Here is a 55,214-nt window from a genome sequence, read left to right as displayed (position 1 = left end):
TTTCAACTAGGTTAGTATGACTATTTTTAGCTAATTTATATTGCTTGGGGTCAATTTAAAATTATTTTTATGCAAAATTAGGTGAGTCCATTCTATTCGAGGGCTCTATATGCCTCAGGGGAGGCTCTATAATGTACTTTGTTCGGGGGAGGATTGTTGAGGATTTTTCGGCGAGAGTCCCATATTGACTAATTTAGGGAATGCTCATGGGTTTATTAGTAAGAAATATATCTCCATTGATATGAGGCATTTTGGGTACTTATGCTCAAAGTGAACAATATCATACTACTGAGGAGAGTCGTGATTCACTCTGGCGAGACTAGCATTAAGGGGTATGGGGAAGCCCAAAACAAAGCAAGCGGCCTTTTTAGGCTTTCACTTTCGAGTTTCTCTTCAAGGTTTGAAAACGCCTCTACTAAGGAGAGGTTTTCGGTTTGAAAATGCTCTGTTCTCCCTCTCTAATCGATATGAGATCTCACAATCCACCCCCTTAGAGGCCCAATATTCTCGCTAGCACTAGCAAATATTGTCCTCCTTAGACTAACAAGCGAGCACTTCTTTCAGGCGAGAAGCGAGCATCTCCCACGATAGACTGTTCACAACCAACGAAACATTTAATCCATAAAAATATTATCATATCCCATCCAACACGTAATATTATATGAATGATGAAATTGGGTTGGATACTTTTAAATAGTGTCATAAGAAAGCAACACTACACAAAGTTAAGAGCATTCAAAACCATATGATTGCGATGGAAGCATTGAGAAAGACATTGAAATAATTATAAACATAAACAAAAAAAGCATTCCGACAGTGGAGGCTCGAACATAGTTGGAGCTTAGCATGAAACAGCTGTTTCTTTGACCTTTTTAAGATTACTTTTGTTTTAAAACATTAATGAAGCAAATTATGTTTTGGGTACTAAACAAATGTTTGTGTTTTACGGAATTAAAAACAAAATCTTGTCTTGTGCTTTATCCACTAACTCCAAGAAGAGTGATGCCTTTTCAACCCACTTAATGCTTCTTACCAACTTCATATGCTTCTACTATTTTTTTTCTTCTAATATTCGCTTATCAAACAATCGTATAGTGTTACTATGAGCTAGGAAGAGGATTCTAAAAACGTAGCAATTATAAATTTTAATTTTCAATCATTAATGGTAGGTTACTCGAGTATAGATCTAGAGTTACATTTTTATGCAATACTAGATAAGTTGTGTTCATTGATATAATCATTACAAATAAGTCAATCCTTCACGAGTTGTTCTTAATTATAGTTTGGTCAAAAGTTCGTTCTACCACTGTAATTACATCTTACACATTGTCACTCGACCATAGATCTAGAGTTACATTTTTGTTCAATACTGGGTAAGTTGTGTTCATTGATATAATCATTACAAATACCTTCACGAGTGGTTCTTAATTATAGTTTGGTCAAAAGTTTGTTCTACCCCTGTAATTACATCTTACACCTTGTCACTCGACTATATTTCTAGAGTTACATTTTTATTCAATACTGAACAAGTTGTGTTCATTGATATAATCATTATAAACAAGTCAATCCTTCACGAGTGGTTCTTAATTATAGTTTGGTCAAAAGTTCGTTCTACCCCTATAATTACATTTTACACCTTGTCACTCAACTATAGATCTAGAGTTACATTTTTATTCAATACTGGACAAGTTGTGTTCATTGATAATAATCATTACAAACAAGTCAATCATTCACGAGTTATTCTTGATTATAGTTTGGTCAAAAGTTTGTTCTACCCCTGTAATTACATCTTACACATTGTCACTCGACCATAGATCTAGAGTTACATTTTTATTCAATACTGGACAAGTTGTGTTCGTTGATATAATCATTACAAATAAGTCAATCTTTCACTAGTGGTTCTTAATTATAGTTTGGTCAAAAGTTCGTTCTATCCCTGTAATTACATCTTACACCTTGTTACTCGACTATAGATCTAGAGTTACATTTTTATTCAATACTGGACAAGTTTGTTTATTGATATAATCATTATAAATAAGTCAATCATTCACGAGTGGTTCTTAATTATAGTTTGGTCAAAACTTCGTTCTACCCCTGTAATTACATCTTACACCTTGTCACTCGACTATAGATCTAGAGTTACATTTTTATTCAATACTGGACAAGTTGTGTTCATTGATATAATCATTACAAATAAGTCAATCCTTCCGGAGTGGTTCTTAATTATAGTTTGGTCAAAAGTTCGTTCTAACACTGTAATTACATCTTACACCTTATAACTCGACTATAGATCTAGAGTTACATTTTTATTCAATACTGGACAAGTTGTGTTCATTGATATAATCATTACAAATAAGTCAATCCTTCTAGAGTGGTTCTTAATTATAGTTTGGTCAAAAGTTCGTTCTACCACTGTAATTACATCTTACACTTTGTCACTCGACTATAGATCTAGAATTACATTTTTATTCAATACTGGACAAGTTGTGTTCATTGATATAATCATTACAAATAAGTCAATCTTTCACTAGTGGTTCTTAATTATAGTTTGGTCAAAAGTTCGTTCTATCCATGTAATTAAATCTTACACCTTGTTACTCGACTATAGATCTAGAGTTACATTTTTATTCAATACTGGACAATTTGTGTTCATTGATATAATCATTACAAATAAGTCAATCCTTCACGAGTGGTTCTTAATTATAGTTTGGTCAAAAGTTCGTTCTGCCCTTGTAATTACATTTTACACCTTGTCACTCGATCTAGAGTTTCATTTTTATTCAATACTAGACAAGTTGTGTTCATTGATATAATCATTACAAACAAGTCAATCCTTCACGAGTTGTTCTTAATTATAGTTTGGTCAAAAGTTCGTTCTACCCTGTAATTACATCTTACATCTTGTCACTCAACTATAGATCTAGAGTTACATTTTTATTCAATACTGGACAAGTTGTATTCATTGATATAATCATTACAAATAAACCAATCCTTCACGAGTTGTTTGTAATTACAGTTGGGTCAAAAGTCCGTTTTACCCCTATAATCACATCTTACACCTTAAGTATTATTCAACTTCTAATGAATAATTTGTTTATGATTCAACCATAAACTAAGTTCCTCTCGAGTGAGAAAGTTGTGCCCCATTATTCAAGTTTCGAAATCAGCATTTAAGAGAATTACTCATTTATTTTTCCTATATAAAAAGGAGTGAATTCCCTTTCTCGTAAGATTTTGTTTCTTATCTCTTTATTCGGTGAAGTCCCAAAAATGATAGACATACACATGAGATGATTATTACGATAGATTATACACGGTGTGATCGAGTAATTAGTAATCAATGTCCCCAAAATTGTAAGGTAACCCACCTAGGTAAATATAAAAAGGTAAAAGGTAAATAAACCAAAGGTTAAAAAAGATGGTACTAATTCCAAGATTTTGAGTTGAGAGGTTTGCTTTTGGTTTGACCAATTCGTTTGGTGAGGGACAACGAAATGGAAAGCAAATATTTGTCGGGTCAAATAGTTCTTGTCCCTTTGAAAATATTGTCTTGTATTTATTTTTTCTAATTTAAAATTATTTCATTTCCAAAATCCCCAAAATCTCTCCCCCTTTGAAAAGGGTTCCACGTGGGTCCTTTCCCTTAGGATTTAGGGTTTTAGGTGAGATTCTAGTGTTTCTTCAAATATAACGATTTAAACTTTTAGTTTGTAACGAACCCATAGCGTTATTTAGATTGACTAAAGTCGTTATAATATGCATGTTAAAAACAGCTAAGGTCTTATAAGAAAAGCTCGGAACACTAAAAAGTTAAAGAATCTTATAACATAACTTTTTAAAATACACATTTAAAAGAATATAATTGTTATAATCAAATTGAAAAAAAGTCTCTCGTCGACTTTCTCAATTTGGTTGGCTCGTTTTGACTATTTTGGACTATTATCTTTTTATGTAACTAAGGTCGGGAAAGGTTAATGCAGCTACTATTTTGGATAATCCATAATATTTAACATTGGTTCTATGGAGAGACTCTAAGCTTGATTTTTTGAATGAATAGAATATCCTAGGTGAAATTGAATTTTGGTTGAATCGAACCTAGGAACGATCAAATAGGGTGAGCTAAGAACCAAGTTGAGGCTAAAACTGTAAGTGAACTTAATGTTGGAACAATTACGAGCTAGGTTAGATGTGAATAACACGTACCGTGGAGCCCTACTTACTTGGTATTATTTATGTTATGATATTTGAATGAACTATGTGATGCATGTATTTCATTTTATGTTAACATGACCACGTTTACGACTTGCGAGATATAATGATGTAATGCATGATAACCATAAATGAAATACCATGAATATGTTTGTACATCTCGTAAGACATTTACGTTGTGATAAGTATGTAAGTATGTAAGTATGTGCATCATTTCATTGAACCATGATTTTAATATGAGATCTCATGCATGTTGTATGTCATATGATCATCTCATGGACTAAGAATCAGCCAAAACCATCAAAAAAATCAAGGAGAAATCGACCATACAAGTTTTCTGAAATTTTAAACTATATCCAATTACAATGAAGTGTCTTCTCTCTCGATCGACTTTGGAGGGTGTGTAACGACCCTAAATTTTTACTAACTTAAAGTCGTTACCATCATCATAATATGCTCTATTATGTAGAAAATAAACATTGAAAATATCATCATAAAATATTGTTATGGACTTACATGCTTCAAACAGTCTTTAAAAGAACATACGAAATATTAAATAAAATATAAAATATTAAAATTGAAACACACACTATACTAACCTATGTTGTAAGAATTTAAATGCAACTATTTTATGCATGTGTCATGGTCTTTACTTACGATGTCGTCATCAGTCGTACAATGGTGTCTTGCCTTTACAAGTGACCTCACTTTTGGGGTCAGGGAATGTAAACAAATGAAACTCATAACTAGGGACCTATCGTTAAAATCATCATAGGGGTGGCCTCCAGGTCAGACAAAATTGAATGTGTAGTACTTCCCTACACACAAGCTACATAAAAGCATGAATCTCGAGGAGGTTTGCACTCCCTTGGACCCATCATAGTTGGGCTAGTTGTCCGTAGCCGGGTTTTCGGGGTTCAGCAAACCCTCGAATATCATGTGAGGCATGATGATGATGATCATCATCATAGTGTACACATCCGTACTCATCATCATAAATGGGGAAGTAATCCGATGTATATGAACACACAATATGCATGAGATCTCTATAGCTTTCATCTTAAATTATTCTTGTGACACAACTACCCTAGGTAATATGCATGCATTGACCTTCATACGTTCATCATCATTAATGTCAATTAGGGTTGTGTCTTAGAAAACTCAACGTCATAATGCATCATGACATTTAATATATGTACATTTTCTTAATATGGAATATCATCATATTATATCATCTCGTCATCATGCATCTTACATCATTATATTATCATGCATTATCATCATGTCATCATTTCATATCATCATCTCTATGTTTTTTTTTTCCTTAATTTAGGTTAACACACAATTTTAATCCGTAAATTATTTTTGTTATTTAATTTATAACTAAAATCTAAATATTTTAGAATAAAAGAAAATGAAGATGTAATATATAACTTATTGATGGCCACATGTATCTCCATAAATAGGTATTTTCTATTTAGAGAGGTTCGTAGTTATATCAAGACAGTCTAGTATTTGTGAAACATGGATATGGTGACATATGTTATGCATTGCGAAGAGGGACAATGATAGTGTTGATCTGTATGTCACTGGTATGATCCAGTATAGAATGTTGAAAGGCCCGATGAAACTTGGACTTAGCTTATAGTTTCATCCAAATTTTAGTATGTCGATCGTCAAGGCCACTTTCAAACATACCTTGATTAGTTCCTTATATTCAGTAAATAGCCGCATGGCCGGATCATATCCTCTTATCAAACTAATACATTCAATTGAAAACACTAGGTGTCAACACTAATGCTAGAAAATCTCGAATATTTAAATGAGCCTTAATTCTTAACTTTCCCACTTCCCTCAAGGTGACTTGTTTTCTTCTTCTAACATCTTTTGCATAGAGTTAACCCCTTTTGGTACCTAGTTTTGTAGGGAAGATTTTGGTCTCGAGTTTTGAGTTCTTATCCCTTAGACACTCTCCCTGAGAGACTTGTGGAGTCCTATGCTCGGTAAACAACTCAATCCTAACCTATGCTCGAGGCTTCATGCGTTCCTCGCCACATAGCCTAATACTTGAATCCAAGTTTTCATGGATTACGTGCGATACAATATGATATGCAAAACTCCTATTCTAGCAAATACACCTAAACTTTCAAAAGTTTGAATAATATTCTTAAATTCTAAAAAAAGTTTAAAAAGATACTTTTTTCGTTAGTTTTAGAGGAAAATCGTTAATATTAGGTTCGGTTAATACCATATTTAAAAAATACCCAAGAAATTTTAAAAATAACATTAACACGGTAAACCTTTAAAAGAAAATTAAAAAAAATTCTTACCGTCAATATATAGATAGAAACATTCTATCTCATAGATATTCAATTTTACTTTTGAAAGTTTGTGGACATTTTTTAAACGTGATACTAACCGTTCTATAAATATATTTAAAATAAGGACATTTTTTTTAAAATTTTAAAATATTTTAAGAGTATTAATGAAAATTTTGAAATCTGAACCAATATTTTTTAAACTCAGTCGAAAGTTTAGGGATATTTTTGAAATAAATTATTGGCAGTTCCAAAATTAACTAATATTTTTTAATTTTTATTTAAAGTTAGAAAGATGATACAATTTTATTAATTTAAGTTTGAAATGAAAGTAATCCACACGGCACGGACTTAGTGGTTGTGATTATAGTATTGGTGACAGTGATGTCATCTTAGCGAACTATATAAAATAAAAGTATAGGATCTTTTTTGTCTGCAATTTTCTTTTTTAATTTTAAAATTTTATTTATATTATATAATTTATTATTATATTTTATGGACTGAATATGGTTATTTAGTCTAAATCAACCAGGTGTGAAAATGAATATAATTTAAGTATATATGTTCCAATTTTCTCCCCTTAATTTGTAAACTAATATTTATTTAGAAAATATTTCTTTTCTTTTAATTGGCTTATTTTATTTTAATTTTTAAGTGTATATGGTCTCGAGTTTTGAGTTTTGATCTCTTAGATACTCCCTTGATAGACTCGTGGTGTGAGATCCCATATCGGTCGGAGAGGAGAACGAAATATTCTTTATATGGGTGTGAATACCTCTCTCTAGTAGAAGCGTATTTGAGGGGAAACCCGAAAGAGAAATCCCATAGAGGACAATATCTACTAGCGGTGGGTTTTTGGGTCATTACAAATGATATCAGATTTAGACACCGGGCGATGTACCAGGGAGAAGGTTGAGCCCCAAAGGGAATGAACATGAGGTGGTGTGCTAGTAAGAATGCTGGGCCCCGAAGGGGGGTGGATTTGGTGGGGGTCTCACATCGATTGGAGAAAAGAACGAGTGCCAACGAAGACATTGGGCCCCGAAGTGGATGAATTGTTTGATCCCAAATCGGTTGGGGAGGAGGATGAAGCATTCTTTATAAGGGTGTGGAAACCTCTCCCTTGACGATGCTTTTTAAAAACCTTGAGGGAAAACCCAAAAAAGAAAGCCCAAAGAGGACAATATCTACTAGCGGTGAGTTTTGGTCGTTACAAATGATATCCGTGCCAGTGAGGACGCTGAGCCTTGTAGGGGGTGGACATGAGGCAATGTGCGGTAAGGACGTTGGGGGTGGATTTGGTGGGGGTCCCACATCGTTTGGAGGAAGGAACGAGAGCCAGCAAGTACGCTGGACTCCGAAAGGAGGTGAATTGTGAGATTCTACATCAGTTGGGAGAAGAACGAGACATTCTTTATAAAGGTGTAGAAACCTCTCCTAGTTGGGCCTCGAAGGAGGTGGATTATGAGATACCACATCAGTTAGGGAGGAGAACAAAACATTATTTATAAGAGTGTAGAAACCTCTCCCAAGTAGACGCGTTTTAAAAACCTTGAGAGGTAGCCCGAAAGGGAAAGCCCAAAGAAAACAATATATGCTAGCGATGGACTTTGAGTCGTAGCTCAGGCTTCATGCGCTTTGAGTCGTTACATTCTCAACCTTAACAACCTATGCCCGAGCTTCATGCCTTCTCCTCGACATACCCTAATAGTTACATAGAAAAGAATGGTGGGTCTCCTTTCACAAACTTCCAAAAACTCCTGCCACCTTATTGCAAAACCGCGTCCCCTACAGCAACCCAATATCCCTTCTCCAATTTTCTTCTTCTTCTTCCCTTTATAATTTCCATCACTTTCAATATCCAATTTTTATTTTCTTTTCCTTTTCAAAAAATAATTTTAAAACAAAAAAAAATCTAAAAGTTCTTCAACGTGCTCAAGCAACTACTTGGAACCTCCCTCCTCCAATGAGAAGTGTCCACGTTTCATCTCTAAAAATCTCACCTTTTTCTTCCCTATATATATTATATACTCATAACTCCAATAATCAAAACAACACAACAAAAAGGACATATTTAGTACGTATTGTTTGTGTCTTTTTGTGACATGGGAGATCCTAGCTCAACGGGCAGCCACGGCGCGTCGACGTCGAGCTACCGAGGCGTTCGCAAGAGGAAATGGGGCAAATGGGTGTCGGAGATTCGCGAGCCAGGAAAGAAGACGAGAATTTGGTTAGGGAGTTTCGAGACACCGGAGATGGCAGCGGCGGCTTACGATGCCGCCGCCTATCACTTCCGCGGTCACGATGCTCGCCTCAACTTCCCACATCTTGCCAACTCTCTCCCCTTCCCTAATGGCTCAACTCCTGATGATATCCGTTTTGCTGCTCATAGGGCAGCATTGCGAGTACGAACAACACCAGGTGTTGGGGTCGAGGGTGATCGGGGTTCCACGTCGAGTGTTGCACCGGTCACTGTTCGGCTTTCGCCGAGCCAAATTCAGGCGATTAACGAGTCGCCGTTGGACTCGCCGAAGATGTGGATGGAAATGTCGTCGGAGTTTTCGAATGGGACTGTGTTTGTTGATGAGATGGAGGATGAGATGTGGGAGAATATGCATAATGATTCATTGTGGGATCCTTAGGGTACTCATTGGGTAACACTATTTTTCTTTTTTATTTTCTTTTTTTTAATTAAAAAATTAGAAAAATTACACGTCATTTTCACAATAATATGAATTGGGTTGTTTTTTTTAACTAAGCATAGTTTGACCATAATTAATTAATTAGATTAAGCTAGGTGGGTTTGCTAAGAAAATTAATTATTAAAAAATAATTGATTTAAGAAAAAGGGTTATTTTCTTTTCTTTTCTTTTTTTTTTTAAGAAGAGAAAATTCACGTAGAAAAATATTTTAAAAAGAATTTTACGATGTAACGGTTAGTATATTGATATGAAGTCTTGAAATTAGTAAAATCGAGTAAAAGGGTTATTTTCTTTTGTTTTTTAGAGGAGAAAATTCACCTTGAAAGATGTTTTAAACCGAAATTTACGATGTGACAGTCAATTGCTGATATGAAGTTTTGGAATTGGTGAAATCGGGGAAAAAAGTTATTTTTTTACAAGAGAAATTTCACCTTAGAAGATATTTTAAAAGAAATTTACTATGTAGCGATCAGTTTGTTGCTATGAAAAATAATTTTTAACGTCTGTCGTGTACCTCTAGCCGTGACAAAACGTAGAAGGGTTTTGGTGAAGGAAAATTTGGATGATGTAATTTGGGAATTTAGGGTTTAGGGATTGAGATTTGAGGGAATTAGAGAATTTGGGTAATATTATAGCTATGAGTGTGGGAGAAAGGTGTGTGCTTTGTTCAATCACATTTCTATAATGTAATATGTTAATGAATTTTCATTATTAAATTTGCAAAATTCTCTCTCTCCTCTCTCTCTCTCTTCTATTCATAAGCTTTCCGGTGCCCAAGTGTTACAATTGCATTCCTGTGGCAACAAGATCGGGATTGTATTACACTTATTCTAAGCGAGCTCACTCTTGTGGTAGTGCGATAACGATTGTGCGACACTTGTTTTAACCTAACGAACAAGTCAATCATATGAAAAACATAAGTCGTAGATAATTGGGACGTGTGATCAAGCCTCGGTCGCATTTGAGAGAGTATTTTAGAAGAAGTAGCGAGGAAATGTGTTGAAAACAATTTGTAAAAAAGTAACGTTATAGGCTAATAGCAAATAGACAATAACTACAGCTTTGATAACATATAATCCGGGTAAGAAAAATTAACGACCAGTCATATCTCCTATAGTACATTTTGGTGCATTTTAGCCCTAACAGATGTAGACATGAATTTGATGAACGGTTATACATCTCTGTATTGACACGACAAGAATCAAGTAAAAAGGGTTTGGAATAGGCACGCGGTCATGGACAAGCATGATCAGGACCACCGACACACAGCCACAGTGAACACGCCTTGGACAAGCATGACCGTAACACCAAGCATCACTTTACGCACACCACATACCCCGCCAACACCCCCAATACCCTTGCACACACATCGATTGTGTTTATCAACACCGCTTCCTAACGCCCGCACACCTACACGTCCATGTTCATGCCCTTGCCTACGTGCCCCTACCAAGGCATGCATGTCTAGCCACAAAATATCTCATCAATGTGTTTACATCTTTTAAATGTTATGCATTCCCACTTTTAATTGGAGTATACACGGATAAGCAAAGTAGTGCCTTTGTGTTGGGCTCCATATGCATCATAAGTGGTTCTAAACCTATGATTTGATGGGCAATGGCCTTATGATCCATACAAATCTTATTCTAAACTCCAAACTATTATCCAACAAATTCTTTAAATTTTCTTTAGGTCCTCAAATTTTGGGATGGTTTTCATTTTAATGTTCGAATACTAAAATAGTTTTGATTTTAATCCTCAAGTTCGTAAATATTTTCTATATTCTGTAATCAATTATCTAAAAATACCGATAACCCAGCTTCAAATATATGTATTTGTGACTTGAGTAAAGGAGATGGTACATGAATGAGGATATGATGACTAAGAACGACTCAAAAGAATTGAAAGTTACTGGCACTTTCATTTTCAATAGCTCAGTCACAAGAATTTCAAAGTTAAACGTGCTTTACTTGGAGCAATTCTATGCTGAGTGACCTCCGGGAGATTTTCTTATGTGAGTGAGGACAAAGTATGCTGAAAGGACCCGTGTTAGTTTGTAGGGATAATTTTCATTCATAAAAACAAGAACTAAATAACGTGATCATGTCACAGGAAAATGTCGAGACACAGATACAAAATTTATTATTTATTATTGAAAAGTTTAGTTGATGGTTCCAAAGTCCTTTCACTTTCAATTGCACAATGAAGGCCAACCAAAAAGGTAATATGCCCCAAACTTCACGTATACACCTCATTTTTGCCTCATTCTTTTCGTTCGTTTCCGGCAACGTGAGTATATGGTAGTCCGTAGTTAAATCTAGTGGTATGTATATGAACCTACCTAGCAAGTTCATGCGCTCGTATATGAATCATGGGTAGAGAAATAGTATGCATCCAACTTCATGTGGAAAAAAATTAGAATACAAACACTAGTCATGAAAAGTAGGTCCCACCATGAACTATGTTGCATGTGATTGCATTTACTGACTCCAATAATGGGGTCACTTACCGAGTATTTTTAAATACTTAAACCACGTTTAACATTATTTCAAATAAAGACAAAGGTCCCAAATACATATGACAACGTCATTTGAGGAGGCCATGCGATGAACTCACAACTATGTTATTTTTACGATGAGATTATTAAATTTGAAGTGAAATATGAACATTTAAGTTCATGACAATGTTTAAACTGAAGTATTTTTAATGATATTTTGCATACAGTAGTCATGACATGCATGTAATAGCGGTCTTCAAAGGAAAAAGTAGGGTATTACTGAGCCCAAAATGTGATATTGGACATGATTTGTAACGACTCTAAATTTTCTACTAACGTAAAGTCGCTACCATTTCATATCATCATCTCTTATGCGGAAATAAACATCATAGTAAAACATTGTCATGGACTTATATGTTGTAAACGTCTTTAAAGAAACATAATAAAAATTAAAATAAAACAAGTAAAAATTAAAATTGAAAAACGTCCTATCCTAACCTATAACAACGTTTTATAATCTCCAAGCTAGATAGACGTGATAGGGAAAGCGCCAATCGAGCTGTCTGGATGAAGGTCGTGTGGCCTCTTGTGCATACAGATAGTATCTCGACCTTGCTTGCTCGCCAATGAGCTTTAGTGGCCGAATTCACTCCCTTGCCCTTCTCATGCGCTCGTCCTTAGTTTCCTTAGTCTTGGATGGTACCATGATCATATCATGTAATTAAGTTTGTAGTATTGAAAATTGATTCAAAAATATACCTTCAACCAATAGATTAACCGTTCGAATCTCTCCACTCCTAACTATAAAAGAAAAAGGTATAAAAACTAGAAAACAAAGACGTTAATGGTAATGGAGGATTCAATTACAATTATGCCATGAGAGGAAGCTACAAGTATTTCACGTTTTACAATTGAATCGAACTATCAGATGTCGGGCACAAATTTTGTCTCGTATTTTCTTCGAGTACCCTTTCCCTAGCTTTTAAGGCCTGCACGGTCGATACAAATTTATAGAAGCGTTTCATAGCGGGTTAATATATTAATCGATGCATTTAAAGAAGTCTATACAATTAGAAAAATTATGTATTAGTAAAGAGAGAACCTGTTTATGCCAATTAGTGAAAATGGTAATGAGAGCAAAAAGAAAGGATTGAAGGGTAACTCCTGAAACCAATCCAATCCAAAGCCCTTTGACTCTCAAATGAACCACAAAAGCTAACACAGCCGCCATTGGAATCCCAACTATATAATATGATCCCAAATTCACATATGCCCCTACACGCTGCCATCCGCAACCTCGTGCAACCCCTACATGTCGTAACTTGCAAACGTTCATAGATTGGACATCGGATGGAATGAAATAGAGCTAATGTGAACCTAACATGAATAATTAGAAAAGAAAAATCTTTAAAAGCATTCACTATCGATATATGCAAACGTTCATGTTTATTCCTTACTTATAAACTCATGATCGTTCCTTAAATTAGTCAATGTGGGACTCTCTCCCAACAATACTCCCCACGAACAAAGTACTATAGAGCCTCCCTTGAGGCCGCCTATGGAGCTCTTGAACAACCTCCCTTTAATCGAGGCTTGACTCCTTCTCTGGAGTCCTCGAACAAAGTACACCCTTTGCTCTCCCGAACAAATTACTATAGAGCCTCCCCTGAGGCCTATGGAGCCCTCGAACAGCCTCTCCCCTTAATCGAGGCTCGACTCCTTCTCTAGAGTTCTCGAACAAAGTACACCCTTTGTTCGACTCCTTCACTTTTGACTACACCTTCGAGCCTCACAACTTTTTGTTTGACATTTAAGGAAGGGCATGACTCTGATACCATGTTAAGAATCACGACTCTCTACAATAGTATCATATTGTCCACTTTGAGCATAAGCTCTCGTGACTTTGTTTTTTTTTTTCCCTCCAAAAGGCCCTATAGCAATGGAGATGTATTTGTTGCTGATAAACTCATGATCATTCCCTAAATTAGCCAATGTGAGACTCTCTCCCAACAATCCTCAACAATTCTCCCCTCGAACAGCCTCCCCTTAATTGAGGCTTGACTCCTTCTCTGGAGTCCTCGAATAAAGTATACCATTTTNCTCATGATCATTCCCTAAATTAGCCAATGTGAGACTCTCTCCCAACAATCCTCAACAATTCTCCCCTCGAACAGCCTCCCCTTAATTGAGGCTTGACTCCTTCTCTGGAGTCCTCGAATAAAGTATACCATTTTTTCGACACTTGAGTCACTTTTGACTATACCTTCGAGACTCACAACTTATTTGTTCGACATTTGAGGATTCTATTGACATTACTAAGTTAAGAGCATGACTCTGATACCATGTTAGGAATCACGACTCTCCACAATGGTATGATATTGTTCACTTTGAGCATAAGCTCTCATGGCTTTGCTTTGGGCTTCCCGAAAAAGCTTCATACCAATAGAGATATATTCCTTACTTATAAACCCAAGATCATTCCCTAGGACTTCATCCCAATAATTCTCAACAATATTTTGATCGAAATTTTCATAAAATCGAACATGGAGATGTACCTGAGAGGATGCCGAGAAAACTATCTATGAGAATTGATAGGCAAATCAAAGGCCAAAATGAAGCAATGTGATTGGCAATTTGGGTGTCACTTGTGAATGCATATCCCAACATATTGTGACACCCAAACAGAGCTGCACTCACCGTCACTGATTCAATGATTCCAAGAACTCCCACTACCTTCACTGCTACTTTGGCTGCCTCAGGGTTTCCAGCTCCTAGTTCATTTGAAACCCTTGTGCTACACACGTATATCACCATTGCAATCATTCAATGTATACATATTATAAATATATACTTTTCTATAATGTAATTGATTAAGAATTGAACCTTAAATTTGAACAAGTAAAGGAATTGGTACTCTTTAGGCAAGCTCTTCTGCGGTTTAATGAGACAATGTTTTAAGTTTTAGTCTTTTCTAGTGTTTCATTTTCTAAAAATCATTTTCATAAGGTTTGTAGTGTTTGTTAAAGAAACCACTCAAAATGACTTTCGAAAAAACGAGTTATTTTGAATGAAACACTTGAATTCAAATTTTAGAACGAGTCTACTAGATAATAGTTTTCACACCCTTATAAGAAATGTTTCGTTTCCCTCTCCAACCTATATGATGTTTTCACACCCTAAAGACTTCGATTCGTTCCTTCTCCAACCTATGCGGGATCTCACGATCCACCCCTCTTGGGAGCCCAGTGTCCTTTTTGGCACACTGCTCCGTGACTAACTCTAGTACCATTTGTAACAGCCGAAGCCCATTGCTAGAAGATATTGTCTGCTTTGGCTCATTACGTATAGCCGTTATCCTCACGGTTTTTAAAACACGTCTACTAGAGATAGTTTTCACACCCTTATAAGAAATGCTTCGTTCCCTACTCCAACCGATGTGGGATTTCACAATCCACCCCCTTTTGGAGCCCAATGTCCTAGTTGGCACACCGCCCGATGACTATCTCTGATACTATTTGTAACAACTCAAGCCCACCACTAGCCGATATTATCCGCTTTTGCCCATTACGTATAGTCATCAGTCTCACAGTTTTTAAAACATGTCTACTAATGATAGTTTCCACACACTTATAAGGAATGATTCATTCCTCTCTTCAACTTATGTGAGATCTCACACTACCTTTACTTCTCCATAGTTATCGCCACCCTCCACCAGCAACAACCAGCAATCTCTAGTAACAACCACCGACACCCACCAATGGAGATCACCCGATTCTACTGATGACCACTAGTAGATAACCGATCTAAATGTTCTAAATACAAAATTAAATTGTTCTTTGTGTTTAATAGGTGTCTTTTATAGTAGTTTAACATATGTAGAAGCATTTTGAGTGTAAAACAATCCCAAAGAACTTGTATAATTAATCTAAGTAGTTTTTAAAAAAAAAAAAAAAAAAAAACTTTTCCTACAATCCAAACATGTCCTTAATTTATGTTGGACCACTTTTAATAAATGGGAAGCATTGGATAAAGTTTTATGCAACTATTTTTCGTGTAAATAAAAAAAAAAATAGAAATATATTTTGACAATGACAAAAGGATAAGCTAAATTATTAGAAGGATAAGATAAATTATTAGCACTCACCTTGCTGTGGCCCCCAACCCATATGGTATGAAATAATGCAAATAAGTCACAGAGAAACTGTCCATAAACCACCAAAAGGAAAAGAGTTAAAAGGCTTAGACTCATTAGACTTACACGTGAGGTTGACGGTGATCGATAAAATGCATAAACATACCATATAGAAAGCACAGAAGCCTCCACCTTAGGATTCGGTAAAAGCCCAGAAAGCAAAAGAATGATCTCATACGACCACCACTCAAAGCTGAAAAACACAAACAAACACGTTTTAATCAACTCAACTCAAATCAGATCGACCCAAATCAACTACCTTACCAAACCATCACGGCAGAGGGGATAGCAAGCCGAAAGAACTTGCCAATGCTCGAGATAGCCTCCATTGAGAACGGGGCTCGAGTCTTGTTACAAGACGGAGAGAAGACGATGTAGAGCCCGAGCAAAATGACATTGAGCCAATAGGACAAGCCAAGAGCCAAAGCAGCTCCCACAACCTTGAGGTTGAAATGGAAGACAAGAAGCCAACAAATTGGAATGTGGAAAGAGAGAGTGGCTAAAGAGCAAAAGAGTAAAGGAAGGATTAAGCTTTGAGTGAGGAGATAACGCATAAGAGATTGAAGAATTGCATGGGCGAAGAGATTTGGAATAAGAAAAAGTGAGTATTTTCTTGCTATGGAAGAAATGGAAGGGTCTTGGCCAATGGAAATTAGTAATTTATCTGTGAAGAACCATAATATAGAGATTGGAAAACAGGCTAAAAGGAGACATATCATGCAACTATAAGTATAAACTCCAATCTTTTGATATTGTTGTGCCCCATATGCTTGCCCACATAGAGTTTCCAAAGCTCCAGCCATTCCTAGCTGCAAGAAGAAAACAACCATGGGTTAGTGTAAACAAATTCGAAACCTTTTACCGTGATCAGTTCGCTCGTGGCCTCAGAACTATTGCTATGTAACTGCACAAATCCACCACTAGTAGATATTCTCTTCCGTGTGTTTTCCGTTTTGAGATTCCTTCTAAGGTTTTTTGAAACTGTGTCTGCTAGGGAGAGGTTTCCACACCCTGGTAAAGAATGCTTCGTTTCCTTCTCCAACTGATGTAGGATCTCACAATCCATGATGTGGGATCTCATAACCCATCCCCCTTCCGGGCTTACCGTCTTTGCTGGCACACTGCCCGGTGTATGACTTATTTGTAACAGCACAAACCCACCGCTAACAAATATTGTCTTTTTTGGGTTTTTCTGTTTGGACTTCCCCTCAAATTTTTTTAAACTGTATATGCTACGAAGAGATTTCCACACCCTTATAAAGAATGGTTCGTTCCTCTCTCCATCCGATGTGAGATCTCACGATCCACCCCCCTTCATCACAATCTACCCTCCTTCGGGGCACACCGCCCGGTGTTTGGCTCTGATACCATTTGTAATGCTCAAACCCATGCTAGCAGATATTGTCATTTTTGAGCTTTCCCTTTTGGACTTCCTCTCAACGTTTTTAAAACGAGTCATGTAGGGAGAGGTTTCCACACCCTTATAAAAAATGTTTCCTTCTCCTCTCCAACTCATATGGGATCTCACAATCCACCTCCTTCGAGGCCCAGCATCCTCGCTGACGTTCGTTCCTCTCTCCAATCGATGTAGAATTTCACGTACTATGTCTAAAAGATTAAATGAAACACATTTCCGACCGAAATATTATAAAGCAAGAACGAAGAGATTACGAGAAGGGCAAAACCAGTGACGCGAACGAAGGAAGAGGCAATCGAGATGCCAGAAAGCAAAAGCTCATTGCCGAGATGGCCGACGATAATGATGGTGACGACCTGCAAAAGGTACTGAAGAACGAAGACTATGATGATGGGCGCTGCTAAAAAGCTCACCTTCTTCACTTCCTTTTGATAAACTCTCCATTTTTCTCTCATCTTTTTTCCTCCCAAACCTCCACAACACCTCAACAAAGGACATTTATGATCCAAACTAAACGACAAAGCAACATTCATGTTCTATCTACTGCATAACTTTTAAGTTTTGTCCCAATCCATTTCAAATTTCAAATATTCCTTATTAAATTAAAAGATAAAAAAAGTTTGAATGGACTTCCAACTTTTATTCATTTTATGCTTCCAATATTATTCTTTTTAATCTATATGTTTTGAAAACATTTTTTTTTTTGTCTCCTAATCTTAAAATTAACGATTTTGGTTTATTCAGGTACAGAGGGAGTCACTTATTGAGTATTTTTAAATACTTAAACTACGTTTAACATCTTTTTAGGTAAAGGTATAGGCCGATGTACATTTTTCAATCTGAATAGTGGAATCACTTATTTAGTATTTTTAAACACTTAAACCAGGTTTAACATTTTTTGAGGCAAAGGTATGGCTCCATGTACATTTTTTTTTTTTATCACGGTGGAGTAATTTATTGAGTATTTTTAAACACTTAAACCACATTTAACATTTTTTCAGGTAAAGGTATGGGCCCATGTACATTGTTCGATCTCAATAGTGGAGTTACTTATTGAATATTTTTAAACACTTAAACCACGTTCAATGTCTTCTCAGGTAAAGGTATGGGCCCATGTACATTTTTTGATCTGAACAGTGGAGTTACTTATTGAGTATTTTTAAACACTTAAACCACATTTAACATTTTTCATATAAAGGTATGGGCCCATGTACATTTATCGATCTCAACCGTGGAGTCACTTATTGAGTATTTTTAAACACTTAAACCATGTTTAACATCTTTTCAGGTAAAGGTATGGGCATATGTACATTTTTCGATCTGAATAGTGGAGTTACTTATTGAGTATTTTTAAACACTTAAACCACGTTTAACATTTTTCATGTAAAGGTATGGGCTCATGTACATTTATCGATCTCAATAGTGGAGTCACTTATTGAATATTTTTAAACACTTAAACCACGTTTAACATTTTTCACGTCAAGGTATAGGCCCCATGTATATATGAGGGTGTCACTAAGCGGATCATGGAATCAAGTTGCGTTTTTTGTATTAGCATTTAAATTTTGATTCACTATGTTATTTTTAAGACGCATGATAGAAACAAGACAAACTTTTATCAAAAGAAAGCTGATTTCATATGAAAAAAGTTGAAAGCAATAGCTTTGGCATGCACTAAGGAGTGAAGTGCTTTGCATTGTCATTCTATTCATTATCTCCAAACATCATGTTTTCCCACTTAAAATTGTTGTGTTATCGTGAGAAAAGGGATAATTCCTTGGAGTGGTATGCATGAACAAAATTAAGAAATATGTGATATATTTCTATATAGCATTTTGTTGCAAAATAATATCAAAAACAAAATTAGTAAAAGGAAAAATAATATATATAATAATGTTTTTAAAAACTTATTTTCTATTATAGTTTATGGCTAAGAATTTTGTTAGAATAATTTGATTAGGTTAAAGACGTCAAACAAAGATGGTTTGTTTTTAGATGGTTAGAGTATTTAGCTATTTAGTTTAACTATTTTGGAATATTAGTGGATAGTTTCTATTTCTTTTATTAATTTTTAAGGCTATAAAAGATAATTTCAGTATTTAATAAAATGACAAAACTGCTGTTTATGTTTCTAGCTTAGTCATTCTTCTATCAAAACTTTATAATTGGTATGAGAGACACCACTAGACTTTGTAGAATAGCAATTTTCGAGTGATCAAATATGGAGAATAGGAGTGAAGACAAAACTTTAACCAAGATTCCTCACTTTGATGGTCACTATGATCACTATGATCATTGGAGTGAGTAGATGGAAAATTTTTTTAGAGCAAAGGGTGTGTGGAGTGTGGTGGAGATTGATTTTTCAGAATTAGTGGAAGGAACAGTGCTGACTGAGGCACAAAATGCGCACCTTGATGATATTAGACTCAAAGATCACCAAGATTACCTCTTCCAGGCAATTGATCGTACTTTCTTTGAACAAATTTTGGATTGTCGCACAGCCAAGATTGTTTTGGACTCAATGAAGCGAAAGCATAACTCTTCCCAGAAATTGATTGTACTGTCTTTGAAAAAATCTTGGATCATGGCACAACCAAGATTGTTTTGGACTCAATGAAGTGAAAGTTTGGTGGAAACAAAAAGGTGAAGAAATCTCTTCTTGATGCACTAATGAGAGAATTTGAGATCTTAGAGATGAAGAAGGATGAAAGTATCACTAATTATCTAACCAGATGAGAAGCGATGAGAAGATATGCCATACAAGAAAATTTTAGAAAAAACTTATGCGTAACTTGACTAAAAAATTTACTTATGTTGTAGTATTTATTGAGGAATCCAAAGATAATGATAACATATCCACTGATGAATTACAAAGTTCATTAGTGGGTGCATGAACAAAATTTCGAAGATCCAACATTGATGGAGAGGAGCAAGTTCTAAAAGTCGAAGGTTGAATAGAAATAAGTAACTGAGGAAGAGGAACTTGGGCAAGAGACATGGAAGGGGAAAATCAACTTTCAACAAAGCAACAGTTGAATGTTAAAGGTATCATGACTTAGGTCATTTTTAATATGAATATCCAAAGATGAATAAGGAATTGAACTATGCAGAGTTGGAAGAAGAGAATGAAATGTTGTTAATGGCTCATATGGAAAGAAACGATGCAAAAAGGAGTGATACTTGGTTCTTAGATTCTAGTTGCTCAAACCATATTTGTGCAAATGAAGGTCTGTTTTCAAGCATAGACATGACCTGTTTTCACACTGTCAAGCTTGGAAATAATACAAGCATAAAAGTAACTAGAAAGGGTGGAGTGAAATTGACTTTGAATGAGGTTCGTTACACTATTAGTAATGTATATTGAGTATCTAAACTCAAAATTAATCTCTTGAGCGTTGGACAACTACAAGAAAAAGAAGTAGCAGTGTTGTCCAAAGATGGTGTAGGTAACATTTATCATCCACAAAAAGGAAAAATGATAGAGTTAATTATGAGTGCAAACCGACTGTCCATTTTTGCTTGTTGAACTATCTACCACAACAAATCAAGGAAGATGTAGCTCCAAAAACATGGTGAAAGATCTGCCGCAAATTGTAGCTCCAAACACCACTGTGAGGCATAAATGAAAGGTAAGCAACATCGGACCCCCTTTCTAAAATGGGTAAATGCTGAACGATTGAAAAAATGGAACTTGTTCATGCTGATCCATGTGGTTCAGATTTACTAGCTTCAAGTAGTCAGAAAAAATATTTGGTGTGTTCTATAGATGATTTTTCAAAGCTTGCATGAAGTTATTTCCTTGTAGAAAAATCAAAAACATTTTTATCATTTCAAATGTTTAAAATTAATGGTGGAAAAAAAATGGAATTTGTATAAAATGTTTAAGAACAAATAGAGGTGGAGAATTCAACTCTACAGAGTTCAACGATTTATGCAAACAACATGGAGTGAAGAGAGAATTGACCACAACCTATACCCCACAACAAAATAGAGTGGACGAACGAAAAAATCGCACCGTGATGAACTTGGTAAGAGCTATGCTGATAGAGAAAAAAATGTCTAAAAAATTATGGTATGATGCAGTGGTGAACGATTCATGTTTGGAATCGATCACCCACTCTTGCAGTAAAAGACATGACATCAGAAGAGGCTTGGAGCGGAGAGAAATCATAAGTTGATTATTTCAGAGTTTTTGGATGTGTGGGACATATTCATGTTCCAGGTGCTAAGAGAAGCAAACTAAAAGATAAAAGTGGCACATGTATTTTATTTTGGAGTCCATAGCAAATCCAAAGGTTATAGAATGCTTGATCTAGCTAAAATAAAATTATAGTAAGTTGTAATGTAGCTTTTGAGGAAGATCGTGAATGAGATAGAAAATTTTTTTTTGAAGGTGAAACAAAATTGGATCGGTGAAAAAATAGTGAAATTGATGAGAACACAGCCGAAGAAAGAGAAATCACGGAGGAAATGAATAAACCAGTTGTTGAAACAATTGAACTAGTTGCTGAAAATAGTTTTTTTAGTAGTTGTTGCACCATATTTGACAATAAGGGAGGGGGAGAAATCGACATCCACCTGCATGATTCTCGTGAAGGCTTACTTGAAGAGGACGAACAAAATATAACATTCTTGATAATTTCAGATACTACTTATTTTGAATAAGATTTCAAAATCCCAAAATAGATATTGACTATGGATGAAGAAACCAAATCCATTGAAAAAACTCAAACGTACAACTTGGCGGTTCTACCTGCTAGGGCAAAGAAAATAGGAGTAAAATGAATTTATAAGACCAAACTAAATGAGTCTGGAGAAGTTGATAAATACAAAACAAGATCGGTGGTAAAAGGCTACACATAAGAGCATGAAATTGATTATACAGAAGTGTTTGCACCTGTGGCCTAAATGGATATGGTGTGAATGGTCATCGCTTTTGCAACCCAAAAAGGTTGGAAACTCTATCAGTTAGATGTCAAATAAGCTTTTCTGTATAGCGAGTTAAAATGAGATATTTTTGTTAAACAACCAAAATACTATGAGAAAAAGGAAAGTGAGGAGACGATGTAAAAACTCGAAAAGGCTCTTTACGGATTAAAACAAGCACATAGAACCTAGTTTAGTCTAATAGAATCTGATTTCATCAAGGAAGGATTCAAAATCAGTTTCAGTGAGCAGACACTCTTAAGAGAAAGGGAGGTAAAATTCTTATTGTAAACATTTATGTTGATGATCTCTTGTTTAGTGGAGATGATGAAAAATTGTTGGAGGGTTTAAACATTCCATGAAGAAAGAGTTTGATATGACTAACTTAGGTTAGATGAGATTTTTCCTTGGAATAGAGGTAATACAAAGTTTAGATGATATTTTTATATGTCAAAAAAAGTATGTTGCTGAAGTTTTATATCGATTTGGCATATAGAATTACAATGATGTCTGTAATCCCATTATTCTGGACAGAAAATTGGCAAAGATGAAAATGGTACAAAAGTAGATGTAACTTTGTATAAATAAATAATGGGAAGTCTAATGTACCTCACAGCTACTCGTCCTAATCTCATGTTTGTTGTAAGTTTGATTAGTCGTTTTATGGCATGTCCAACACAACAACATTTTACAGCAGCTAAAAGGGTTTGAAGGTACTTGAAAGGTACGGTAGATTATGGTGTACTTTATAGAAAGGTGTTAGGATCGCACAACAACCACACACTCGATCTAGATGAACATAAAAAACAGGATAGAGAAACTGCAAGGAGAACTCTGAGTAAAGAATTTATATTGATGACTTCAAGTATGTACAGTAAGAGAGAATACAGAAAGTACATTTTCAAAGCTCTACCGACGGGATATATATAGGTTCAGTTTACTGTATATAGCTTTACCAGATTTAACCATCTACTATATATAGTTATTTACCATATATAGTTTTACCGGATATAGCTTTACCGAATATAACTTTACCGGATATAACCGTTGACCAAGCTATAAATAAGAGAGCAGGCTCCATAACCGTTGATCATGAATATCTTCACTGCACCATACCAATTGAGGTTTTGCACAACCTCAATATTCCAACATCAACACATTTTGTCAACATGTTTGCTGGATTCTTCACACCCTCTATCTTCTCAAAACACATCACCATCTTCCACTAACCTGCAAGTGAAATGGTATCACCTTCTGTGTTTTATCTTTAAATGATAGATCGGGTTCCTCACCAACTGTATGACACTCTGACTATCTCTATAAAGAATCTTTTCATGCTGCTTCTTGCCCAATTCTTCCAGATAGTCAATCATCCATATTGTCTTCTTTCCAGCTTCAGCTATTGCCACGTACTCAGCCTCATACAACGCATTTTTGAAGCCTAGACATCCCATCATCCATGGCTTTCTCCCACCTGGTTGTATCCTCCAACTGTAGGGCCTCCTCAAAGGGTTGTGGTTCCCTTTCATCAGCAACAGATAGTGTAATGAAGGTACATACATATCTTGTACTCTGATAGTACTGGATGATCTTCTCAACACTGGTTCAGGTGTCACTTGCTCCACTGCTGATTCCTCTGCAGTCGTCTTAGGAGTTTCATGAGAATATTCTATAACATCACTAGGTGAGTTTTCTTGCAACTCAAGCTCAACTCCCACTTGCTTCGTGGTCTTGGAACCTTGCTCTACATCTGGTTCCTCAGCAGTAGTCTCAGGAGTTTCATGAGTATCTGCTACAACATCGCTAGGTGAGTTTTTTTGCAACTCAAGCTCAACTCCCACTTGCTTCATTGTCTTGGAACCATGCTCCACATCTGGTTCCTCAGCAGTAGCCTCAGGAGTCATGAGTATCTGCTACAACATCACTAGGTGAGTTTTCCTGCAACTCAAACTTAACTCCCACTTGCTTCGTTGTCTTGGAATCATACTCCACATCTGGTTCGTCAGCAGTAGCATTAGGAGTTTCATGAATATCTGCTACAACATCACTAGGTGAGTTTTCTTGCAACTCAAGCTCAACTCCCACTTGCTTCGTCGAACCTTACTCCACATCTGGTTCCATTTCCAACCGCACTTTCTTCAATTCTCTAGCAGTTCTTGTGAAGCTAACTCGTTTATGCTTGCTCATAACGTAGTTCTCACAATGACCCACATCCACAGATTTCAAACCTTCTAAAACTCNTATCTGCTACAACATCGCTAGGTGAGTTTTTTTGCAACTCAAGCTCAACTCCCACTTGCTTCATTGTCTTGGAACCATGCTCCACATCTGGTTCCTCAGCAGTAGCCTCAGGAGTCATGAGTATCTGCTACAACATCACTAGGTGAGTTTTCCTGCAACTCAAACTTAACTCCCACTTGCTTCGTTGTCTTGGAATCATACTCCACATCTGGTTCGTCAGCAGTAGCATTAGGAGTTTCATGAATATCTGCTACAACATCACTAGGTGAGTTTTCTTGCAACTCAAGCTCAACTCCCACTTGCTTCGTCGAACCTTACTCCACATCTGGTTCCATTTCCAACCGCACTTTCTTCAATTCTCTAGCAGTTCTTGTGAAGCTAACTCGTTTATGCTTGCTCATAACGTAGTTCTCACAATGACCCACATCCACAGATTTCAAACCTTCTAAAACTCTTCGCAGCCAGCGTCTTCATTCCTTTCACGCTCATATGTCCAAGTCTATTGTGTCATAGACTTGAATTTGAAGCACTCTCAACAACATCAGCTATGTTCATACACCCTGCCGTGGTGTATAAGGTTCCAGATTTTGAGCCACGTGCTACCACTGTAGCACCCTTCATAATCTTCCACGAACTCTTCCCTAACTTTGTTGCATAACCTGTGCTGTCCAACTGACCAATAGAGATCAGGTTCTTTTTTAGACTAGGAATATATCTAACATTCTTTAACGTCCACTAATTTCCTGCTGGAGTTTTTATGCAGACATCTCCTTTTCCTTTAATCTCCAAATCTTTGTTGTCGGCAAGATACACTTTCTCGAAATTTCCAGACTTGAAATTCCGGAACAACTCTTTATTTGGAGACGAATGAAAAGATGCACTTGAATCCAAAATCCAGGATTCAATCGAACTGTCCATGTTGAGAATTAGAGCATCCCCAATGTCTTCTGCTGAATTTATAAAATCATCATCTCCAGATTTGTGATTCTGCTTCCCCGTTAGTCTTGTGCAACTTGTCCGAAGGTGACCTTTTTCTCCACAATTCCAACACGTTACGTTTGGTCTATTTGGAGATTTTTCTCGGTTCTTTGATTTTGATCGGCCTTTGTTTGGGCCCTTCAGTTTACTTTTTCCCCGTTGGTCAACACTAAGAGCATTACCAGATGAATTTCCAATTCTCGTTTGCGAGTACTTTCACTGAGAATTACATCTCGAATTTCATCAAACTTCAGTTTATTAGATCCTCAGGAGCTGCTGATTGCGGCAACAACAGTATCCCATGACTTGGGTAAAGATGACATCAAAATCAATGCTTTCATTTCATCTTCGAAATTAATTTCCACCAAACTCAGTTGACTTACGATCATATTAAATTCATTTATATGATCCACAATAGATCCACCTTCAGACATCTGTAGATTGAACAATCTCCGCCTCAAATACACCTTGTTCATAGTCGACAGTTTTTCGTACATATTCGACAGCGCCTTCATCAGATCTGACGTTGTCTTCTCCTTGATGATGTTAAACGCCACATTTCTGGATAGTGTTAACCGGATCATCCCTAAGGCTTTTCTATCCTTGAGCTTCCACTGCTCCGTGGTCATGGTATCCAGCACCACTCCCAACAAGGGTTCGTGAAGATCTTTCTGGTACAGATAATCTTCAATCTGCATCTTCCAGAAACTGAAATCGGATCCATCGAACTTCTCAATTCCAATCTTTGAACTTTCCATCTTCACAAAGCGTGGTGACTTCTGCCTAGTTCTGATACCAGTTGTTAGGATCGCACAACAACGCATACAATCGATCTAGATGAACATAAAGAATAGGATAGAGAAATTACAAGGAGAACTCTGGCTAAAGGATTTATATTGATGATTTCAAGTATGTACAATAAGAGAGAATACAGAAAGTACATTTTCAAAGCTGTACCGGATGGGATATATATATGGTTCAATTTACTATATATAGTTTTACGAGATTTAACCATCTACTATATATAGCTATTTACCATATATAGCTTTACCGGATATAGCTTTACCGGATATAACTATTGACCAAGCTATAAATAAGAGAGCAGTCTCCATAACCTAACAAAAGGAAGGAGTTAGTGATTTAATTGGATTTACTGATAGTGATTATGCTGGAGCCATGGAAGATAGCAAGAGTACTTCAGGCTATGTGTTTATGATGAGTGGAGGAGTAGTAGCGTGGTCAACAAAAGGAAGGAGTTAGTGATTTAATTGGATTTACTGATAGTGATTATGCTGGAGCCATGGAAGATAGCAAGAGTACTTCAGGCTATGTGTTTATGATGAGTGGAGGAGTAGTAGCGTGGTCAACAAAAGGAAGGAGTTAGTGATTTAATTGGATTTACTGATAGTGATTATGCTGGAGCCATGGAAGATAGCAAGAGTACTTTAGGCTATGTGTTTATGATGAGTGGAGGAGTAGTAGCGTGGTCTTCTTGTAAGTAGCCTATAGTCACCGTATCAACCACAAAAGCTGAGTTTGTTGTACTAGTGTATATGCATGTCAAGCTGTTTGGATGATGAGGATACTCAAAGAGATTTGTCACTCTCAAATAGACGGAGCAAGCTAATGTGTGAATACTTCAACTATTAAGTTGTCCAAAAATCTTGTTCTACATGGACGCTCCAAGCACATAAGAGTAAGATTTCACTTTCTTAAAGATCTTACAAAAGAAGGAACTGTTAATTTATTATTTTGTGGTACTCGAAATCAACTTGCTGAATTGTTGACAAAACCTCTCAAATGAGAAGCATTTCAGAAGTTGAGTGAAGAAGTTGGTGTGCAGAGTTTTTATGACTGGACTAATTCTTAACAAAAAAAATAATAATAATAAAATAAGTTCAAGGAGTGATAGTTAGAATAATTTGATTCGATCAAATACAATTGAATAAAGATTATTTATTGTGAGATAAATAGAGTATTTTTAGCTATTTAATTTAACTCATAAAAACTGTGTTTAATATTCAATAAAATCATCTCTTGAAACTCCAATTGTTGGCTCAGTCATTCTTGTGTGAAAATCATTTTCCAAACTCATTGTAAAATAGCATTTTAGGTTGGGGCATGTCATCCTTCTTTTCATAGAATGGTTAGTTTAGGTCTATTGCTGTACCAACTCAAGTTAACTACTAGTAGATATTTTCTTCTTTGGGCTTTCCCTTTCGGACTTCTTCTCGGATTTTTTTTATAACACGTATGCTATAAAGAGGTTTCCACACCCTTATAAAAATAAATAAAAAATAAAAAAATAAAAAAAATAAAAAAAAAACTTTGTTCCCCTCTCCAACTGAGGTGAGATCTCACAATCTACTCCCTTTGAAACCCAGCGTCCTAGCTAACACTCATTCTTCTCTCCAATCGACGTGGGATCTCACAATTGCCTAAGGGAAGTTTGTGTTCAATCCAAGTTGACTACAAAGTCGTATTATGTCATGAAAACTACCCTACAAGAGGTGGTAAAGAGTTATTTATCACATTCATGGATGATCAACGGAAATATTTTTGTGTGTTTTTATTGCATAGTAAATATGAAAACTTAAGCACTTTTAAAACTTATAAGATAGAAATTGAAAATCAACTTGAGAACATAACGGAAGATCTTTTATAATCCATTGAGGAATCGTTCCTTAATAGATCAAAGGGTAAGTAATTCAACTTATTCACATCTAGGTCACGAATATTCAGAATTCATATTATGTAAAGGACATATTTTTTATAATTAGAATAGTAAACATTCTTAGATCAAATAGATGTGATGATTATGAAGCATCACACTTTATGAATAATGTGCGGTGAATGTTATAATCGTAATAGTCAGGCTGGTAAGGTACGAGTTTTTCAAACTTTACCTTTTAAATTGCAAGTCGATAGATTTTAGTAAGGGTCTTAGGGATTGAATTTCATGATGATAGATATTTTTTAAAATATGTCCACCAACTCAATAAAAACATAAAATAAAATAGTGAAAAAGAAAAATAAAAACTAATGGTCAAAGCTCAAGGGACATTTCGGTCATTTCTCATTTTTCTTCTAATTAGAAAGCTTATTATTGTTTATTCTTGAAATTAAGAGGGAAGAAAGGAAAAGAAAGAAGAAAATCGAAATAAAAGAGGGTTAGGGATTCTTGGAGAAAAAAAAAATGAAAGAACCGATTTCAGATTCGGTGAGTTCGAGGTATTTTCTGGTCGAGCATCCTTCACGAAAGTACAATCTCTTGTTTATACACAAAGGGTCTATGACTAGAAATCACCATTTCAAAACTACTTAAAATCAAGGCAAAGTGTTAGATGATTGTAGCATGACGAAAATCATCCAAAAAAATGGATTGACAACGAAACAACTTTTTTGTGTTTTTACTGTTCATAAATCATCCAACTTTAACTTTCCTCGCTATAATTTTCGAAAATATGAAATGTAACTTAGTTTTTAGTCCAATTTTTAGAAGGACCAGATTAGGGTTTTCGTGGTAGGGTTTTTTGTTGTAAGGTAATTAATTCGATGCTACAAGGTTTTTTCTTCTTAATTTTTGTTTTAGTACAATCTTTTGTTTATATACAACACGATATCAACCAAGATATCTCAATCGTGCAATATGAATTTCAAGGAAGATTCTTGGATGGTTAGAAATTTTAGGTCAACGATAATCAAGAGTTATTGTATTTCATTAACCTATTTTAAGACTTTTTATTTATTTTAATGTTATATTTACTTAGTGGCTAACTATAGTCATAAATTAAGAAAACTACAACTCTTGACATGCATGGAGGTCAACTGTATTCATTTTTTAGGGTATATAAAATCATATATGTTGTATTCGTAAACTAGATTTGAAAATTGAATAAAAAGAGCATTTGTGCTTTCTTTTAGCCCAGAGCTAAGTTTTTTTGTAACTCTATATAATTTAGGTTGCATGTATAGAATCATTCAAGCTTGACATGGTCGATCTGCTTGTGGAGTGATTCGAATCTCAAACAGGTGTTCTTATCTTGAGATATTTAATCAACAAGGTAATCCACATTTTCTTTGCTAATAAACAAGTGTTCTCGTGGAGTGATTTCTTATCATTAGGGCTAAGTTTCTTTGCAATTCTATGTAGTTTAGGTTGGTTGTTTAAAATCATTCAAGCTTGACATGATCAATTTTACTTGTGGAGGGATTCAAATCTTGAACAAGTGTTCTTGTCATGAGATATTTGATCAACAAGGTAATCCGAATTTTACTTTCCTTTGGAGTGATTCGTTATCGGGCTAAATTTTCTTTTCCTCCAATCATTCAAGTTTGACATGATTAATTTTTGTTGATGGAGTAATACGAATCTCAAAGAAGTTTTCTTATCTTGAAATATCTGATCAACAATGTAACAAGGTAATCTAGATCTTACTTTGACATGGAGTTTGTTTAAGTTTTACAAGTCACTTCTCAATTGNTTTTTTTTTTTTTTTTTTTTTTTTTTTTGAAGAAATTAATTTCATTGGTTCCGTTGAAATTTGTCCTAGTTATATTGTTTCTACAAGTTAGCTTAAAAGAATCAGTAATTATTTTGATGGATCTCGACAACGCGATCATTCCGCTTTATAATGTTATATTTATGAGTTAAAGTTTGGACCAATATAGCTAAAACGAACCATTGAATCTTGTCATGCATGTGATTTTACAAATTTCAATGACTCAATAATTATTGTGAGGCCAAAGTAAAACAAGCAAAGTACAAGTGCTTTTTGTAATACAAAGGTATAAAGATAAAGTCGCATGTGATGTTGTATTTATGCATGCAGGTGCATACTACACGAAAAAACTTCGACAATTGTAGTAAAACTTTGACAATTAGCAAGACATAATATTACGAACTCTTCACCATTTAAGATTGTTTATGGTTCTTTTTCGACTCCCTTTACTTAATTTCTATACCACTTGAGGTAGCTTCAAAAGTCAACAAGGAATGCAAGCTGAGGGTACAAGCTTAAGGAGGTAAATTCAGTTCTCGGTTGGGCCCAAAATCGAATTGACTATTTTTTGAGGTTGAGATTCGAATCTCTAACCCAAAGACTATATGTCTAAAAACCAGTTAGACTATGTTCGAGTTGACTTCTCTATAGTGGCATAGCCTAGGGTATAATCTTAAGGACGTAGATTCAGCTCTTAGTTTGGCCCAAAATCGAGAAAGTCAATTGACTATTATGTGAGGTTGAGATTCAAATATATGATGTCCCACATTAGTTGGGGAGGAGAACAAACCACCATTTATAAGGGTCTGGAAACCTTCCCCTAGCAGACGGGTTTTAAAGTGGAAACCTTCCCTTAGCAGACGGGTTTTAAAGCCTTGAGGGGAAGCTCGAAAGGGAAAGCCCAAAGAGGACAATATCTACTAGCGATGGATCTAGACTGTTACAAATGGTATCAGAGCCAGACACCGGACGATTTGCCAGCCTTCTCATTGTTCCTCGAAGGGGGTAGACACGAGGCGGTGTGCCAATAAGGACGTTGAGACCCAAAGGGAGATGGATTTGAGGGTGGTCCCACATCGATTGGAGGAAGGAAAGAGTGCCAACGAGGACGCTAGGCTCCGAAGGGGGGTGGATTGTGATGTCCCACATTGGTTGGGGAGGAGAACAAACCATCATTTATAAGGGTGTGGAAACCTTCCCCTAGAAAACGCGTTTTAAAGTCTTGAGGGGAAGCCCGAAAGGAAAAACCCAAAGAGGACAATATCTACGGTGAATCCGGGCCGTTACAAAATCCCTAACCAAAAGATTATATGTCTAAGTCAAGAACTATGTTCGAGTGGCTTCTTTATAACAACATAACCTAGGGTGTAAGCTTAAGGAGGTAGATTCAGTTCTTGGTTGGGTCCAAAATCGAAAAAATCCAATCGTTATTATGTGAAGTTGAGATTCAAATCCCTGACACAAAAAACCCCAAAATCGAGAAAATCAAATCGTTATTATGTGAGGTTGAGATTCAAATCCCTAACACAAAAGACTATATGTCTATTCCAATTGAACTATGTTCGAGTTGGCTTCTTTATAACGGCATAACCTAAGGTATAAGCTTAAAGAGGTAGTCAGTTCTTGGTTGGGCCCAAAATCGAGAAAATCAAATTGCTATAATGCGAGGTTGAGATCCAAATCCCTAACCCAAAAGACTATAGGTATAAGCCAATTGAACTACATTCGATTTGACTTCTTTATAACAACATATCCTAGGGTATAAGCTTAAGGAGGCAGACTCAGCTCCGGGTTAGGCACTAAACCGAAAAAATCGAATTGACTATTGTATGAGATAAAGATTCAAATTTTTAACCCGAAAGACTATATGTTTAAGACCGTTTGAGCTACATTCTGGTCGACTTCTTTAGAATCGACACATGATTTCTAACACATTTCAAATGATATACGCTTTAACGAGATAGAGAAAGAGACTTACAAGAACACTAATTCCAGTGACATTAGTGAAGGATGAAGCAATGGAAACTCCAGAAAGCAAGAGCTCATCTCCAAGATGTCCCACCATTATCACTGCAACAACCTGCATTGCATACTGCAAAATTGTAGTGGCAGCCATTGGAGCTGCTATCAACATCACTTTCTTCAGCTCTTTCTTATAAACCCTAAACCAATTTTCTCTCATTTTCTCTCCAAACAAACACAATTTTCTCTCATTTTCCCATCAACCAAACACTTCCTTAGCTTCCCCTCTCCCTTGACTTGCCTTGATTATTAGAATGTAAACATGAACTATTGACACGTTAAGATAGGATTGCTTTTTATCTTTATTTGGAATCTGAATATGAAAGCACTTGAGTTAAGGCCACAACTTTAATGAGTACTCTTCCACCACTCCTTATGGTAATGGAAGCAAAGTTGATTTTGTTAAGAACATTGACTCCAAAAGATTTAAAATTTGACTCATTTGTAAGGGTCGAACAATCAGCTCATATGCTGCATGAGGGGCCGCTCATCATATGACGAGCAATCGGACAGTAGCTAGTCCACACAAGAGCATAAACAAAGTGAATAGCGCCAATAGTGCCAATAGTAAATTCGGGATTAGTACCCTTTTCAGTTCTATACCCAACGGATATGATCCAAAAAAATATATATTATTTATAGTATAGTATGATTTTCATTGAGCCAATAAAAAGGAGTGTTGAATAAGTGTCTCAACCAATAATTAGCTGTCCTTTTATTTATATGATGATAGAAATTGAAAAAGTTGAACACTTTCTTTCCCCCTTTTTTTCTCCATTCTAAACCACTAAAACAAAGGGGGAAAGAGCCAATTTTGTATATGCTTATACACGATCTCATTACGTTTCAATTTTGTCTACTTTAGTCTTTTTAGCTTTTATATATTTAAGAGGGTTCACTTGGATCTCTATCGTTCAGGTTTGAAACCGTATAGCTTTAAAAAACGAATAAATTTCATCTCGATTTGTAAAGTTCTAAGTTGGTATAGGATTTTATAGAAGACTCGATGAAGTTATTGTCCTTAGAGTTGAACTTGAATCTTGTTCCATGCCGGAAGATATGGTGCACAAAGTCATTAAGATCGAGAGAAATTTCAAGAATGAAAAGGCCAATAAAATGAAGCACAATAATTATATGAATCCACTATCTAGAAATAGCACGTGGCTTGAGTGTTTAAAAATACTCAGTAAGTAGCTTCACTATTAGGGTTGGGGGATGCAAACCCAAGCAATCATGGTGAGACCTATCTTTTCATGTAAACATTATGGTATTGGGTTCTGGTTTCCAGTCTGAATAGAGTTGGATGTGTAGTACTTCTCTACACATGACCCAAGCACGCCCACATGGACCCACTAGGTGGCCGGAATATGTACCCCCTAAACCTGGCCAAGTCCCCTCAAAAGTTGCATAGCCCAGCACGTTCCCACCATAATTAGTCATCTACTGTTTACCTGAAAAATAAATTATAGTAAGAGTGAGTATTAAAAATACTTAATAAACAACCTACTCATGGGATCTTTTCATCCTTATACCTTATAACATATATTTAAAGCTAGGTGCCCAGCTACATTTCTTAGTCAACATCATGTCTCTAGTTTGTGCTCGTGTTTTCACGCTCATAAATACCAAGACTACCTCCTCTAAGTAATGCTCTAACACCCTCGAAGTTCCTAACTCAAGTATTTTGAGTACTCTTAACTCTATGTATTACATTTGACCTAGATCTCTCATTGTGCATCAAGTAATTGTGAGCCATGGAAAATGGCCTATCATTGTGCATCAAGTAATTGTGAGCCATGGAAAATGGCCTACAGGTAAATTTCACGTGTGAAGGAGCTTTGCTCTTAAAATAATAATCGTATTCTATACATATCTACCTATTGGATTCTAATCGGAATGTTCCCCCTGATAGTGCTAGGTAACAACGACCTGACCTCTAGATCAACAAACTACCTGTTACTTCACCTCACACGCTAGAATTGTTACTTCACCTCACACACTAGAATAATAAAATGTCCTTCATTCCTCCTCTCAAGTTATAATAGTATACTACATGTCTTAAGAACAGTAAACTACCTATCATATTACTTTTTGTACTAGGATAATAAACGGCCTTTTATGCCCCCTTTAGGTTAAAACAGTATGTGGTCATGGCTTCACACTAGGTACAATTAGAGCTTCCTCAGTAGTATACCCTATATGACTCCTAAGATCTCTTATGGGTGACAACTGAACTCTTTGTATCAAGTAGACCCTAACCCCTCTTGGCTAGTTCAGGAATAGAGACTATGCCCTAATCGTTCCTACGAGATACTAGTCCAACAATGTTGGAATCCAAATTATATTCTAGGACCAATATAATATAAAACAAGAGCAAATGGTTTAACATAATCATAGCATGCCTTCTAGAGTATATAACACATCCAATAGCAATACTAGGTATAAATGGGTTCCCAAACTCTAAATCATTCCTTTATAATTGTGAATATACATACCAAAAATAATAAATCAATCAAATATGTTGGAGTGCTTATAGCTTAATAAAACTACCAGAGTTCATAGTTCATGCAATTGTAAAACTAATTATGTGTTAAGCCATAAATTTCTAAATTTATGAGCTTAGCCATTATGAAACTTGTTCAATTAGGCTCCTAAACATGATTTCTAATTATTTTTTCATGATCCTAATCGACCCTACTTCATATAGTGGGTGTATTTGGGCTCTCAGTTCACGACCTTCTCGAAGTTGGATTTCCTTCCAATTTCCTATGATCTCAAAATAGGTGAACCAATTGTTTTAATGGACAAAGGTAAGGAAATCGAGATGTGGCTGGTTCCTACGTCATCATTGCTACCTCGAACAGTTGACTTCCCACATGTATTTACAATAGAAGCTAGAGAATCTATTCTCTAAGATACCTAAATTATTTTTCTAACAATAAATATACAATGTACTCGTGGGCATGACTCTATTGGACAAGTGATGATATTTTAACACGTAATAGAGACATTCTTTTCTATAAAGCTTTCTGGAAGAACCAATAAATCAAAAAGACTATTAAGAACAAGAAGAGGAAATAAGACGTGATTATCAGGAGCTTTTCCAAAGCTCGAAACTTACGAGAGCGAAAGTTATTAAAAAAAAAAAAAGGAGGGAATAGTTGTAATATTTTGTCCATTGAAATAAAGAAAAGAAAATAATAATAACAACAATAATATATATATACATATATATATATTTCTTTGAAAACTTAACACGATGGAGATTAGAGAAGATTGGACGTGATCCTCACAAATCAAAGATTGATTGGTACTAGAGGAGGTCCGACAATATATTCGAACAGCTCAAGAAGAGATTTGAGTTGTTTAAGGTAACCGTGATTTATGAAACCTCAAACTTCATTAGTCAAATTCTTGAAGCACAAAGCATGATAGGAGCTAAGATTTAGTTCTTTTAGTCCATGGAAGTAAGATCTAAAATATTGAAAAAGTAACCAAAATGAAATACGGATCCTAACTCGAGTTTTCGTACGAGGGACAAAATGGAAATTAATGGAAAAGGTTTCTAAAAAATTGTAGGAGAGTCAAGGTAGAAGACGCGTGAGTGCATGGCCTTCACACGAGCGTGAGGGGTACGAGTGGCTTTTAAATAGGATAATTGGGGAGCGTGTGGACTGATCTTGTAATGAATCCTGGTTTGTCCCATTTGACTTCTTTTCACATGTTTTATCAATATTCGCCTATATTAATCTTGAAAATTATTAAATATACGTTCAATTAGAAGAAATTGCGATAAAATTACCATATTGGTAGCAAATTACAAAAGCAAAGGGAACGATGATTCATGCATGTAGCTTATCGAAATTCCTAAGCAAGTTTTAACTTGTTATATGCAAGTAAAGCATGTTGCCCATGTGATTAAGAGCTAAAATGTTGAATGAATGTGAGTGGCATGAATTAAATAACGATAATCGTGAATACATGCATAAGACGTGTACATGTTGAAAATTCATGATTAGTATGTATGACGTATAACTCTAGTTTATGCTTATGAGTTTGTTATGATATGAGATGTGTATGAGTATTCTTTGTGCTAAGTTAGGAACGATGAGTATTTCTGATCGCCGAACTATGTGCTATTTCAGGCCGCCAAGTGACACAATCGCACTTTCGAAGGCAGCGGACTAGCGATTGTGCGGCACTCACTTTCCAGCGACAAGTGAGTTAAGCCAATTTGTTCTTGCGTCGCCTACGGCCAAGCGACGTACGGTCGAGCCTCTAGCCTCGGTTTTAAAAGAAGGTTTTAGAAAACGAGGAGAGAGCGAGATTTTTGAAAGAGAGATTTTAGAAAGAGACGTTATATAAGCAAGCAAGAGAAAGATAACAACGGCTTAGCATATATAACCTTGGGTAGGGAGAAGTTGACGACTAGTCATATCCCCCTATAGTACATTCTGGGCCATTTTAGTTCTGGCAGGCCTAGACATGATTTTCTTGAGGTGTCATACGCTCTAGAATTACAAAGGGAAAAACACTAGAATGAAAAGACATGACAAGGGTTTGGCTTGTCATGGGCATGCGGCCATGGGCAACAGGCCCTGGACAGGCATGACCGTGACACCCTCCCCCACCTAATTGGTTGACGTCCCCGTCAACCGACTACTTTCATACCTTGCGATGTGGGTGGCGGCGGAGTTCAGATCTTCGGCGCGTTCCCAGCTTGTTTCCTCTGTAGGGAGATTCTTCCATTTGACAAGGAATTCACGAATCGTCCGTACAGGTCTTCCTATCTTCCTAACCCTGTCGGCTAGGATCTCTTCCACTTCCTTTGTTTCTTTTTGTTTCAGATCGATGCTCGGTCTTGTGGTTGTATTTCGATGGTCGTCGTCTGGATCAGGGTGATAGGGCTTCAAGTTGCTCACATGAATGACGGGGTGAATTTTCATCCATGCGGGGAGTGCAACTCGGTAGGAGGTAGCCCCAATCTTTTTAAGAACTTCAACCGGGCCTTCGTATTTACGAACTAATCTCTGGTCCTTTCGGCTACGAAATCTGATCTGTTCTGGTCTCAGCTTGATAAGGACTTGATCTCCTGCACGGAAATGAAGGGGGCGACGCTTCTTGTCCGCCCATTTCTTCATATGCTTGGAAGCCTTCTCTAAATATGCTCGGGCTATATCTGTCGTCTGCTTCCATTCTCTTGTAAAGTTGTGAGCTTGAGGGTTTTTTCCTGCATAAGGATGATCAATAATATGGGGTAAGGCCGGTTGTCGTCCACTTACAATTTCAAAGGGACTCTTCCCCGTAGACGAGCTTGTTTGACAATTGAAGCAAAATTGGGCGACATCTAACAATTGTATCCAGTTCTTTTGGCGAGCGTCGACGAAGTGACGTAAGTATTCTTCGAGCAAGCAGTTGAACCGTTCTGTCTGTCCATCGGTTTGAGGGTGATAACTCGAGGAGATGTTCAAGGTTGTTCCCAAGAAAGCGAATAACTCAGTCCAGAATGTCCCAATAAATCTGCCATCCCTGTCACTGATGATGCTCGACGGAATGCCCCATAACTTTACAACGTGTTTGAAAAACAGTTGGGCTGTGAGTTCCGCCGAACATAATTTGGGAGTGGGGATGAACGTCGCATATTTTGAGAACCGGTCCACAATAACCAAGATGGCGTCATATTCCCCGACTTTTGGGAGGTGTGTTATGAAGTCCAGAGATACACTTTCCCAGGGTCGTGTTGGCACAGGTAGAGGTTCCAAGAGTCCAGAGACTTTGGCTTTCTCGACCTTATCCTGTTGGCAGATGAGGCACGTCTTGGTGTATTGCATGATGTCGTCTCGCATGTTTGGCCAGAAGTACCCCTTCTTTATTAGGGCGTATGTTCTTTGCCATCCCGGGTGTCCGGCCCATAAGGTGTCGTGACATTCTTGAATGAGTTTCTTCCTCAGTTCTCCCGTTCTTGGGACGTACAATCTGTTTCCTTTGGTTATCAGGAGGTCCCCCTCAACCCAAAACTGCCGTGTCTTTCCAGCCTTAGCTAGTTCGACAACGGCTTTGGCCGATGGGTCTTTGTGTAAATGTTCCTTGATGATGTCGCGCATCGATCCATCGATCTTACTTGAATGAATATGGGCTAACATGCACAGGGCCGCATGTTCGCCCTTCCGACTCAGCGCGTCGGCTGCTTGATTACTCTTTCCCGCTTTGTGTTCGAACTTGAAGTCGAATTCAGCCAACGACTCCTGCCACCGGGCTTGTTTTGCTGTTAATTTTGGTTGATCAAAGAAGTGGCAAGTGGCGCTGTTATCCGTCTTCACTACGAACTGCGATCCTAAGAGGTACTGTCTCCAGACTCGAAGGCAATGGACTACAGCCAGCATTTCTTTCTCGGAGACAGTGTATCTTCGTTCGGCATCGTTGAGCTTTCGACTTTCGTAAGCGATGGGGTGGCCTTCTTGAATAAGGACCCCACCGAGAGCAAAGTCGGAAGCATCGGTTTCCACTTCAAATGGCTTTGTGACGTCAACCAACCCGAGGACAGGACCCCTCGTCATGGTTGTTTTCAGATTTTCAAAGGCCATTTGACAATCATTCGACCACGACCAAGGGTGGTCTTTCTTCAACAGCTCTGTCAATGGGGCGGCTCGTCGTGAAAACCCTTCGACGAACCGCCTATAGTAGTTGGCTAGTCCTAAGAAGGACCTCAACTCAGATACGGAAGTAGGAACCTTCCATTCTTGGATAGCTTTTATCTTGTCGCTATCCATACTGATTTGTCCACATCTGACGACATGTCCAAGGAAGTGGATGCATGTTTGTGCGAATGCACATTTCTCCTTCTTCACATACAGCTGGTTCTGCCGGAGCTTGTCAAACACTAACTTCAAGTGCACTTTGTGTTCCTCGAGGGTTGTGCTGTAAACAACAATGTCGTCGAGGTATACTATGACGAACTGATCCAGGTATTCGTAGAAAACCTGGTTCATCAACGTGCAGAACGTAGCTGGGGCGTTTGTCAAGCCAAAGGGCATTACTAGGAATTCGAAGGCCCCATATCTTGTTACGCACGTCGTCTTGGGTTCGTCCCCTTCGGCAATACGTACTTGATAATATCCCGATCGTAAGTCCAATTTCGTGAAGTACTTGGCCCCGTGAAGTTGGTCGAACAAGTCAGATATTATCGGCAGAGGATATTTGTTGCGTACTGTCACCTTGTTTAAGGCTCTATAGTCTATGCACAGACGCAACGTCCCATCCTTCTTCTTCTGGAATAGTACGGGGGCTCCATAAGGGGCCTTTGCCGGGCGAATGAATCCCGCCTTCAGCAACTCGTCTAGTTGTTTCCTCAATTCGGCTAGCTCGGGTGGAGCCATCCGGTATGCATTCTTTGCGGGCGGCTTAACCCCGGGGAGGAGTTCGATTTCGTGGTCAATGCCTCGACGAGGTGGTAGTGTTTGTGGTAGACTCTCTGGCATTATGTCGGTATAGCTGTCTAATACATCCTTGATTTCCTCTGGGACAGTCTCTTCGGTGGTTGCCTCTTCTATCAGTGGTATGGCCATGAAGGTAGGTTCCTCTCGTGCGAGTCCCCTTTTCAGCTGTATGGCCGAGATCATCCGAAGATTACCTGGTTGCTTGATGCTTGCAGGTATTACTGTGGGGTTACGGTCGGTGATCACCAAGCATTTTGCCAATGGCATTGGGATGACTTTGTGTTCTAGGAGGAACTCCATCCCAAGTACCACATCGAAGTCGTCCATGCGAACCACGACAAGGTCTAGCTCTCCAGTCCAATCCCCTATTTTGAAGGGGACTCCTTTGGAAACTCCCACAATAGGCAAGGCCTCGGAGTTGACAGCTTTCATTTTCCCCGGGTCTTTTCCTATGGTGAGTCCCAATCTTCTGGCTTCTTGATCAGCAATGAAGTTGTGGGTTGCTCCAGAGTCTATCAGAGTGCTCTTGCTCAGTCGAGAGTTTATGGTGGCATCTACGAACATAAGCCCTTTCTCTATTATCTCCTTCGGTTCGACTTTCCGTTGGAGGGCTGACAAGAATTTGAGTGCGCCCATTCGGGGGTTGTCGTGATCTTCTTTCTTGTCTAGCAAAGTCTCGACCCTTGCCTCATTGCTCTCTTGGATGGACACTTGGAGTGCAGTGAGAGAGGCCCGATGAGGACAGTAGGATACCTTGTGGGGGCCTTTACATAGCATGCATTGCAAAGGCGTCGTCGGGTGGTTCTTTTGGTGGTAAGGCCCTCGAGATGTCCCCGCTTGATTGTTCTGAGGAGGTCTATCTGTCCATCCATTCGATCTGTTGGGGCTTCCATTTCGATGGCCTGGTGGTCGGTATGGTTTGCCCCCATTGTTTGGGGCTGGCGTCGCTCTTCTTTGGGATCCTGCTTCGTTCCCACAGTCCACGAGTCTCTCGGCGCAGGCCATTGCGGCAGCTAGGGTTTGGACCCTGTTCTCATGTATCTTTGTTTTGGCCCACGGTTGTAGACCATTTATAAAGAAGAACACCTTGTCCTTCTCTGCTGTACCCCTGATATCCAGCATCAGGGTTGAGAATTGTCTGACGTAGTCCCGTATGTTTCCAGTGTGTTTCAGGGCTACTATTTTCTCCATTGCTATGTGTCCTGCGTTTTCGGGGAGGAATTGTTCCCTCAACTCTCTCTTGAGGTCCTCCCATGAGTCAATGGTGCACAATCCATCCTCGATGTCTTGCACCTTCGTACGCCACCACAGTTTGGCGTCGTCTACGAGATACATCGCAGCTACAGTCACCTTCTTGTCGTCAGTACAAGCCGTTGTGGCTTTGAAGTACTGTTCGACGTCGAAGATGAAGTTCTCCAACTCTTTGGCGTCCCGATTCCCTTTGAAGGCTCTAGGGTCTGGGAACCTTAGTTTGTTGGATCCTGTACTAGTTTGTCCAGCCGTGACACCTTCCACGGCTTTCATGGTAACTTCAATTCGAGTGCTCATGGCGGACATCCTTTCTTGGAGGTCGTCGACTGTTGATCTGAATTCATCAGCCAATCCATTGAACAAACTCATCATTGTGTTTTGTAGTATGTCGAACTCTTCGCCACGTCCCTCTTTGTGTGCGACAGAGCTATCCGGACTATCAGACGGTTTTGGGCTGCTCGTAGGAGCAACTCTTTCTTCGAGCGAGGTCACTCGAAACAGCAGTTCTGCGATTGGCAACCCATCTAGGCGGTTGCCCATTGCGTCGACTTGGACGACTTTCTCACTCAGTTCGGTCACCCGTGTTTCCAAGAAACGGAGGGTGTCAGGGACTTCTTTGAGGAACAGCATTTCCTCCTCTATTAGCGTAAGCCGATCGGCTTGTGCTTTGGGTGTCGACTTTGTCGTCGACATGATTTCGGTCTGTATGACGTTACGGAGCTAACAAAGCTCTGATACCACTTGACACAATCGCACTTTCGAAGGCAGCGGACTAGCGATTGTGCGGCACTCACTTTCCAGCGACAAGTGAGTTAAGCCAATTTGTTCTTGCGTCGCCTACGGCCAAGCGACGTACGGTCGAGCCTCTAGCCTCGGTTTTAAAAGAAGGTTTTAGAAAACGAGGAGAGAGCGAGATTTTTGAAAGAGAGATTTTAGAAAGAGACGTTATATAAGCAAGCAAGAGAAAGATAACAACGGCTTAGCATATATAACCTTGGGTAGGGAGAAGTTGACGACTAGTCATATCCCCCTATAGTACATTCTGGGCCATTTTAGTTCTGGCAGGCCTAGACATGATTTTCTTGAGGTGTCATACGCTCTAGAATTACAAAGGGAAAAACACTAGAATGAAAAGACATGACAAGGGTTTGGCTTGTCATGGGCATGCGGCCATGGGCAACAGGCCCTGGACAGGCATGACCGTGACACCAAGCACCTAGTAGACTAAGTCCTATTTGACCGAAAGCGAGTTTTACATACGTTTCTTAAATTTGTAATAAGCATAAATAGAGCCAACAAATAAAATTTGAGGTTCGCTAAAATACCTTTATATGATAGAGAGACCCTAATATATGAACCTAGGATCCAAGATAATGGATGGACCGAGAATCGAATCAATGATGAAACCTATAAATAATTTACTCATTACAATTACTTTATTTTCTTTCTAGATAGACATGGTGTAGTGTGATCGAGACGATAGTGTAGTCGAGCTGGAGACTCTATGGATCCTATTTAAACTTGAGTCGGTTTTTATTGTACTTACTTTTATCTATTTTGAAACTTGTGTAGGATGTTGTAGTTTTATGTTGTTGTCACGACTCGATTTCCGAGCTTGCCAGAAGCACGAATCGTAATTGGAGTTGACTCGATGGTATAAAAAGACGATAATTTTTTACATAATTATATCAAAAAATAGCTCATACATAAGCATATATTGTATAAACATAGTTACTTGTTGTCATCTGTCATCTCTTGACATGAATCCTATATTGTCCACNTTTTTTTTTTTTTTTTTTTTTTTTTTTTTTTTTTTTTTTTTTTTTTGTCAAGAATGGGATTTGAACCCATGCCCTTTTGGACCAGTACCTGAAACTGGCACCTTAGACCAACTCGGCCATCTTGACTGCTTTTTTTTGTAACAACTCAAACTCATCACTAGTAGATATTCAACAACACAAAAATTCTTCGCTATCATGGACTCATTCGCTATGTATAAGCCGACAGTCAACATAGTTACTTATCGGGAGACGATTTGACAATAAATAAATAAATAATTATCAAGAATGGGATTTGAACCCATGCCCTTTCGGACCAATACCTGAAACTAGCGCCTTAGACCAACTCAGCCATCTTGACTACTTTTTTGGTAATAACTTAAACCCATTGCTAGCATATATTGTCCACTTTGGCTTGTTACGCAGCCTCTCGATTTTAAAACACGTCTTGTGTCCGAGTATATTCGTCCGAGTGAGCCCATTGCTAGCAGATATTGTCCGCTTTAGCCCGTTGCTTATTGTCATCTATCTCAAGGTAAGGCCACTGCTAGCAAATATTGTCCACTTTAACCCATCGCGTATCGTTGTCGGCTTCACGNAAAAAAAAAAAAAAAAAAAAAAAAAAAAAAAAAAAAAAAAGATGGCTGCTTTTTTTATAACAACTCAAACTCATCACTAGCCGATATTGTTTACTTTGGCCCATAACATATCGTCGCCGGTCTCATGATTTTAAAAGGCGTCTTGGTCATAATTGGAAGCTAAGGAGGCTTATTGGATTACTAGGTCAGCTAGGTGGTTTACCGTAGAGGTATTATCATCATTTTGCATCATTACTTTGTTTAGCTATTTATCCTTATCGAATGACCACCAAATTTCATATTACCTTAAAATATCATAGTATGCCTAGTATTGAAGTTGCATGGGTAGTAGAGTTCGTTTAGTAGGTTATTTTAACATGATTTCTTCAACGAAATGCTCAAGTTAGACCTTAACTCACGGTTTTTTGCTTATTTATTCCATATCCTTTGAGTTCCAAGCGATTCTTACAAGTATTTCTTAAGAAAAATACAGATTGGCGACTTACCTCATCGTTGATGTTTGAGACCTCTATTCTTGACCTTCCGATACTCAAATCACTCCAAATTTTCTTTGACAAACTCCTTAGAATGTCTAGTTTCTAGAACCCTCAATTTATTTATGACAACCGATCTAAAAGGGAGTTAAAATTGAGAATGATCGAAGGAATGTCTGAAATTGAGCTGGCATGGTCGGTTTAACTGAAGCGATCACATCATCGTCTTCTTCTCCAAATACAAGGGAAGGAAACACGACTCGCGAGAGACGCCTGTGTCTCTTAAGAAAAATACAGATTAACTACTTACCTTGTCCTTGATGTTTGAGACCTCTATTCTTGACCTTCCGATACTCAAATCACTCCAAATTTTCTTTGACAAACTCCTTAGAGTGTCTAGTTTCTAGAACCATAAATTTGTTTATGACAACCGATCTAAAAGGGAGTTAAAATTGAGAATGATTGAAGGAATGTCTGACATTGAGCTGGCATGGTCGGTTCAATTGAAGCGATCACTTCATCGTCTTCTTCTCCAAATACAATGGAAGGAAACACGACTCAACCCGAGACGCCTGTGTCTCTATACTTGAAATAACGTGGAAACCTTAAAATAAATCAAAATTTGCACATTAATTATATATAAAAAAACATAAAAATAGTACGATGTGTTTTTTTATTTATTTTAAAATGAGATGAGAGATGGTTGGTTGAAGTACGTGTATTAAATAGACAGTGCACACGAGAGGTTTTGGTGGGCGCAATGAAAGATTTTCCCACGTGTACGGTCAACCGGAAGAGCCGGTGGACGCGGAAACCGTACATGCGGACGTACGAGGCGGGATAAGGAACACCCTGCCGGTGCATTTATTTTAATTTTTTTTTTTTTTTTTTTTTTACGGTTGTTGGGTGTCGCAATCAATTAAATAAAAAAATAAAAAAACAAAGCGAAATTCTCCTTTTCTCATTTTAGCTGCCTAGCTTGCTCCAGCTGTTTCACTCACTCACTACCCACTCCCAATCTTTTACTTTGACCAATCAACCTCAAGTTTGGACTCCAAATTTGTACGAGTCAGCGGTTCGGAAATTAGTTTTTGCTGACAATCTCGACATAGTCTTTAGCTTTTAGTCATGTTAACGAAAAAATGGTTTTAAAGAAAGCGTATATCAATTGCGTTGAAAACATGTGGGTAAGAGAGCTTAGAACACTGAGTTCGGGGGATGTTCGATGAATACTTGGTCCTCCTTATAGTACAATTTGAATCTCAATTGCGTTGAAAATATGTGGGTAAGAGAGCTTAGAACACTGGGTTCGGAGGAGGTTTGATGACTACTTTGTCCTCCTTATAGTACAATTTGAATATCAATTGCGTTGAAAATATGTGGGTAAGAGAGCTTACAACACTGGGTTCGGGGGAGGTTTGATGACTACTTGGTCTTCCTTATAGTACAATTTGAATCTCAATTGCATTGGAAATATGTGGGTAAGAGAGCTTAGAACACTGGGTTCGGGGGAGGTTTGATGACTACTTGATCTTCCTTATAGTACAATTGGAATATCAATTGCGTTGAAAATATGTGGGTAAGAGAGCTTACAACACTTGGTCGGGGGAGGTTTGATAACTACTTGATTTTCTTTATAATACAATTTGAATATCAATTATATTGAAAACTGTGGGTAAGAGAGCATACAACACTTGGTCGGGGGAGGTTTGATGACTACTTGACCTTTCTTATAGTACAATTTGCATATCAATTGCATTGAAAATACGTAAGCAATAGAGCTTACAACACTTGGTCGGGGGAGGTCTGATAACTATTTGGTCCTCGTTATAGTACAATTTGAATATCAATTGCATTGAAAATATGTGGGTAAGAGACCTTACCACACCTGACCGGGGGAGATTTGATGTCTACTTGACTTCTTTATAGTACAATTTGAGTATCAATCACATTGAATACACGTGGGTAAGAGAGCTTATAACACTTAGTCGAGGGAGGTAGAGAGCTTATTCACCTGATCGGGAAAGTTTAATGACTATTCAATCCTCTTTATTATAATTTGAAGCAAAATCATGTCGGAAATTTAGTTTTATACTCCCAATAAACTTTTTTTTTTTCATTCTCTTTTTTCTCACTTATTTTATTTTCTAATGTGAACTTTGACCCATGACATTCCAATGCCATAAAGTTATCATCTTTTGTTTACTAAAAACAAAACAAATGAGTGGCTCATGTTACCTTAATCATCATGCCACGTGTCCACTTCTTATGACTCAAAGTGTCGACCTTTGATTAATTGGTTCATATATGTTCATGACTATTTTAATATTCCTTACAAATCTATGGTTAATGATTATGTTTTTCGACATTAGATTGACCGATTGAGTTTAGATTACTATAATTCTCCGAAATTCACAATACGAACACTTAATTTTCCCAAAATTAGTCCGTTATTAAAAGATAGAACACCCGCAAAAAAAAAAACATGATAAAGTCTGTGACACCTCGAGTAAACGAGGGGTAGATGAATCAATCGAGACCACATTTAAACGGGAGGAATCACGAGGATAGAATGGATAACATCAGCTTAAAACAATTGAAAGTTACAACTTATACCAACAAGATACATTTTTTTCATAGTAGATATCGTTCTCTTTGGAGTTTTCATAGCAATCCTAGGAGTTTTCTTTGTGAGTGTAACAGCCCAAGCTCACCGATAGCAGATATTGTTCTCTTTAGGCTTTTCTTTTCGAGCTTCCCCTTAAGGTTTCTAAAACGCGTGTGCTGGAGAGAGTTTTCACACCCTTATAAAAAAATGTTTCGTTCTCCTCCCAAACCGATTTGAGATCTCACAGTCCACCCCCATTCTAGGCCCAACATCCTCGCTAGCACTCGTTCGAAAAAAAAAATGCTAAAATGACTCGTGAGGGCTACTTCCTAAGAATTTTTTATGTGAGCGAGGACAAAGCATGCTACAAAGACTCGTGAAGGTCTGTGAAGATAGTTTTTACTCTTAGAAGTAAGGAGTAAATAGAGTAAGTAACATGACCATGTCTTAGAAGATGAACGAGAATGTCAGGATCCAAATCTAGATTTCAAATCCAGAAGATGGGTCGTTATAATATTTAATTTTAGTGACCTGAATATGAGAATACATAAAAAGAAAAACCTACCCGTTCACATTCATAATTTTATTATAAATATTGACTTCGAATATATTTGAACACATAAAACGTCTTATTAGAACAAAAATTACAAATTATTTTTTTATATATATTTAGAATCATCGGAAATCAAATCAAATGAATTCATTGGTTGGTTTGGGTAGTCTTGCATAATTTAATTATTTAAATCGAAAAAAATAAAATAAAATAAAATAATAATTAAACACGTGGAAAATGGAGGAGAATGGACTAAGGGGAGGTTGGAAAATTCCACAAACAGCTGGCAGTAAGTAAGCCTGTCTGTCTTTCTATGTCAATGTCTTTTCGCAAATTTTAAGATAATTAATTAATTAATTAATTAAAGAGCTTAAATGAAAATAAATGAGCTTTTTGTCGTTTTGCAATTATTGATTTAAAGAAGCTGTTTCTCTGAATTCAATGGGATTTTCATAATTTTTTAATAATTAAATTAAATTTATTATTATTTTATATATTTTTTTTTAAATACAGTGGCAAAAAACAATCTGATATGACGAATATAAAGAGGAGACCAAACGCAAATAATAATAATAATAATAATAAGATGTCGGAAAACAAATTATCTATAAATAAAATATTTAGAAATAAAATAATTGTGTTTAGTTTATGTGATGGATTAAAAGTTCTTATATAATTGTGATATCGGAGAAGAATGAAACACATAAGGGTGTGGAAACTTTTTCCTAGTAGGCTTGAGGGGAAGCCCGTAAGGGAAAGGCCAAAGAGGACAATATCTACTAGCGGTGGGCCAACGGGCGTTACAAATGGTATCAGAGTCAGACATTGAGTGATGTGCCAGCGAGGAGACTGTTCTCCGAAGGGGGTAGACACGAGGTCATGTGTCAATAAGGACGCTGGGCCCTGAAGGGGGTGGATTTGGTTGAAAGGAATGAGTGTCAGCGAGGACGCGAGACCCTAAAGGGGGGTGGATTGTGATGTCTCACATTGGTTGAGGAGTAGTGGTGGGCCTCAAGCGTTACAATAATGTTCTTACAATTAATTCTAATAATTTGAGCAAGCCAAGATGGTCAATGTGTACTGAGAAATCGACATCATGATGCATGAGTCGTGTTGTTGGGAACCGAGATGACATTGAGATGCGACATGTTGTGTAGCAACAATGGAACATGCACGCACGAATAATATGGGTGGCTGAACAAACTTGTTTGACGGTCCGAAAAACACAAAGCCAGACGAAAAATATATATATGGGGTTTGAGTTTCCCTTAAGACTGGCCATGTGCATGTCAAGATCACGACATCGCACGGTTGAAAAAGTATGACCTTGACAGTTGCTCAGAGTCTTCAAATCGCAAATTGCCACGTGGACTCAATAATAAAAAGCCCTAAATTTTTTCTTCTAATTTATAAAGCCAATGACGCAAAAAAAATTGAAAAGTTAAAAGACAACCACAGATATGACATACAAGTGTTTAAGAGTACAAAATAGTATCTACGGAGTCAAAAACAACCCAAGTTTAAGCAAAACAACATTTAAATGATTTCAAATTAATAAAAGACTCGACAGTGGTCTACCTACTCGATCTAAGGCCCTTCTGCAGCCGCACGCTCCCACCGTCAACCGTGGTCTACCTACCCTCCATCCAAAAGTACTCAATAATCACTTACTCGTAGACTCTCATCGAAACTTCTCATATTAACTATACGAAGCGTTTTCTTAAAGATTCAAAAAAAAAAAATTAAAAAAAAAACCCTAAATTTTTTCTTCCAATTTATAAAGCCGAAGATGCAAAAATTTAAAATTTAAGGACAACGGCAAATATGACATAAAAGTGTTTAAGAGTATAAAATAATATCTATCGAGTAAAAAACAACACAAGTTTAAGCAAAACGACTCGATCTAAGTCCTTTTTGTAGCTACACGCTCCCACGTCAACAGTGGTCTAACCTACACTCCATCCAAAAGTACTCAATAATCACCTACTCGTAGACTCTCATCGAAACGTCTCATATCAAATATACGAAGCGTTTTCTTAAAAATTTAACTTAAATCAATTTGAAACGTCATAACCTCGATTTTGTACTTAAAAAGAACCCTAAATTTTTTCTTCCAATTTATAAAGCAGATGACGCAAAAAATCTAAAATTCAAAGACAACAACAAATATGACATAAAAGTGTTTAAGAGTCCAAATAGTATCTACCGAGTCAAAAACAACACAAGTTTAAGCAAAACGACTCGATCTAAGGCCTTTCTGTAGTTGCACGCTCCCACCGTCAACAGTGGTCTAACCTACACTCCATCCAAAAGTACTTAGTAATCACCTACTCGTAGACTCTCATCGAAACGTTTCATATCAAATATACGAAGCGTTTTCTTAAAAATTTAGCTTAAATCAATTTGAAACGTCATAAAGTCGATTTTGTACTTAAAAGAACGGTAGGGTCGTTACATTAAATAATGAAAAAAAGTTGAGGGAATCTGGAAAAGTGGAATCCAGTTTTGAGTACTGAAATTTTATCCCATTTTTGTCTGTCTATCTTGAATGAGATACTTTGTACGTAGTCCTTCTTTCATGCTCACCTAATAATGCTATTGTGACATCAACAACAGTACCTTTCTTAGCCAAATAAATAAATACAATAAATAGCTTTAACAAATAATAAATAAAAAAACACAATAATTTTGGATAATGACATTGTTTTTATTTTTAGCTGACTTTAATAATAACATGTTTTAAAAGATTATGATATGGTTCCAAAAATAGTTGAGAAAATATTAATGTTTGAGATGCACGTTTTGTCGTCTCGAGTATTGAAGACGTCAATATTTATGTTATAAAAGGCAACAAGTGAGCTAGGGGTTCGAGCTTTACGAGCCTCACAAACCTTCGTATATTTGTAGTCAGAGTGCTTATACCCAAAGTGGACAATAACGTAGAATTGATGTGATAGTTGATGCGTAATTTTTTTTCGTAATATTTATAAGAAAATTAAAAATATCAAGTTTGAACGATAAGGATTGAGTTGGTTAATTTTTTTTCGGTTTGGATTGAGTTGAATCTTTGAAAAATTGGAAATCTAGTTTGGTTCGTAGGTTGAATTTAATTTTGATAGGGTCGACTTGATCAACCCGACCAACGTGAAAATAGAGTTACAACCCATCCAATTGTATTCTACTTTTTCATATTAGTATGAAGATTAAGAACATTTGATATTTATAATCGATGTTAGTGGTGTGTTGTGACTTGTGAATAACAGCCCAAATCCACCGCTAGCATATATTGTCCTCTTTGGGCTTTCCCTCTCGGGCTTCCCCCTTAAGGTTTCTAAAACGCGTTTGCTAGATAGATGTTTCCACGTCCTTATAAAGGATGTTTCGTTCTTCTCCCTAATCGATGTGAGATCTCACAATCCACCCCCTTTCAGGGCCCAGCGTCCTTGCTGACACTCATTCCATTCTCAAATCGACGTGGGGCCTCCTCCCCAACCAATGTGAGATCTCACAATCCACCACTCTTTAGGGCCCAACGTCCTCCCTAACACTCGTTCCATTCTCTAATCGATGTGGGGTCCCTTCCCCAACCGATGTGGGATCTCACAATCCACCCCTCTTTAGGGCCCAACGTCCTCCCTAACACTCATTTCATTCTCTAATCGATGTGGGCCCTCCAATTCATCCCCTTCGAGGCCCAGCAACCTTGCTAGCACACCATCTCGTGCCCACCCCCTTCGAAACTCAGCCTCCTCGCTGCCACATCACCCAACATCCAACTCTAATACCATTTGTAACAGCCCAAGTCCACTACTAACAAATATTGTCCTCTCTCAGCTTTCCATTTTGAACTTCCCCTCAAAGTTTTAAAAAACCCTAGAGATAATATTCTACGCCCTTATAACAGATGTTTCATTCACCTCTCCAACCGACGTGAGATCTCACAACATATAAAAAAAAAAAATAAATAACAACCCAACGAGGCTGAGTTGGGTTAACCGTATTCCAGTTACTCATGTCACTAACCCGAAATTTTGTGTTGGTCTAACCAAACTCAACCCGGGTATACCCAACACATATTTTTTCTTAGAAAAACATAAAACTAACCAATGAAAAAAGAAGTGTACTAATAATAATCTACGTGTCATTGTTTGACCCATGCAACCAAACCCAAATGGAAATAGCAAGGAAAATAACAGACTTGCCAGCCTCTTCCCACTTCAAATAGCAGCACCACCGGCACCTACCTCGAACCCTCACTCCCTTCCCCTATTTAACCATCCTCCACAAACCCCTTCACTCACTTACCTCCATGGCCGAACCCACTTACACCGGCGTCCGTAAACGCAAATGGGGCAAATGGGTCTCCGAAATCCGCCAACCCGGCAAAAAAACCCGCATCTGGCTCGGCAGCTACCACCTTCCCCAAATGGCCGCCGCCGCCTACGACGTCGCCGCTCTCCACCTCCGCGGCCCCAACGCCCGTCTCAACTTCCCCAACCTCATCGACTCCTTCCCCCGCCCCGCCACCTCCTCTCCCGACGACATTCAAGCCGCTGCCCACATGGCTGCATTGCGCCTCGCTAACACCAAGCCGCCGCCTGCTGCTCAACACCCACCGGCGCCGGTTCGAATCGGGCTGTCTCCGAGCCAAATTCAGGCCATTAATGAGTCGCCGTTGGATTCTCCGACGATGTGGATGCAGATGGCGGCGGAGGCGCTTTGTTTAGAGGATTATTTGTGCGATGGATTTGATGTGGAAGATAATTCCATTTGGGATTATTCTTCACTCTAATTAACTTAATTATTATTATTAATTTCTTCTTCTAATTAACCCCTTTTTTTAAAAATCATCATTAATATATGTATTATTCCATTCTTGGTTTTATTAAATGACCAACATTATATAAATATTAATAATTTATTATTTAATATATTTATCGTAATAAAAAAAATAGAACAACTCGATTATTCAATTATTCTATAATTTCGATTTAAAGGTCGTAGCTTTATATCTTAATTACGATTATAGCATCTTAATCGTATTTTTAAGATTAGCTTAAAATTTTATTCAATTTTTTTTTTAATTTAATGATGGGTATATTTATTAGAAAATTGAGGTATTTATTTATTTATTTAATTATTTAGTGAAAATGGGTTACTTTTGGGGAGTAGGTGTGGAGGGGGGTGACTGTATCAGTCGCCCGATCTTGAAAGTGGGGCCAATTTGTGAGACTTTTGGGAGAACGGAAGCTTCCTACGGAGCTCTTTCTTCATCAAATTATTTATGAAAAAAAAAAAAAAAAATTGTGTTGCAAAATATATTAAAGTAAAGTCTAATTGACATATAGGATATATTACTAAACAAAAATAACGGGTTAGGAGAGTACACGGGTTGGGTTACATTTAAAAATCTTTTGAACTAATGAAAAATTTCAGGTTAGTTCGATTGGTGGCTCGAAGAATGCAATCAGGACTCAACCGGACCCAACCTTCTATTTTGGAGTTGTTTTGGGTTCGATTTAAAATTTCTTGAACCGACCCAAAATTTCAGGTTAATTGGATTGGTGGCTCGAGTAACACGATTACAACTACACCCAACTCAACCCTCTATTTTTGAGTTGATTTGGGTTAGGTTTAAATTTTTTTTTAATCAACCTAAAATGTCACGTTAATTGAATTGGTGGCTCGAGCAAAATGACCACTACCCAACCCAACTCTCTATTATCAAGTTGATTTGGGTTAGATTTAAAAATCTTTTGGAACCAACCTAAAATTTCAGGTTAGTTGGATTGGTGGCTCAAGCAACGCGAACACAACCCAACCCAACCTTCTATGTTTGAGTTGATTTGGGTTAGATTTAAAATTTCTTGAACCGATCCAAAATTTCAGGTTAATTGGATTGGTGGCTCGAGCAACACGATCACAACTCAACCCAACCCAACTCAACCCTCTATCTTCCAATTGATTTGGGTTAGGTTTAAAAATCTTTTGAATCAACCTAAGATGTCAGGTTAATTAGATTGGTGGCTCGAGCAAAGTGACCACAACCCAACCCAACCCTCTATTATCAAGTTGATTTGGGTTAGATTTAAAGATCTTTTAGAACCAACCCAAAATTTCAGATTAGTTGGATTGGTGGCTCGAGCAAAGTGACCACAACCCAACCCAACCCTCTATTATCAAGTTGATTTGGGTTAGATTTAAAAATCTTTTGGAACCAACCCAAAATTTCAGATTAGTTGGATTTGTGGCTCAAGCAACGCAAACACAACCCAACCCAACCCAATGTTTTATTTTCGAGTTGATTTGGGTTAGATTTAAAAATCTTTTGAACCAACCCAAAATGTCAGGTTAGTTGGATTGGTGGCTCGAGCAAATCGACCACAACCCAACCCAAAATTTCAGGTTAGTTGGATTGGTGGCTCGAGCAACGCGATCACAACCCAACATAACCCTCTACTTTCAAGTTGAGTTGGGTTACATCGTCTGTTTTTTTTTTTTAAATTATTTTAAAAAGTCATATTTATGTACGATACATGTTTTATTAATAACTAAAATTACATAAAACTCAAATATCAAACATTCACAAGTCAAAATGTATCACTAACATGGGTTACAAATGTCAAATATTCTTAATTCATAATAATCTTAAAAGTAGGGTATGATTGAGTTGAATTGTAACCCTATTTTCAGGTTGGTTGGACTGATTGAGTTGACCTGATTAAAAAAAATGTCAAATCATGAAAGGGCACAAGTTTTTGATTTTCCAAGAATTCAACCTAACCCAACCGAACCTTGATGGTTTAGGTTAGATAGTCTGGCTTGATTGGATTCTTGGATCATATGAACACCCCTAATTTGTGATGGTAGAGNTTTTTTTTTTTTTTTTTTTTTTTTTTTTTTTTTTTTTTTTTTTTTTTTTTTTTTTTTTTTGTCAAGATTATATTTGTGTTCTCACTCGCTAAGTTGCATTTAGGTACGTCATAGTCGATCTTAAAATTATCAAACGTGATCATCATTTAACTAGCTAAGCTACGTTACATTCTACTTATAAATTTTAATATTTTTATATTGAGATTTTTTTTATAGTTATTATGGGAAAGCATACAAAATTTAAAATATTAAGCATGAATTAATAACCTAAAAGATTAATCATCAAAGATTGGTTAATTAGTTTACCTAATCAAATAAATCATAATTTTAAAATAAAATAATTTATTTTTTTTTCAAATGAGTTTAGTAAAAAAAAAAAAAATTGGGAAAGACTTGTTTAGGGGCATTAGGGAAAGGTCAAACCTTTGACTTTTTATTTACCAAATCTATTGGAAAAAGGAAAAAGGCATGTAAATGCAAGTTTAGAATTGAGGAATTATTTTAGGTTAAATATGAAATGTCTATGAACTCAAAAGTCCGATCTCATATCGAAAAATATTACACGTGTTTCATTTTTTAATTTAGAAAACTTATAAAAAAAAAGTGAAAGAATTTGAATTTCTAATCTTTTGGTTAATGATACGTGTCTCAACCAGTTGAGCTATATTCAAGTTGACATTCATATTTGAGTTTAAAGAATGTTGACATGTGGTTTACATTAAGACTACAACTACATACATGTCGTGATATTTTATTTTAAAATTTACCATAGATTTTGAATAAATGTGAACTATTTTATGGTTTTTTAACTATACCGTCATTCATACATGGGAACCTTGTCTTTACTTGAAAAATGTTAAAGATACGATGGGTATTTAAATTTTTTTTAGTAATTAACCTTATGGAGAAAAAATTCATTCATATACTATATGTATCATGGTTATTTCTTGGGCTCTACTTTATTTATAGGGTAGGGTTGAATGGATAGGGTAGATCCTGTCATTGCATTCACATGTTCTTGCATTTAACCCCAATAGTATATGGTACACATCTAAGCTGCCCATTACTGAGTATTTTTTAAAATACTCAAGTCACGTGCTACCTCTCTTTCAGGTTAAGGCAATACATTCCTGTATGGCTGATGACGACATTGTAACTCCAGACCGTGACACATGCATAGGGTAGTCGTATTATTTTCTTAGACTTAGGCTAGAATATGATGTTTTAAAATTAAACGTTTATTTATTTTATTTTATTTTGTCTTTTGTTGTGTCGTTTTTAAAAGTTTTTTCAGAACACGTAAGTCCATGGCTATGTTTTAAGACGAATGAGACATTTTATAAAAGTTTAAATGAAATATTTTTGCATTCAGTGTTCATGATATGTATACAGTAGCGACCTTAAATTAAGTAGAAAATTTCGGGTCATTAAACATAGTGTTTCATTACACACACTGTTCACACACACGCATTAACTCACCAAGCCAGCTTACTAACATATCCCGTAAGTCTGACTTGTTGGTGTTAATATAACACATGCGGAAGCAATTTGGATCTTAGGCACTTTTAGAACATCAATTATTGTAAATAACTAGCATGTTCATAAGTATTAAAACTTAATGGGTTTAAATACTAACCTT

General features: G+C 37.0%; 3 protein-coding genes and 1 non-coding gene across 6 annotated transcripts; 2 read left to right on the top strand and 2 right to left on the bottom strand.

The window, feature by feature from the left end:
• The first annotated feature begins 8,632 nt into the window (after positions 1–8,632).
• LOC111796935 (ethylene-responsive transcription factor ERF021-like) lies at positions 8,633–9,169 on the top strand. The gene has a single exon (XM_023679753.1). It carries the CDS (start codon positions 8,633–8,635, stop codon positions 9,167–9,169), a length of 537 nt encoding a protein of 178 aa, XP_023535521.1.
• A 3,299-nt stretch (positions 9,170–12,468) lies between these two features.
• LOC111796919 (protein DETOXIFICATION 3-like) lies at positions 12,469–32,240 on the bottom strand. Of its 3 annotated transcripts, none has more exons than XM_023679726.1 (7): positions 31,961–32,240; positions 16,183–16,727; positions 16,025–16,111; positions 15,871–15,927; positions 14,282–14,520; positions 12,829–13,034; positions 12,469–12,715 (listed from the first exon to the last, which is right to left on the bottom strand). In XM_023679726.1, the coding sequence occupies exons 1-7, from the start codon at positions 32,162–32,164 to the stop codon at positions 12,632–12,634; spliced, it is 1,422 nt and encodes a 473-aa protein (XP_023535494.1). In that variant the 5' UTR covers positions 32,165–32,240; the 3' UTR covers positions 12,469–12,631. The 3 variants fall into 3 exon arrangements, with proteins under 3 accessions (XP_023535494.1, XP_023535495.1, XP_023535496.1); XM_023679727.1 differs by lacking the exon at positions 31,961–32,240 and adding an exon at positions 17,590–17,829; XM_023679728.1 differs by lacking the exon at positions 31,961–32,240 and adding an exon at positions 17,604–17,791.
• A 10,277-nt stretch (positions 32,241–42,517) lies between these two features.
• TRNAL-CAG lies at positions 42,518–42,598 on the bottom strand. Its single transcript has one exon. It is a non-coding gene; the product is annotated as a tRNA-Leu (tRNA).
• Positions 42,599–51,011: 8,413 nt separating this feature from the next.
• On the top strand, positions 51,012–51,494 carry LOC111796796 (ethylene-responsive transcription factor ERF022-like). Its single transcript, XM_023679555.1, has one exon. The coding sequence runs from the start codon at positions 51,012–51,014 to the stop codon at positions 51,492–51,494; it is 483 nt and encodes a 160-aa protein (XP_023535323.1).
• The last annotated feature ends 3,720 nt before the right edge of the window (positions 51,495–55,214 follow it).

The sequence above is a fragment of the Cucurbita pepo genome, chromosome LG06 (assembly GCF_002806865.2).
Source record: "Cucurbita pepo subsp. pepo cultivar mu-cu-16 chromosome LG06, ASM280686v2, whole genome shotgun sequence".
In the NCBI taxonomy this organism is placed as follows: Eukaryota; Viridiplantae; Streptophyta; class Magnoliopsida; order Cucurbitales; family Cucurbitaceae; genus Cucurbita; species Cucurbita pepo.
Note: the sequence above shows the minus strand (reverse complement) of the source record. Positions and strands in the feature narration are given on the sequence as shown.

Excerpts from the sequence above, each read along its gene's own strand:
- LOC111796919 (XM_023679726.1), bottom strand. The coding sequence starts at position 32,164 with ATGAGAGAAAATTGGTTTAGGGTTTATAAGAAAGAGCTGAAGAAAGTG. Across the intron at positions 14,521-15,870 it reads GGGTTGGGGGCCACAGCAAG|CACAAGGGTTTCAAATGAAC; the intron begins GTGAGTGCTAAT and ends ATACGTGTGTAG. Across the intron at positions 13,035-14,281 it reads TTTTCTCGGCATCCTCTCAG|GGGTTGCACGAGGTTGCGGA; the intron begins GTACATCTCCAT and ends TACGACATGTAG.
- LOC111796935 (XM_023679753.1), top strand. The coding sequence starts at position 8,633 with ATGGGAGATCCTAGCTCAACGGGCAGCCACGGCGCGTCGACGTCGAGC.
- LOC111796796 (XM_023679555.1), top strand. The coding sequence starts at position 51,012 with ATGGCCGAACCCACTTACACCGGCGTCCGTAAACGCAAATGGGGCAAA.